This window comes from Meriones unguiculatus, chromosome X (assembly GCF_030254825.1).
Source record: "Meriones unguiculatus strain TT.TT164.6M chromosome X, Bangor_MerUng_6.1, whole genome shotgun sequence".
NCBI lineage: Eukaryota > Metazoa > Chordata > Mammalia > Rodentia > Muridae > Meriones > Meriones unguiculatus.
The window spans coordinates 92,844,125-92,916,213 of NC_083369.1; the positions used below are offsets into that span (position 1 = coordinate 92,844,125).

A 72,089-nucleotide genomic window follows, 5' to 3' on the forward strand; every position below is an offset into this window, starting at 1 on the left:
GTTTGGAAAGGAGTATATCAATGATATGGGGAGACTTGTAGGAAGAAAATCACAGGTTTGTATGATCATATTTCATTATGTGCATATGTGAAATTCTCCAAGAGTTAAGATTTTGGACTCATAGTTGAAATAGGTAAAGACTGGATGATACATATTTGAGGCATAGCTGTGAACATGGGGAAGAGGGCAAACATAATTCATTGTTCTGAATAGCGTTGTGCTTGAATCATCATGTTGGAAAATTCATATCCTCCCAGGACCCCAGAATTTGTACCTACTTGCAGGCAAATTTTTGAAAACATGAATTACTTAAGATGAGATCATAATAGGTTAGAGTTGTGCCTTAAATTGAATCCCATGTGATAACTAACAAGAGTATGGGGTGATGGCAATGGAGATCAGAGTAATATGTCTATAAAAAGAACAGGCTGGCAAACAGATGAAGCTAAGAGGGGGGCGTGGAACAAATCAACTTCAGGAAAAAACAATATTAGAACTCCTATTTAGTATCTTGATTTTGGACCCCTGGCTTCCAGAACTGAGACAGAAATTTTCTCTTGTTGTGAATAACTGAGTCTATAACATTGTATTAACACAACCCTAGAAAATGCATGCACTGCTTGGACACAGTTCAATCTACAAGCCTAGTTAACCCAAGTAGGATTTCTTCTATTAGATAAGAGCTGTCAGGGTCTTTACTTGTGCTTTATTTGTGATTTTGTGACATCCTCCATCTCTCTCTCTCTCTCTCTCTCTCTCTCTCTCTCTCTCTCTCTCTCTCCCTTCAGCTTTGTTGAGGCTGAAATATCCTATTTCAGTTCTCCTTTGAATGAACTAGGAGATTTTAGGATGCTCCAGGCAAGGCCAAAGACCTCCCTCCTCAACTCAACATCTTGATTACTTTGGATCTGCTACAGTACTCTTTTTAGAATAATTTAATTCAATAAATATTTAGATTTTTTTATTTTTAGGTTTTCAAGACAAGGCTTCTCTGTATAACATCCCTGGCTGCCTAGAACTTGCTTTGTAGACCAAGCAGGCCAAGAACTCACAGAGATCAACCTGCCTCTTCCTCACATGTGTTGGGATTACAGGAGTAAGCCACTATGCCTGTTTTAATTCAATAAATATTTAAAGAAGAAAGATTATCATTAATTGTTAGTAAGACTGAAAATTTGTAGCTTTATTTGAAAAATAGCCTGGTCATTTCTATTAGCAATATAGACATCTTTCACCTAGAAAATCCATGTTTGGAAGACTATATCAAAGAATTCAAAATTCCTATCTTTGAAGACAATAAAAGATATTTTCTGTACTGTCCAAAATAAAAGCAATAGGAAGGGAATTTAATCCCATTGTAAACCACAAGATTGTGAACTCTAAAAATCCTGTCTCTTGTTTGGTGTATCTGAGCTTTAACACACCTTTAACCCAAGAGCTTTCCATTTACTGTAAACAAGTACTTGTGGTGTGGCTCAAACCCAGCACACAACTTTAATCCAAGAACTTTCTGTAGACAGTATTAAATAAAGTTAACCCTAGGTCAAGAGGCATAACAAGCAACCAGCTGACAAGGATTAAACAGAAAGGAGAGAAAGGTATTTAAGACAGCATGGAAAAGAAGAAAGGGCCTTTGGATTTTTCTTTTGGGACATAGGCTGAATAGGAAGATCAGCTAGCTGCTTTCTCTGCTTCTCTGAGCCAGTAGGTTTTCACCCCAACATCTGGCTCCAGAGTCTTTACTGGCGAAATTAAATGACTGGGACTGCTTTATATTTAAAACAACATTGAAGGAGGAAGAAGGGAGACAGTGACAGACAGACAGACAGACAGACAGAGTTTTAAATATACATCAAGAGGGTAGTAGGTGGCTAAATAATGATAAAACGTTTCCAGCATAAAGTAATATGTAGCTTGTCAAAAATTTTATGAAGCAGATAAAAGTAAGATGACTTAATATGTGTGCAAATTGTTTTTAAAGAAGGAAGATACAAGCAAGTTACACTGTAGGATTCCAATAAGTAATAAAGAGGACACAAGTGAGGATGCATAAATCTCATTCAGAAAGGGGCGATAGAATAGACAGGGGTAATGGCTGAAGAGAGGGAACAAAGTAGGAAAGGAGGCACAGAGTTAAGAGGGTGGAGGTCAGACCTGAGGAGAAAGGGCAGAAAGGCAGAAGGCATGTAGAGAAAAGAGAAAATGAGGATGGAGACACCTCTGTGACAAGCTGGCAACCTAAGTCAGGATAGGTTCCTAGGAATTCTCCCAGGAATCCTTGAATCAGAGGGATTCAAGCAGAAACTTCTAGTAGCAAAAACTCCTAGTAGCATAGAGACAGAAGAGGACACCCACTAACTAGACTAGTCTTGTAGGAAAGGGCAGGGAACACCAACCCACCAACAAAAACTTCCACCCAAGATTTAACCTGACTGTGAGATGTGCAGGGATAAAGATAGAGCAAAGATTGAAGAAATGTCCAATGCCTTGCCCAACCAAAGACACACCCTATGGGAGATGGCCAACCCTTGACACTATGATTGATACTCTGCTAAGCTTGTAGACAGGAGCCTGTCAGTGTTGTCCTCTGAGAGGGGCTACTAAGCAGTACCTCAAAAAAAAAAAAAAGCAGAAACTCACAGCCAAACAATGGGTAATGCATAAGGAGTCTTGTGGAAAAGAGGGAGGAAGGAGAAAAGGACTCTGAAGTGACAGGAGCTCCACAAGAAAAACAACAGAGCCAACAAACCAGGGCCCAGAGGGATTTGCTGAGACTGAAGCATCTGCCAAGGACCATGCATGAACTAGACCTAGGCCTCCTACAAAGATGTAGCAGATGGGCAGGTTAGGCTTTAAGTGGGACCTTTAGTAAGGGAAGTGGGGACTGCATTGGACAGGGACTCGGTTGTTAGCTTTTAGATCACTTTCCTCTGGAGGGACTGCCTTGACAGGCCACAAGGGAAGCGGAGACTTACAGTCCCGAAGCAACTTGATGAGCTGAGTGGACAGAAAGGGAGCTCCCCTTTTCTGAGGAAAAGAGGGGATGAGGACAGGAAGAGGAGAGAAAAAGAGAGGGTGGGACTAGGAGGGGAGGAAGGAAAGGGCTACAAGCATGTTAAGTAAATAAAAGAAATAAATGGGACAAAAATAAAACAGACACTGATCAAGTGAAGTTACTGATGTTTGTTTATCCTATCTATGAGATGTATTACATTAATGGTCCCAATTTTATGCCTCTTTCTGTTTCTATGACCTTGCCATGGAACTGCACAATTGTTTCCATCAAGAGATAGACTATACTCTCCCAACAACTGATTATGTATTTCAACAGTAGGATGGTGGCTGAAGTGGCACACAAGCAGAAAAAGTGCTTGCACCATTTAACTTGCCAGCTCGTATTTCTACTGTCTACAAGGAATGGCTGTTTTTTGCCTAGCATACTGAATTCAAGAAGAAGAAATATGGTGAAGCAGAGCCTTTGTACTCACATAGACTAAACCTAGAGGAAAGGCTAGAGCCTATCCTGAAAGTGACCAGCCAAGAGAGACCAAATCTCAGTTGCATGATTTATGAATTATAATATTAAGTAATTACCATATTAAGTCAGTTAGAGGATAATTTGTTATGCACATTCATTAGTTGATTCTCTCTCACTGTGTGTAGGGGGGCATGTAGTCATCTGTGTATGCGTATTGTGTCTTTGTAGGGTTAGTTGTTTGTAGACAAAATGAAAGGATACATGGCAGGGTAGTCTGCTATAGGGATGCTATACACATCAGTCTGGGCTATGGGAATGCTGTGTAGGTTGGAAAGAGATGAGAGTGGAGTCAAGCAAAAATGTGAAACCTAGATAAATCCATTTATAAAGAAGAGGACTTCTCAAAAATAAGTTTTACATGAATAAAATTCCACCTATATATGTTCAAAAGTATATACTGTGTAATGTTTTGAATAGCATCCTCCAAAAAGACAGGTACACTTGTGTGCATCCACTCACTTGATGTGAGCTCATTTGATATAAGGATTTTTACAGGCATAATTGCAACAACAATCTCCATATGAGGTTATCTTAGATTAATATGAACCTGGAATTAAATTTCTAGCTCTTATATGACACAATAAACATGGACCCAGAAACAGAGGGCAAGGCCATGGTGACAACAGGCTTGGTGTTAAGGTGATGTACATATAAGCCACAAGAATCCAGAAGGAGAAAACCAGAATAAATTCTCCCTTAGAACCTTCCATAAAAGGGAATACTGGAGACTTGAATTTAAACCTTTGGCCTTCACAATGTTGAGAGAATAAAGTTATGTTGTTTTAAACCACCAATTTTATGTGTTTTGTTATGGTAACCCTAAAAAATTCTTATAGACTATATATGTGATATTCATCAGTCAATATGTTAGCTGTAGCTCACAGAAAATGAAGCATAGTAGCTTAAATAAATAGAGATAAAATTTTCTAATGTAACAAGACAGATGTATATAGACAATTCTTACTCATAGATGTCATTTAGACCCAAGTTTCTGGGAGAGCCATGCTTTGTTTTCCATATGTATGGCTATTTTCTTTATGATGATAAATGGGCCTTGCACATGAAATATGCAGCTGATTTATTGACAGTAGGATAGAACAATAGCAAAAGATACCTTCCAATATTGTCTGTCTTGTTTTACAAGTTTTTCTAGAATGCCACAGAGAAATTCCTTTCTTCATCTCACTGGCCAGACATGATGTCTTTGAGCAACAAAGTGACATAAAATGTGTTGAATTGTACTGAAATTTGTGTTACATTTTTATTTGTTTTGTATTTGCTTTGTGTGTATGCACATATCCAGGTGTGGGTACATGCATGCCATGTAGATGGAGGTTAAAGGACAACATACTGGAGTCAATTCTCTTCTTCTACCACATGAGTACTGAGGATTGAATTCAGGTCATCCAGCTTGAAAACAGGTGTATGTACTCCCTGAGCCATGTCAGGGACTCAAGAGTTCACAATTTGGGCCAGTGTAGTTTCATGATGAGTTAGATGAAAAGCTAGGACAGACAGGCACCAACAGTGCACAAATGGAAAACACGGCTGGACTCAATTTAAAAGAAATACACAAGATAAATAGATTGCATGGAAAGATTGCAAAGAGGAATAGAAAAGGGATTCAAGAAAGATAGGAATGATAAGATGCTGAGAAAGAGGTGGAGGTGTGCCTGCAGAACTCAGGAAATATGGCTAATAACAAAACAAACAGAAAAATCCAAACCACGCTTGCAATGTTGGCAATGAATTGTGGGTGATAATGATTGTCAGTGTAGGTTCACAACAGTCAGAAATGTTTCCATGAAAAGGAATTGTTCAGAGTGTGGAAACAGTGATGTATGGAAACTGTACATTTTAAACAAAAAATTTTGTTGTTTTTTTGAGACCAGGTTTCTCTGTGTAGCTCTTTAATCCCAGCATTCTGGAGGCAGAGGCAGGCAAATCTCTGAGTTTGAGGCCAGCCTGGTATACAGAGCGAGTTCTAGGACAGAGAAACCCTGTCTCTAAAAACAAACAAAACAAACAAAAAAGGAGAAAACAAAATAAAAAGATAATACCGTCTACAGATCAGTACCCACAGATCAGTTTTAGCAAATGTTATCATCTTTTCTATGGTTTAAAAAATTGTTTTTAAACCAAGACTTTTGGATTGTTCAAAATTAAAACTGACTCAAAGCCAACCTGGTCTAGTGAGTTCCAGGCCAGCCAGGGATATATAGTGAGACTACGTTTCAGAAAGAAAAAAGTTCATTATTCTTGTGAGCTGGAGAGATGACTCAGAAGTTAAGAAGACTTGCTGTTCTTGCAGGGGACCCAGGTTCAATTTACTACCATCCATATCTCTAGTTCTGAGAGGATCTGATGCCCTCTTCAGATCTCTTTGGGCACCAGGACAGACATGCCTACAGGCAGAACACTCACAAATACACACAAATACAGATAAATAAATCTAGAAAAATTTAAAACACAGCTGACTTGATAAAATAAAATAGATATTACTACATTAGAAACAAGAAATATGGGAAATGTGCAATATTAATTGGGCAAACAGAAAACACAAAAGGAAAACGAAAAGAAACAGAGGAATTACAGAAGAGAAGACTAAAATGTCTAAAGTAGAAAATTAATCAACACCACAATTGAAGGAAACTACTTTGGAATCTGTAGGTTTCAGAGGTAGGTCAGTTCAAGGGCAAAGCTGAGTAAGCCTGGTAAATATAATCTACTGCTGAAGTTACTCAACTTCAGTGACTACAGTCAATTTTATAGACATCCATAAAACAAAGCTGGAACAACTCAGGGAAGCTTCAGATTCTCTGCAGCATCATTCAACCAGTGTAAATACTACTGCTTTCAGACTTCTGAAGAAAATGTGACCTGATAAAGTTATAGCCAGCCTAGATGTTGTCTGGATGTGCTTTAAAAGGTGTTTTAAAATATAAAAGAACAGCCAAGTGTGGTGATGCATACCAACAATACCAGCATTTGGGAAGCAGAGGCAGGTGGATCTCTGTGGGTTCATGCATACACACATGCATACATATATACATGCACACACACACATACATATACATATAAATACACACACATTTGGACTAGGATGATGCCACAAAGCCCTTTTTGCAAAAAATTAAAACCTCATGTGATGAAAAACATCCAGCTGACGAAGAGATAAAATGAAATTATGTGGGATCTGATAAAATCCAATTGCCAAAAAAAAATGACGTGTAAATTTAAATTAAGTAATGGTCAAAAACATTGTAGAAGAATAGAAACAAAGTGGAAAAAAAGTCACCAAGATTAAAATCTGCTAATCCTGGGCTAAACAAAACAAAAACATTAGGATGGTAAAGAGAATTTTCAATAATAAAACATGTACCTCTGTTGATATGAGCTGAGTCATTATGTTCTCTCCCATAAAATATCCTATGTTGAAATCTTAATGGCCAAGGCGGTTGGCAATGGTTTCTTTGGTATTTAATGAAATCATGAGCTCACATGATGAAACTAGTGCCCTTATGAGAAAAAAATTCTTAAAACCCTTTTTTAAAGCATGTCTTCAATTCCAATACCTTGTCCACAATCAGATGTATGTTATCAGTGATCCAATACTAGCTGTACAAACAAAACTAACACTCCCATTGTTTTAAAAGAAACAGTGAGGTACATTACAAGTTTGAAATAATTTAAATACAACACACTTATCAATTCAAACTGCATTCAGAGTGTAGACTCTAAGTGAACTTATGTTGCAATAGAGAAAGACTTGCCAATTCTGACCGTAAGATTTCACTAATTACTCAGAGTATGTCCTATTCCAGAGACATTACAATATGTTTTAGGTTAAGTAAAATGAATATGGAATTAGAACTGAGGGATAGAGCATAAGCAAAGAAAATGCTAATAAATACCCCAAAGTAGAAATCATGTAGTATATATTTCTAACTGTAATATGAACAAAAAATAAACCTGTGAATAGCAAATGAATTAAGCCAACTTTTATTAGCGCTACCTCCTTTTGTCTGTGAAAAATGTTCTAAGATTATCAGAGGATACCTAAAATCTCAGATAGTTGTGAACTCTCTACATACTATATTTTTTCCATGCATATACAACAATGATCAAATTTAATTTATAAATTGGTACAGTAAGATTAACTACAATAAGTAATAATAAAATAGAAAAACATATTGTAATCAAGTTGCCAACAAGCATGACTACTCATGAACTTGCAGACTGCCTCATTAGAAGTAAAATACAAGAACTGAAACACTGTACCCTTTCATCTGATAACCAAGATGGCTAATTAATAAATGAGTAAAACAGAGGTTAATCACAGTATGGATGCATGGCACAGAGGGATGAGTCACAGAACAGCCCAGGAGGAATGGCCAGAAAGGCATAAAGCTGTTCAGAATGGCATAAATTATTATTGTGGGAACTTTTTAATTTAATATTTTCGATCCATGGCTGACTAAAAGCAGATGGCTGAAAGTTTGAGAAAAAAAAAAAAACTATGGCCAACAGAAAACTATAATATAGGACTTCTAAAAAAGCAAAGTAGGTGTTAGCCCAAGATATATAAAAGTGATGGGTAGAATCTATGTAATGAATTATTAAAACAACTAAAGCAATAATCAGAGAAAATATTAACTAAATATAAAAAGATAGGAACAAATGATTAGATAAATCACCAAAGAAGTCAAAAATCAGCAAAGAAAACAGCAAAAAAGAAACTATTCTTTAGAGAAATAATATTATAGTAAATAGGACAATTAAAAACATTCATATATAAATCAACAGCAATTTCTTCCTTAGAAAAAAAAGACCAAAACAGGCAGTATAAACAAAAACAAAAAGGGTTAACAAAGACCAAAATCTATACATGAGGTTATAAGTATCAACCTACAGAGAACTAGAAAGAATTAGAAGTAAATGGTTTATTTTTTATTTTTTAAATAATTTTTATTTTTTTTTTATTAATCACAGGTTATTTACTTTGTATCCTAGCTGTAGCCCCCTCCCTCCTTCCCTCCCAATCCCATATTCCCTCCCTTATCTCCTCCCTGCCACTTTCCAATTCCACTGATAGAAGAGGTCCTCCTCCCCTTCCATCTGACCCTAGCTTATCAGGTATCTTCAGGACTGGCTGCAATGTCTACCTCTGTGGCCTAGGAAGGCTGCTCCTCCCTCAGGGAGTGGGGGAGTGTCAAAGAGCCAGCCATTGAGTTCATGTCAGAAATAGTGCTTGTTCCCCTAACTAGGGTACCCACTAGGATACTGAGCTACCATGGGCTCCATCTTAGCAGGGGCTCTAGGTTATGTCCATACATGGTCCTTGGTTGGAGAAACATTCTCATAGAAGACCCCGTGCCCTGATATATTTGGTCCTTGTGGAGTTCCTGCCCTCTCCAGGTCATACTAACTCCCCCTTCTTTCATATGATTCCCTGGACCCTGCCAAAGGTTTGATTGTGAGTCTCAGCATCTGCTTTAATACAGTGTTAGGTAGAGTCTTTCAGAGGCCCCCTTTGGTAGGCTCCTGTATAACATACTAAAATCTATACACCTAAAGAAGATAGAAATAAATGTTAAAAGTAAAAAGTTTGCCTATCTCTGTAGATGAAATGGATATTCTTTCTTAGAAGAAAACGTTTTACAAATCCAAATAGACTAATATCCAAATTAGTGTATCACTAAGCATCCTTCCAAGAGACAGAAACTTCTAACAGAGAAATTTAATGTCAAGAAGTAATAATTCAGGTACTAAGGTGCTGAAAGAAAAAATATGGGGTGTTGGGTATTGTAGAGGAATGTCAATTCAAAACATTGCTCTCCTTGCAAGAGAGCACATCCAAAGACCTTCTAGATCTTTGTGATCCAGCTGGAATGTGAAGTTTATACATACAACCTTGAACCAGACCACAATTGACCCAGACAAATTCAAGTTCCTTTTACAGGGAATAACGTGGGCACACAACCCCCTGAGTCAGAGAAATAAGAAGGAAGAGGTTGGTGTTAGCCAACAGCCCACAGCCAAGGCCTTACAAACCCAATGCTCATGTTTTAGTTGTAGGCATGCCTTGTCCTACTGCTGACACTATGTTCAAAGCTGGGACTCAAGTCTTCCACAGAAAATCATCTGCTACATCAGAGGAGACACCATGAGTCTGACTTTGAGGTGACCCCCCCCAAAAAAAAGATCCAAACTGGACTTCTTTGCTTTTGCTGGAGTGACCTGCTGATGCCATGGAAATATGACAGGAACAGAAGAAGATATGAAAGAAGCCCATCACCCCTGAGCTCACACTTCAGTTCTCCTCTAGTTTCTCTTCCCCAACAACTTACAGGAAGTCCGGCAGTTTCCAGTTAAGGAGTAGAAGTTGTTGGATTTTATTTGTGTGTATATTTATATATACACACAGAATATCTTTCTCTCTCTCTCTCTCTCTCTCTCTCTCTCTCTCTCTCTCTCTCTGCGTGTGTGTGTGTGTGTGTGTATGTGTGTGTGTGTGTGTGGTGTTCAAATCAATATTCACCAGTGTGACTAGGTGTAGTGAAGCTTAAAGCCCCTCTTGGAGGTTTATGCATCTATATCACATGTTTGAGAAAGATACTCTGCCAGTGTATTAACTCAACAATGTCCCAAAACATAATGTTTAATCTAGAAATTAGGAACGGTTGAACACTGCAAAGTCTATCAATAGAATTTTTCTTACTAACCGATCACAAAAGAAAAACAACAGAATCATCTAAATAGTTGCTATCAAGACATTTGAGTGAAATCATTCTTGACTTTTAAAACCATTGGACATTTTTGTTTATTAGCATCAAGCTATACTTAATACAGAAGCAGTTCGTGCCTCTAATTTAGGAATTCTCAACCTGTGGGTTTGGATCCCCAGAGGTCAACTAACCCTTTCATAGGGGTCACATATCAAATATTCTGCATATCAAATATTTATATTATAATTCATAACAGAAGCAAAATTCCAGTGTTAAGTATGTCCTCTTCAGAAACATGACTTTATACATTCTTGCACCTAAATCAACTGTCATCAGTTATATTGGCTCCACTTTCAAAATATACACAGAACAAAGCTACTGGCCACCACTTGCAACTTTAACCCACTTCATTCCTCTTTTTGCAGTAGCTCCCTGTCTGTTCACCTGACTTGTACCTTTCCTTACTTTGCTAAAATTCTCAGCCTACCTCCAGTGACACACTTCCTCCAACAAGGCCACACCTCCTAATCCTTCTATGTAATCCCCTTCATCCCTGATGATACATGAGTCTAGATGGGACATACTTATTTAAACTACCACACTTGCCTTTAATCCTTTCATTAACCTTGTAGGTGAAGGGATAAGGTTTACAAAGGGTACATGTGTTTTCTGAGTACACAGGCAAAAAAAAAAAAAAATGATAGTAATTTACAGAGTGCTTGTTGGTGGTGAGTGATAAACAATTTTGACTCTGGACTTTGCTCTTTTCATTACATTGGATGTAACATTCCACCCTCTCAAGCAAATAGAAAGGTCTTTAGAGAAATGGATTTCTACTTAATGTTGATACACAAAATGACTCAGATGTTTCTATGGTGCTTTTTGTGGATATATCACAATAAAACATTATTAAAATGGCTATGTGTTATTTTAAATGAATGATAATCCCAACTATTTCTATTTTACCTATAAAAACTCAGGAGCCAGATGCTGAGGTGAAAACCTGCTAGCTCAGAGAGGCAGAGAAAGCAGCTAGCTGACGTTCCGTCTCTGCTCAGGACTAGATGGAAACACCCAAAAGCTACTAGCTCAGCTGACAGTTCAGGGGAAAAAAAGCCCCAAACCCCAAGGCCCAAAAGCTTGCTAGCCCAAAAAACCAGAGAGCTAGAGAACTAACTCCCCAAAGAGCCAAAGCTCAAAACCCCCTTCTTTTTCTCCAAGCTGTCTTAAACAACCCTCAACTCAAAGTCCCTCCTACACTTAAAACCCTGCCAGGTGATTCCTTGCTTTGTCTCTTGACCTAGGATTAACTATATTAAATTCCATGTACAGAAAGCTCTTGGATTAAAGATGTGTGCTAGGGCTGGGTGAACCACACAATAATCACCTGTTTACACTGAACAGAAAGTTCTTGGATTAAAGGTATGTATTAGGGCTTAACCAAACCAAACAAGAAAGAGGGTTTTACAGTTCACAGTTTGGGGGTTCACAACAGGATCAATTATCCTGCAACAGGTATATCCTGCAAACCAATGAATGGATAAGCAAAATATATGCAACAGCGGTCTTTATAAGAATGCAGAATTGGGGCTAGAGAGATAGTGCAATGGTAAAGAGCACTGACTGTTCTTCCAGAAGTCCTGAGTTCAATTTCCAGCAACCACATGGTGCCTCAGAACCATTTATAATGAGATATGATGCCCTCTTCTGTCACGCATGCATACATGCAAATAGAGCACTCATATACCTAAAGAAATAAATCTTTTAAAAAAGAGAATCCAAAATTGGTCCTTTATTTGTATAGAAATTCTTTTTTTCCTGTTTTCTTAATTTATTATATCACCTCATATATAGCATCATGTATGTGAACATGACTTCCTTGTACACCTTGTTTTTTTTTTTGAGTGTATTGGACAGCATTCCAAAATAATTAGGAAGTCAAAGTGCATTGTATTCCCATTCATCATCACTCCATTTTAATTTCTGATCCCAACAGGAAAGAAAATAGATGATAGAAGAAAAGAGAAGAAAGGAAAGGGGAGACGAGAAGGCAGAAATGGAGCAATGGAGAGAGAAGGGGAGGGGAAATTGACAGTTTACTGTCTAGAAGATACAACTCGGAGCTGTGTTTTAGAAGGCAGTCAAATAAATTGTCAAATAAATGCCTTATACTTAAACAAACAAAAAAAATAGAATTTTGGCTAAACATGACATTAGGTAGTAATAACTCAAACACTCTATTTTATAGCCAGGGAGGCATTACACAAATGGTACAAAGAAATGGGAAACACTTGAACCAATTGGTTGAATGTATGAAAGTTATGGTCCCAGCAGTAGGTCAAGAACAACATTATAAAAGCAGTGAACTGGCTGTTAGAATGGCAGCAAATTTGCTTCAACTTGGATATAATGAAGCAGAATGTGTTGCCTGAAATTAAATGGAAAAAAAGAAAAAAAAACTGAGACTAGAAGGAACAAACACTAAACCTTGGCTTAGACTTTCTCAATTTAAAACGTATCACAGAGTCCCACGAATCTTCAATTTGGAATATTCTGGATTCTGCATCCTAAGTGCTGTGATTCAGATAATCTCCTTCTGGCAGAGGAAGAGACTAAATGAGAGTGATGTGCTTTAATATCTGGCCACAGTTTTCTATTCTTGTTTGTTTATTTGTTTTGTTTGGTTTTCCTCTCTTAACAGATTTTTGCTAAGCAAATCAAGGTTACTCTTTTTAAAAAGATCTTTCTAAAAAAATCCAATTACTATATAAGTCACTCTGACAATCCCACTTCGATTTGCTACTAGTTTAAAACAGAATTGGAAAGATATTTGAATCTGTCCAATAGAAATCAAGGGGTCATTTCTATGGACACCATGAAGTACCAGATAAATATTTACAAAAGGTACTGCCGAATAAATTATGCTACACATGAACGTTTTTTATAATTCTGGCCAAGATAATCACTCACTTTGCACCAAATGAAATCACACAAGGCACTCAGAGTTTTAAAAATGGAAAATGTGTTTTCTTGTTTAACATTTTTTCCAATAACAAAATTATAATTAGAGCAAAATCAAGGGACCCATTAATGGCGTACTCAAAAATTTATTTCCAAATTTCAACTAATGGTGGAATCATTTAGGAGACAAAGAAATCATCATGTGCTTCAGTTAGATGTTGGACTACTCAACAGTAATGTTAACACAAAATGCAGTCTTTGCAAGCGAAATTGGCTAAGATATTCTGTGCATTGCAATGCAGCTAAAAGCTGTATGGAAAGATATCGTGGGCCTCTGATAAGATCTAGGGGATAGATGAAGGGATAGGGAGAGTCACAACTCCACTAATGTACTCTTCTTTATTTCTAGGGTTAGGAGGAGAGACTTCCCAGAAAGGGTGAGCAATTTCAGATATTTCTAGGTATATCTAATCCTAAGCAATCAATCAGAATGACAAAGGTGAATAACCATACATAAATGTACATACTTTGAAACAGGATTTAGAGGGTTGTAGAAAAACATTTCTTTAATAGGATCACCTCCAAGAGTGTCATCTCTTGAACACCAAGGTGTAATAGCCAATAAAAATCATAATTCAATAAAAATCAGAAAATTTCTCTCTATGGTATTGAAGATTGAACCTAGAGTTTTAAATATACCAGTTATGGGCTCTACCACTGAATTACATGCTTAGGCCAAACTTTCTATATTGTAGTTGACAGGATCAGAAACCTAAAAGTGTAGTTTAGCCAGGCACAGTGCCCCATGCCTATAATCCTAGCACTGGGGAAGCAGGGGCAGCTAGATCTCTGAGTTCTAGGCCAACCTGGTATACAGAGTGAGGGAGTTCCAGAGTGAGGGTTATATAGGGAAAACCTTTCTTGAAAGCCACCCATCCCCAAAGAAAGAAGGACAGTTCATCCTATGGTTCCACAGTTCAGAGAGCTTACTATTTTTCTAACCTCATATGAGTGCAGTTCAATTTTACCCACCAAATACCAACTCCAAATTAGATTGCAAAGTTAAGTTGAGTCTTCCCTTTGCCCTGCTTTCCCCTCTCCCACCCAGCATCATGTATGGAAGCAGTTACAAAAAATTAATTAAGCATAACATGTATGCAGAAAAAAATATTCAATCAAATGTGTCAGCCTGACACATTTCCGCAAATTGAAACACACCCATTTGACAAGCATCTAGCATCCTGTTGAAGAAATGGAACATTGTGTTGTTGTTTGTGCTGTTGTGAGACGGTCTCAAAATGTGAGTGGCTTAAATCTCTCTATGTAGACAAAGCTTTCCTGGAACTCATAGAGATCCACCTGCCTCTGCTTCTTGATTTCTGGGGCTAAAGTGATCCAGTAACTGAAGTGGTACTGAAAGAAATCACCACCTCAAGAAAAGAGATTCTTTGCTATAGAAAACATCAATCCCTAATCTGGAAAATATTGAGATATTAATATGTTCCTTTTTAAAGTGGTTCAATTTGCTTTTAGACATGACTAACTATAGTAAAATTTTATAAACTCTCCTGCTATCCCTCCATCTTCCAATCCTGTTGCTTGTATTACTTGGTTTTCTTAGAGTTTAGAATATTTACTTTTTTTTGACACAGGTTTTCTCTATGTAGCCCTGGCTGTCCTAAAACTTGTTTTGTAGACAAGGCTGGTCTCGAACACACAGAGATCTGTCTGCCTCTCCCTCCTAAGTGCTGAGATTAAAGGCATGTGCCACCATGCCCAGAAAAACATATGCTTTTTGCTCCGTAGCCTTAGTACCCATGCTGGTTCATCTTATTCCCATATTTAAGTGGTTTCAATCGACCATGATCCTCTCTATTCCTATTTTGATTCAGCTGTTGCTGTTGGTGTGGTAGTAGAAGAAGAGTTCTGAGTTCATGTTTAAGAATGTTGAATTGTTGATTTGTGACATGATTGTCTTGAGTCATATTCTTTCTTACAGCTCTATTTGTGTCTTGTCCACAGAATGAGTCTTCCCACCCTACCACCTTTCTGTTGAGTTCTTTTCCTACCTGAATATTAATTTTTTTTTATCAAATCCTTACCAAATCTTCTATGGTTATTTGTTCTTCCAAATCACACTTTTGTCCAGACTTATTTAATGTTAATTTTAGCCTATTAATTTTGCATACTACTTTTATTTCTTGCTCATGATTAAGAGATTAGCCTACATATTCTATCTGGACAGTCTAATAAAATGAAAGGGAATTCTCTAGACTACAGCATCTAGGTTTAGTTTCTTTCATTAGTTGAGTCAGAAAAAAATTATTTATAAGATACTGTTTGAACATGTCAAAGTGTCCATTAGGTAATATATTTAAGAAACTGTAGTCTCAACAGAATGCAAATAAATATGTTAGAGTTTGAACGTATGACACAGATAATCATATCTTTGCTTCCTATGCTAAGTTTATGTTACAGACTTTTAAGCTTTGAATTTGATTTCCAAATTTAATTAAACAAAATGACACCCATCAGAATTAAAGAGGAACATTCCCATTTTTTAAAGTAGATCGTGGTATTTGAAGAAACTCAATAATTAATTTTATTTTATTGTTTTAAATGTTTTTATTTTATTTTTTTGAGATGTATAATATAATTTCATCATTTCCCTCTTGCCTTCATCTTTCAAGGCCATCCCATACTTTGCTGTCCTTTAAATTCTTGGGTTCAAAATCTGGGCCCAAGGGGTCCTTCAGAGAGTGATGAATCAATCAAGGATCATGCATTGAGAGGACCTACCCCCCTGCTCAGATATAGACCATAGGTATCTCAGTCTACATGTGGGTACCCTAGTAAGGGGAGAAGGGGCTGCCTCTGTCATGAACTCAGTTTCTTCCTCTTTGATCATCTCCCCCTGGGAGGGTACCCTTACTAGATCACAGAGAAAGAGGATCCAGATAGTCATGATGAGACATGATAGACTAGGGTCAAATAGTAGGGAAAGAGAACCTTCTTTATCAGTGGACTAGGGGAGGGACATAGGGAAGGAAGAAGGAGAGAGGGTGGGACTTTGAGGAGATGAGGGAGGATGAGGAAGGGGGCTACAGCCAGGATGCAAAGTGAGTAAGTTGTAATAAATAATAATAATAATAATAATAATAAAATTTTAAAATAAATTCATGGGCTCTTTTCACAGGAATTCTTGCTACATTTGTGTGTGTGTGTGTGTGTGTGTGTGTGTGTGTGTTCCTATATGGCATTAAAAAAACTTATAATGGGTTTTGCCCTTCTTTTTACCTGTTATACTCAAATTGAATGTATCATTTTATATGTAGAATTCTCAAATAAGTAGAATTACTGGGACTAAAAAAGACATGTTACTCCTTAAAATTATCAGCTTTCCCTGAACTCAGAATTTTTATCATGATACTATTTTTTACTTTTATTTTAGTATGTGTATGTGTGTGTGTACAGAGGCCAGAAGAGTGTATTGGAACCCTCTTGAACTGGAGCCACAGGTCCTCTTGAACTGGAGCCACAGGTTGTTGTGAATCACCTGATGTAGGTTCTGGGATCATAACTTGGGTCCTCTGGAAGAGTAGCAAATAGCATTAAGCACTGAGCCATCTCTCCAGACCCTCTTTCTAGTTTATATATCATGTTTCAGTGGTTTATCTGTAACACTATAAAAACACTCTAACTCTATAGGAAGTAGGCCGGCCATTAACTTGAGAGCTCGGCAAACCACTTAGCAAGGTCTCTCATAATATTCTGTCTTCTGAATGGTAGTACAATTAACATGATTAATAGCTGGCTGAAAACATATGCCAAAAAGTACCAATTAATGAACAGATATCACTCTGAAGGAGCTCTCCAGATGTTTAATAGCACTTTGCCCTTTGTGCAGTACTCACTGGTACCCATTACCAGTAGCTTGAATGAATACACTGAACAGTTATCAAATGTTTGGGTAATATCCAAGTGTATTAGAGCACAAAATATCAGAATCCAAACTACTGAAACATGCTGGAGTAATGATCTAAAAATCTACTTAGGTAAAAGTAATAGAAAGTTCTGTTAGATCTTTGGTCCACAACGATCTCCACTGCTCAGGAATAGAATACACAAATTTTATTGTGTAAATAACAACAAATGAATGTAACTATTAAAAGAAGTCCATTAAATGCTGGGCAGCATTGTATGAAGTCTATATTTGATGGATAGTAAAAGAGCATAGGATCTAGCACTGGAGAATTAGGTCTAGAAAAGTTGCCATTCACAATAAAATAGACGGTTTTACCACTCCTTTTTGTCCCAGGTAAGGTGGTACTTGGAATGGGGTCCAGGTATGAAACTTGTGGACAAATGGACAGACCCAGACAACTTCCAAAGACAGTGACCTGAATGAGTGAGCAACTCAATCAAAAGCATAAATTGCAATGAGAAACAAAGTTAACTGACTTTAGATACAGCGGATTCAAAGAGACCATTGCTATATTCAGACACCTACCATGTGCTTCATGGCTTTCTGAATAGTTCCCAAACCATTGGCCTTACACTAGAGGACAGAAAGCAAAGAACATAGGCATGGGGTGGCCACTTGATGGAGATGTGAGCAATTTCAGTACAGACAGAAGGTTGGACTACAAGGCGTTTAAAAGGATAGTGCAATTGTATTTCCAGGACAGTTTTCATGAAGCTATCGCTTCTATGTTCCATATCAATGTGGTCAAGGCTCTCCATTGTATTGGCTTGGGCTGGTTTCTAGCCTTAAAATAATCTCTTCCTGTCCAGCCCCTAGCCAGACCTTATATTTCTCCAGTCTTCCTCCTTCCACCAGTTTACTTTTGCTCACGACTTTGCTTAGGAATTTCTGTTCGCCTTTAAAATGCCTGTTTTCTTAAGCCATCAAAGAAACGCAACAGGAAGTGTAATTTGTGAATTGTCTGGGGGAGGGTTAAGGAGGATTATGAGCTAGCCAAGCATCATTTCCTGGTTACCGATTAAAGTAAAGAAGGAATTCTAACATTTAGCGTTTAAGAGCTCCTGAGTTAGAGCTTTTGAAAAAGTCGAGGAGATGCAGAATCTCAGACCAGGCTTCAAACAGGAATCTAGCACACTGGTTAGAAAAATAGAGACCAAAGCGCCTTGCCTTATGCTGGTACTCAAAAGCAATTTACTTAACTGATGATTACTATGGTTCTCATTAAGCAGAATGAGTCCTGAACAGGTTGCTGGGAGCTTTTAGTCAGTTCCAGATCGAGATAGGGAAGGTGCCTAGAGCAACCAGAGAAGCTGCCTACTTTTTACTGGACCTGGCCCAACCCGTTTAGTACCCATGTCACCCCCAGGAATCTTTTTTTTTTTTTTTTTACAGCCTTCCATTAGGGGAAAACTGGCTAAAGGCCCGTTGCCAGGGACGCTTGCCATTAGCTCTTCAGGGCTGGGGTGAAAGAGGACACTTGGGGGAGGGGTCTGTGGCTTCTAACTGGCTAGGGCCAAAGGTTCATTTTCATAAATCTCCCCGAAGCTTTATGATTGGCTGGGGCAGGAGGCGTGGCGGTGGGGTGATTGCAAAGGCCCGAAGCTCTGGCCTGAGGACTTTTTCGTTCTTGAGTTACCCGGTGGGTGTGAGTTATTGTGTGGGCAGGGGGAGCTGGGAGGCCCGGTTCGGGAAGTTTTGTGAGCAGGTGCATGAGCCATCATTTGGCAGAGTTTAAAAAATGTGTAAGAACAGCAACTGAGAGTCAAGACACTGGAGGAACCAAACAGAGGAAGGAAATTGATCCAGAGGAAGGAAAGAGGCCAAAGGGAAGGGACTAGGGGCTTTCTTCCAGGCTGGCCTTCTTTTTAGAGTGTCATCCCTTTTGCAGGCAGTTTGAATTTCCGTTTTCTGTGAGCTGTTAATCACATTGTTGGTAGTAAGTAGCAGAGAAAATATATCAGGATTCCAGCATTTAATAACTCATTTTTATCAGGGTGCATACTTGAAATATTCAGAGGATCTGGGTCTGAGATGAAGTCAAAATACATTTTAAGTTATGAGAAAAATCAACTGATGGAAATCAGGTAATATATTTTTCCAAAACTCTCTTCCTTGGATCTCATCTGACATAAGGGGTGAAGCCTGGACTGTTTTAAACTCTCCGATGCCAAAGTGGCGGGGGTCCTCTCTGGTTCATCTTAACCCATTTCCTTATTTTTAAGGGTTTAGACTCTTCACATAAAATGCCTCTACGTTATGATGAAGCCCATACTAAGTACAAGTAATCTTTCTACTTTATAATGTACACAATGAGAGTTTTACTTCCATTATCTCATTTAACCTAACAAAAATATTTGCCATGACCCAAGAAATTTCTTTTATTGCTAAAGAAACACTGGAAAAATTTTCTCACGTGGGAGATACTCTATTTTGTTGAACAAACGGAGGGTGGAAAAGTTTACAAGTCTTAGAGAAGGGGGGGATGATTTTAATACTTAAGGTTTACATACTGCATCTTTCCCTTCTACATTCTTCTTTGCACTGACCCCCTTAGCCTTGCTGGGCAGACAGTAGTATTTCACTTTTAAAAGAACATGGGACACTGAAGCATAAGGATGAAAAGTCCAGCTATAGCTGTAGTTCCAAATTAAACTGGCTGGAGGGGTCCTTGTCCATGAAAAAATAACAACAACAACAAAAAACATGTCTTATGATCTAGAACTAGAGGGAGATTCTCCAGACTGGGTTCTAGGATCACCAGGGACATTTTTGTCCGTTATCAGCCCTTGTTCCATAAAGCCAGCTGTTTCTACAAAATTAGGAAGAAACCTGGTTTTTGGAAGACAGTACAGGTCCTTCAAGAGAAACACAAGCATAAGTGTTTCTTCTTGTTTAGGGTGCACTATTGTATTGCAGGGCAATGTTATACTAAAAACCTCCCCCAGGGACTTTAGTGAAAGAAACTTAAAATTAGAAGCTTGAATCATAATTATCTGTAGGAATGTAAAGGTATACACTTGAGGATGTGAGATGTGGCAAAGGAAGTGAGATAAGAAAACGAGTATGCTGAAAGCTGGAAACCCTAATGTGAAGTTTAAAATGTGAAACTTTCGAAAGGTACATCCATGGCTGTGATACACAGCTTAGGCCTTATTAAGTAACCCTTGCTTAAGAACTATCTTTTGAAAGAAGCACTTGACACACACTCCAGAAAATTATTGGATGAACTCCCATTTTTCTGTTAAATAATGAGATACACCCAACACCTGGACTAACCTCTGGCAGCTTCTCTTAATCTTTTTGATAGCCAAAAGGCCACAAGGCCCAAGTTCGCGGCCCATCAACATGCTCTGATCTCTTGGTGGGGGGAACGTTCTGCATATCAGATGACAAGGATGCTCTTCATACCTGGCAGCAGTTGTAGGAAAGACTGGTGAAGACCCTGCCAGGAGGAAAGTAAACGCCTCAGTGCTCCCATCCACCAGCAGCTGACCACGACCAGGGCCATGAAGGGAGCACTGCGTGTCCACGTGCATCCGGCATGTCCTGCTACTCTTCTTACATAAGATTCCCGTGTGGAGTCAGGATAGCTGTGAGCCCCTCTTACCCTCTTAATAATATATGGAAGCTAAATTTCCAAGCTGCAGCCTCTCTAGGTTTGGTCATCCCACCCAGCTGGTATGTGTCAAGCCCGCCCAGCCCAAGCACATCAGTCCTCCCTCTGGTTTGGATCTCGGCTGCTTGAGCTCAGTGCCTCGCCTTCCCGGCCCCAGCCAGCTTGCTCCGGGCTTGGTGCTGGGGCGCGGCCGCTCCATCCTCCCAGCCCTACCCTGCCTTGCCCTGTTGGGTCGCCCAGCCTTCGACCGGGTATCAGGCGAGAGGCGGAGCCGCCCTGCGTGCCCCGCCCCCGCGGTAGAAAGGGCTGGGCGAGTGTTACTTGCGGTCAGGGCTGGGACCTTTTATCTGCTGCTGGAGGAGGTAGGAGGAGGAGACATCGGGGGTGGTCCTGGGCGCCTGGGACACCGTTCCTGGACTATAAATTGAGCACCTGGGATGGGCAGGAGGACGAAGCAGCCACCGCCATCCGCACTCACACCAGCAGCGCTCTTGGGTAGCCACCTTCTGCAACGCAAACACTGAGAACCAGGGGAGCTATCAGTGCAAGAGGTAGGCATCCCCTCGCTTTGGCTGCCCTGGCTAATATGGTTGCTTTCGCTTAGGATTTAGAAGGGGGAAACGTTAGAGTCCGGGCTGGGCGGGGGGTGTCTTTCTCTCTTTTTTTCTCAATGGTCTTCTGCTAACATTGGAGGAGGTGAATACTGCCTGGTCCCTGGGAGCCACCCTGGCGCCTTGTCTGGCCAGTAGTGATTAGGGAGGGAGCATCGAGTGGACAGGGGCCCCGGACACCCTAACCGGGTGGGTAATTTGTTCTTTCCTCTGTGTCTCCCAAGCAGGTCAAGGCTAGACCCAACCACCCACCATCATTGAAAGCCAAAGCTAAGAGCAGCCGCTCATCACGCAGAGCTGGGCTGCAACAGAAACCGGAGTGAAGAGAGGGCGGAGAAGGATCTGGGAATCCCGCCACACTAGCTAAAAGCAGGCTCCAGGGATCGGCCTCTGAGAGCATTTGAAGGCGGCCATCCATCGCCAGCAGTCTGTCTTGGTGCATCTCAGTGTTTCGGCGCCCGCTCGGCCACCATGATGCAAATCTGCGACACTTACAACCAGAGGCACTCACTCTTTAACGCCATGAATCGCTTCATTGGCGCGGTGAACAACATGGACCAGACGGTGATGGTGCCCAGTCTGCTGCGCGACGTGCCCCTGTCCGAACCGGAGCTAGACAACGAGGTCGGCGTGGAGGTAGGCAGCAGTGGAAGCTGCCTGGAGGAGCGCACGACCCCGGCCCCCAGCCCGGCCAGCGCTAATGGAAGCTTTTTCGCGCCATCCCGGGACATGTACAGCCACTACATGCTGCTCAAGTCCATCCGCAATGATATCGAGTGGGGAGTCCTGCACCAGCCATCGTCCCCGCCGGCCGGGAGCGAGGAGAGTACCTGGAAGTCCAAGGACATCCTAGTGGGCCTGAGCCATTTGGAGAGCACGGAGGCCGGCGAGGAAGATCTGGAGCAGCAGTTCCACTACCACCTGCGCGGGCTGCACACTGTGCTCTCCAAACTCACCCGCAAAGCCAACATCCTCACCAACAGATACAAGCAGGAGATCGGCTTCAGTAATTGGGGCCACTGAGGCGGGGCTATCCTCACTGCCCCAGCACCCTTTCAGGCCGGCTCTCCCACCCCTCTCTTTTCCTCCAAGCTATTTCTTCCTGGTTGCGGGGCGCTAAGGGCACACTGTAAAGTTGGGCTGGGTACGTGGGGGAGGGGGATTGTGTGGAGAAGAGGGCCTCATCGCGAGAGCAGACGAAAGTAGTCGCCAGAGAGGGGGGTTCAAAGACCCCCGGAGGGGGCCTGCTCTCTGTTGGTGGGAAATGGGACTGGGCCAAAGTCCTTCATTCAGCCTGTGCCTTTCTTGGGGTTTCTTTTCTGTTTTTCTTTCCGGAAGAGGAGGGCCTGAGAAAGGGCCATGCCGGGCACAGCTCTGGGTTGCCATACTTGGGAGGGCAGCTTCTCGCTGGGTGCTCATGGGAGGCGGGGCGCAGTCTCCTGCCCGCCCTGCTTTGAGCTGCAAGAGGAGGCCCTGGCGTTGCTAGGATTGCGTCAGTTTTCCTGTTTGCACTATGTCTTTTTGTAACAGTGACCCTGTCTTAAGTATTTCAAATCTCTTTGCTTTGAAACTTTGTCGATTCCGTTGTGATAAGCGCACAAACAGCACTGTTGGTAACCGGTACTACTTTATTAACGATTTTCTGTTACACTGAACAGTAGTCCTGTGGCACCCCATCACTTTCACGCCACCCCTCCCCCTCCCGTGTGTGTAAACTGGCGGTGCGCCAGCTAGAATAAAGCTTGCCACTAGGCCAGCAAAAATAATAACATTATTATGAGAAAGTGGATTTATCCAAAGTGGAACCAACTGACATTCTATCTGTGTCGTACATAGAATGATGAAGGGTTCCACTGTTGTTATATGTCTTGTTTATTTAAAACTTTTTTTAATCCAGATGTAGACTATATTCTAAAAAATAAAAAGTGTATGTGTTAAATAAACTGGACAAGTGTGTGTGTTGCTCTTTAATCCACCAGTGAATGGTCAAATTATTAAAAAGAATTTTTTTTTATTTCTCTGACGTTAAGTATTACTTTTCTCTCTCATATTTCCCAGTAGTGAGTACTCATCCCTACAACTATTTAGTTTTGACAAGCTACTGGTAAAGATTTGTTCCAATTTAGTTCCAAAATAGGATCAAAGATCCGAACAAGAAGTTCATAAATATTCAAAATATCTGTGAAAATACATATATTTTTATATATTGGTTGAAAAATACATGTATTTTTGTCTAGCTTATCTCAATACTTAGTTGAAACATTATGAAGGCTAAAAACTGACAGCAGAAATTTCACTTGACTATAAAAAAGTGAAAAATTAGCAACATCCCCCCAAAAATTCCAGCTATAGCAATGCACTCACCTTGCAGTCGTTAATTTGAAAATCTTGTATGTTAATCATGGGCGATATTTTACTAGATCATAATGTAAGTAATGTCCTTGCTCAGTACTTTCCAAGAGTAGTAACGCTCTGTGGAGCATTGTCCAGCTATTCAGTGACACATTCTGCACTTGTGGACAGCAGATTTGATTAAGGCTGCCCTAAGTCCCTTAGGAATGCTTTTTAAGATAGCATTATGATGCTCTTGGGAAATGGTGGGAAAAGTGAAAATCAGCAGTCTGTGTTTTGTTTGTTTCTTTCATTGTGTTGGGGGAATAAATGACAGATCAATTTCAGTTTTTGTGGGAAGTTACAGAGGCATTCTCTAAATTCATAGGACTTAAATTTAAAATACATACAACTTTACAGTTTAAAAAAAAAATCGAGTGAGTGCATTGCAGGCAAGGGCAGCTCAAGTCCATTATCAGCTTTTAACAGCAGTGAAAAAAAAGGGGGAAGTCTCCAGACTGGGATGCCTGCCTGTTGCCAGAGAAAGTTAATCGTTAATATATGAAGATAAGCTAGCCAGCACCAAATGTCAGGTATACCTACACTTGTTTTCTCTTCTTTTAGAAATATCAGAGTTCAAACAAAAAATTTAAAGTCAACTCCAGAAGCAATAAGGGTAGAAAGAAACAGACTTTGGGACTAGAAAATTATGTGTATAAATTTTCTGTTTCTACTTATTGTAGATATTTAATGCTTCTAGCTTGGTGCCACACTTGGAGTCCAGCATAAGACTGAAAATGCTTCCTGGGCTTGCAGTGGGGATTTGATGAGATCATAAACACAATGTTTGCTATTTGGAAGATTCTTTAAGCCCTTTCAGGTTTTTCGCTTGCTCTAAACATTTTTTGTGCCTCCGTTTTCTTTTCCTGATCTTTATGAAAATATGAGGCTTTGGGCAGATGTCTACTACTCAGAAGGAAAACTATTATTTTAAGTAACATACAAAACTGATTCATCCATTTCCCTAAAGTCATAAGGGAGAAACTGATTAAAACCAAGTCACACTCTGAGCAAATGATGGCAAGAACTGTATAAGCTGCAAACTGAAACGTGTATTCAGAAAATGCTGATAGAATAATATTATATAGTAAAGTATATGAAACTGACAAAAAGACTTAACTTTATTTTCTTGTTTTTAAATAATTTCATATAAGTGTTTGTGTGTATGTGTGTGTGCATATGTGATAAGTGAATATCAACTAACATGAATATAATGTGCTGTTAAAGAACACAGAGAATGTTTCCAGGCCCAGTAAATACTATTTCACTGGTACTATTTTATTCAACATTAGTCTTGAAATAAAACCAGGATAGATTCTGGACAAGACTCACCTGCTATAGCTACCCTTCATTTTAGAGGCAAAGTAATATGTGACTTCATTTTTGAAGACTGTCTTTGGAAAGTTGAATTACAAGGAGTGGCACTTGCTTCCAAGCTCTCAGCAAAACTACCTACCTCCTAGTGCCAATCTCCAAGGCAGTTTATGATGGAAGGATAAAGCAGAAAGAGATGAACTGGGTAGAAGGGAACAGCCCTGACTAGACTGGCTATCCTCCAGGTATTTACATTTGATAACAATATTCTACAGGAGACCTCACACCTCAACTTTTGAGAAACTGGTTTTGGCCCCCAGTTTTCAGCTTTGCTCATGTGGGGAGTTTCACATTTTACATTTATGTATTCCTTAGCAGTCTGTCTATTGTATTCCTATTCCTTGTGTCAGAGAGCATGGCACAACAATTGGAATCATCATTCTCTGACCAATCTGGAAACATCTGCAGTGGACAGCTTTCAAAAGTTGAAAGTTTGGGTCATTTGCATATGCCTCATCACCGTTTTGCTTTTAGTTTTAAACAAAAATCATTCTTAAATGGTGTTTTCTTCCCTTTCTCTCTTTCTCTTCTCAAGCTCTCTCTGGCTTATTTAATATCCCCAGCATTTCTCAAGTGTTCATGCATATATCCAGTTGATTTAGAGCTCAATTTTTATGACATAAACCTTTATAAACAAGTTTATCTTTTTATGGTGTTTTTTGCCCACATTACACCCTTGCATGATATATTTTAAAAGATTTTTAAATAAAATAATGGGAGCAGGAACACTTTCTTTAAAAATTTGGAGGTGAAATTTTTTTTGTTCTTAGCCAATAAAAGCATAGAATAATGTGTTGGTCTTTTAAAATAAAATGCTAGGATTTTCTCTATGTTTGAAAGTTTAGTTTTTGAGTAAGAAGAAAATTCTTTATGCACTGTGATCATTTAACTTGAAAATTATTTTTTTTAAGATCATGTTCATTAAAAAAAAAACAACAACTCAAGGGAATGGAATGATTGTTCTTTATTTGCTCTAAATACTTTGCCTGGGCCTCTGGGTCATGTGGAGTTGTGTAAAACACACTGAGAGAGATAGACATCATGATAGTCTATTACCAACAACTGCTCTTTTTTTCTGGATTTTATGATAAATTATTGTTTACTTTTAAGATTGTAATTTAATTACAACATTTCTCCATTCCCTTTCCTCCCTCCAAACCCTTGCATATACCCCTCTCTGCTCTCCTTAAAATTCATGGCCTCTTTTTTAATTAAATTGTTATGCACGCATATGTGTATTTTTATCTACACATATATTCCTAAGTATAACCTGTTGAGTCCATATAATGTTGCTTGTATTATGATTTCAGGGCTGCCTGGCACTGGACAACCAACTGATGCTCTTCCCTGGTGAGTACCTCCTCTCCTGCCCCTAGCTTTACTCAGCTGTTTGAAGTTCTGTGTGTAGGGTTGAGGGCTCATGGGCTTTTTCCTGAGCACTTTGGTGCATTTGTTGGTGTCATCTTTGCTCAGATCATGAACAACTTCTTCTTTAACTGGAAACCAATACCTTCCCTTGCTTCATACAATCATTTCTCTTGCCCTCGATCCAGTACACTAGAGGGACTTGACACTGTCTCCTGCCACTCTCTGTGGAGCAAGCAGAATGCTCAGAATTTATGATACTACTCCTAGACCATAATCTGGATGCCCTGAATACCAGGATTGCCTACGCATATGACCCTAAGCCCATTGCAGATCTTCATAAACACCAACCTTGGGTTTTTCTTCCTAGTGTGCTTGGACTGGTGTTTGCACCCAGGTCTGAGAATTTCAGGGCTATGCGGATGCACACACAGGGCTATCTATAGGTTTCTAAGGTCCTTCTCATTGCAAGGCAGATCTTGATTAGGAAAACAAAGAGGTAACAGTGCAAATTAGGGGCCCCATTTGGTCTTTTGTTCTGCCTTCCTGGCCCTCAGGAAAAAGTGTAAAACCACCAGGAAGGAAATAAGATGAAAACAGCTTGAGTGCCAAGGCTTCTTCAGTTTCAAAATGAAAACTCAGCAACTTTTCTCCCTCTTTCCCATGCTGCTTGGGAATCTCCTTGCTCCACTGAAAAAAGATACTTAATCTAGAAAATAACAGATAGGGCAAAGGAAAGTCACCTCCTTACACAGTATCTGCCTGCCATTCAGTGCTCCAATGTTGTTGAATATAGCAAAGCGATTTCGTAATGACTCATGGAGATGTTGTGTCCGATTCTCGAGAGCCCAAAAGACTACCAGGATTTGACTCCATTGCAAAACGCATGAGGATCTTTTTATTACAAGATATACCCTGGATTCACACTCTCACTGATTGCAGCAAGCCTCATGCTCAGGGAAGGCAAGGCGGGAAGATTCTAGTCCTTCCCAGGGCATCCAAAGCAGGGGAATTCCTGCCTGGCAAGTATCAATTGGTTGAAACACAAAAGGGGATGTTGCATTTTGAACTGGAAAGCCCCCAAACCATTAACTGTCTGGTTTCCCTTGTTTGGCTGTCCTAGGGGGGAGAGGCTATCTTGGCTGGTTTCCCTGTATCTCTAGTGGGCAGGAAAAGAATGCAACAAGGCTGGTTCCTTCCTTCAGGTAGCTGGACATATCTCCACCTGTGTGGCCTTTGTTCAGGCTTCTGCTTTAAACTTTAATTCAATAATCCCCCCCAAAAAAAACCCTATTTTTTTTAATTTTTTGGTCTCTCATTCTCCCCTTCCCAATATCATTTGAAGACCCAATCATAGGTCTTCCAGGTATGACCCCTAGTGTCCTCCAGATTTACCTTTCCACAATGGGATCTGAGTACCATTAACTATATCACTTCCAAGCATTCCTTTATGAACGCCATCAAGCAATTTAAACTATAAAGCCCAAAGGTAAAAATCAAAATGAGTAGGGGTCCCATCAGGGTGGATATAGGGGTACTAAGGCAAGGAGAACTATTATACTAGGATTTAAACCAACCTCTGAAATCTTTTCTCTCTAGCATCTCTCTAGGCTTTTTGTCCACTTGCTTCTCCAGCTAAGCAGGTCCCCAAGATAATAGCTAATGTAATGTTGCCCCTTTTGGCTTAACATTTCATCCCATTAGGTAGGATAAAAGATGATGAATCTCTGTCTTCTGTACTTTCTTCAGGCTGACATTGGGGTGGAGATATTTACACTGGGGACGCAGGAAGGCTGAAAGGCTAGTCAAAAGCTAAGCAACAGGGCACTATCTAATTAGTGATCCAGATGAAGTGACATGGAGCCATTACATCGGCTAGACTGGTTTACTTCAACATTCAGCAAGTTCAGATTACAAAAAGCTTGCAGTCTATAGCTGATCCCCAAAAAGGGTCTGTCAGCCAGGTGAAAATCTACTGAGACAAATTCAGACTAAAGACAAAAAATTAAAATTTGTCTAGTAAGTGGGAAAGTGAGTAATCCCAAGACCAAGGCAAAAACTCATCTGGGGTTCGTGTGAGCTATGCCAGATCCAGGTCTCATGACTTTTTGGTTTCCTGAAACTTATATGAATTTTAGTTTACAAAAGGAAGTATATTAGTATCACCATTGTATTGAGATACATACTTTAGAAAAAGTACTTAACAAGTGTCTATAAGACAGCAGGAGTAGACTTGTGTCATTAAGACCTAGTAAAAGCTATGGCTTTCGGGTCAGATAAAACATTAGACAGATGTTTTTAGCATGATGAGAAGAACCTTTAAGTCTATTTCCAGAAGACAATCAAAAGGAAATTAAAACATCAAGCTTGTGACTGGATAATAAGCAGTCAGTGTTCCATCAGCTTATCCCAACTCCATTGATCAATGTCAATGTCTCTCAGAGACATGTCTTCCATGAAACTGAAGATTTCATTTCACTAATTCCTCCATCCTTTTATATTTAACTAGACGTTTTTATTTTAGTGTCAAAAGTCTTAATCACTTAAAGCATAAAAGTTGTGCATCTGTCTAAATGAGGTTAACTAAAGCAACAAATATCTCCTCAGCCTCTCCTGTTTTGGTATTTCCTGTTTTTAAAAGAGCATTCTTTTGTACATTTTCATGTTTTGTTTTGTCTTTTTTTTTTTTTTACATTTTATCGCTACATTCTTTTCTCTTGTATCCCTTGCTTAGCAATTTAAGCATATGTACTACTGTTTCTAACTTGAAACTGGTAAAAATTAATATTAGAGAATCTTCGTAGCACTTATAAACATCTTTGCTTGTCTGTTTTGTTTTTCAAGACAAGGTTTCTCTGTATAACAGCCCAGGCTATCTTTGAACTCACTGGGTAGATCAGGCTGGCCTCAGTGTTGGGATTAAAGGTGTGTACCACCACTGCTGGGGGCTAATACAAGTCTTAATAGGTGCTAACATTCTGATCTTGAATTGTCAAGGAAAAAACGTTTTCTAACACTTTAGCTAAGAAAAGTTGAGAAAATAATAGCAAAATATAAAGGTCAGTTTTGTTTGTTTATAACTGAAGGTTGAAGCCAAGGTCTTTTTGTATATTTTATTTTGAAACAGAGTTTCAGTAAGTCCAGGCTGGCCTTAAACTAGCTCTGTAGCCCAGAGAGACCATAAGCTTGTGATTGTTCTGCTTCAGTCTCTGGAATAGCTAGAAGTCTAGGCTTGCATCACAAGGCCCAGCTCCTTTCTTTATTCTGCCAAATAAACAATGTTGAGGGTGGGGCATTTTCTGCAGTGTATTTTACTTCTCAATATCAATTTTTACAAGTGTTGATATGTACACATTTAGCAAGGAGTGTTCAACTCACAGTATGAGTTGGATGTGATTCACTTGATATTTTCAGAAGCAAAAACTAACTTTGTAGTGCCCTCCCCCCACTTTGAATACCACACTGCTGAGGTAAAGAATGCAGAAGGTTGTGGGTGAGCTCAATAGGGCCAATTAAAACGTGACTTCTCTTCCACCATGTTGAAATACCTCACAGAACTTGCTATGTCCTTGGATAATAGCCTTTTTTTTCTTCCTTAACAGACATCTAATTGAGGATATTTCTTCTTTGGTAGTTAATAAAATGGAAGAACTTCATTATTGGTTCTAGCTAAGATATTCAAATGCTTTCCAATTTTTCACACAAAATAATAGTTTAAGTCCTGTGGGGTTTTTTTTTTTTTTTTTTTTTATGAAACATACATTGTGCAAGAACACTTGTATGCTTCAGAGGAGTCAAAGTATGAATAGAATGTAAGGAGTGGAGTTAGTATAGATTAGTCATTCATAGAAAAGATGTAGTGTTTCATAGTATCTAATTGGAATTGCAAACTGCAATTGCAGATGCTTTAGGAGTGTGTATGTGTGTGTGTGTTGTGATAAGTAGTTGAGAATTCTTTCCTATCTTAAATGTCTGAAGGGTAACATTTCAATGGTTAACTGTAGAGATGGGGTCTGGGAAGAATTCTCAGACCAAGCAGCCCTTTTCCTAGTGAATTTGAGAACACCAGGGACATCTTCTCTTAGGTTGGCCCCATGTGGCTTATGGGAGGCATCAAGACAAGAATACCTAATTTATTTTTATTTGTTTGTTTACTCATTTGTGTATATTATACTTTATGAATATGTACATGAGGGTACAGAGGCATATATGCATATGTGTATATGCTCATGGAGGCCAGAACTCAATTTTCAATATCTTCCTTTATCACTCTGCACCTTTTGAAACAGCATCTCTCACTGGACCTGGAGCTCAACAATTTGGCAAGAGAAGCTGGCCAGAGAGCTCCAAGGGATTCTCCTATATTCATACCCCAAGTACAGGTGTGGCACTAAAAATGCCTTTCTGATGGTACATCCTCTGCTACAATCTTTCCACCATTTACAAGAGGTCTCTGTCTCCTTCCCTTGAATGTAAGCAAGGCACTGTTACAACCTTAACTAAATGCATAATACTTTCACTCTGAAGATCAACATATAGAAAATCTTGCATGACATACATGGCTTTTCTCCAGATGTTTGCAATCCAACCACCATGTTCAGAGGGAGCCCAAGCCACATGAAAAGACTACCCAGAGGTGTTCCAACCCTTAGTATTACTAACATTTCAGCTAGCAGGATCAGTCACCAGACATATGAACAAGCTGTCAAAGATGATTCCAATCATCTTCCACCCAGCCTTTAAGCCTGCTCAGCTGATGCCAAGTAGAGTACAGACAAGCTGTCCTCTTTGAGTTTTGCCCAAATTTCAGAATTGTGTGCAAAATATTTTTTTTCATGCCACTACTAAGTGGTTTGTTATGCAGTAATAGATAACTGGAACAGTGGTTCTTTTTCAAATTTGAGGACATGGATGAACTAAATAAAAATTAGAACAGAATTTATGGGACAAAATTGGTTTGACCACATTTACTGAGAAACAGGTTAGAATATAGCAGAAATCTCCGACATATTTACCTCACATTGAATGTAGAGACTAGGATGATGCTATATATAATAGTATCCCTGCTCCACACATCCCTCTGCCTTATTCACTAGACCCTATAGAATATGTCACTTTGTGGATTGTGTGTGTGTGTGTGTGTGTGTGTGTGTGTGTGCATTTTAGGGGAGGCAAGGCTAATAAAGCTACAGATGAAGTAAGGCAGCTGATCATCTCACATTCAGATTGGGCAGTCACCTTGGATTATTTGGGTGGGCTAAATGTCATCAGAAAGCCTTTTCAAGGAATGAAGGGGCTGTAAAGATGGAGGAAGGTTAGGGTTAGGGCTTTAATTTTCTTTCAGTACTCACTTTCCACTCAAGAACTGTTCGACTCTGCCAGAAGGCTCAGGCAAAGAATGTACTCTTTTGTGTCTGGTCACTTTCATGCAATGGACTTCTGAGAGTCAAGCACAAGTTTAAATATGTTAACAAGTATTCATTCCTTTACTATTATTTAAAAATTTTAAATTACATTTACTTCTGTGTTTTGTGTGTGTGTGTGTGTGTGTGTGTGTGCAGGTCAGAGGACAAGTTTCAAAGACATTCTGGTTCAACCTTTTTAAAAAAATAATACATACATGGGAATGAAAATGCCAGTTCATAGAGAGTATATGTGTTTATCAAAATTTGACAAAGATTTTCCATATTGGTTATATTTTTAACCTTGTCACCAGCAATGAATGAGGGATCCTGTTTTCTAGTCTCTTTTGGATTAGTAGTATCCTCACAAGTAGTACCTACATAAAGCTCTTTGATCTCACTGGATGGCAATGTTTAATTAGTGCTGGGATGCATTAAAACAAAAACAAAAAAGCTTTTCATCAGATAGAAACATATTTATTGAGGTTATCATGAATACAAAAGTCATAATAAATGGGGTGTTTGTGGCACAAGGAATTAGAGGGAAAGGTGGCACTCAGTAGTAGAAGAGAATCAAGGCTTTTCCAACCAGAGAAATTGAAATCAGACAATCTTCTCGCTCTTTTTTGCTTCCTGGGAGAGTTAATCACATTCTTAGGGCCTTAATTTTCTCTTTTGCCAAGTATGGACTTCTCAAGGGCTGAAACTCCAATTCATCCTGGTCTGCATGGAACAGAAAGGCTCCCAGAAGAACTGATTGGACTGTTTTTCCACCACCCCCACCTCTCCCTATTGTGGTTTTTGGAGGCAGAATAAACAGGAAGTGGAGTATGAAGGGGAGGAGTAGCTAAGAGTCACATTCCAAAACAGCCTCATTCCTGCCCAACACAAGCTCAGAAAGAAGCCATTAAGTCCTAAAACCAAGGCCTAACCACCTCCTGGCTTCCCTCTTTCCTTCTTCTTTCTTCCCTCCCTCTCTCCTTCTCTCTATTTGATTGTGTTAACCTCAGGATCATATATGGGCCTAGGAACATTCAGAACCCAACAAAGCCCAAGTGTAGACAAAGCATCTGCAAATACTGTGGGTGAGAAGAGAGTCAATGGAGTTAAGAAAGCAGAAAACTCACAGAGGTCAACTGGAAACAGTGCTTCATCCAGGAAGTATTTATTGGCATCTATAGTATATCCAGGATTGGGCTCTGTGATGATGATAAATGCAAATAGTGACTATTTTCTACACCCTAATGACCAGAGAAAAGAAGAAACAAAGCAACAGCTCTAATACTAAGAAGTGCTATGACAGCTGAGTTCATGGTGTTCTGCCAGTTCACAGGAGGAGACCTAAATCAGGCCTAGGCATTAAAGAATTATGAGATGACCACTGTGAGATTTTAGGGTATTAAATTAGATAAATAACCATGGGCTAGGATGATGTCTCTGGGACCATGTCTGAAAGTCTTGGGCCAAGAATGCATGGAAGAACAAGAGGACCTGGGCATAGTGCCACACACCTTTAATCCCAGCACTTGAGAGGCAGAGACAAGCCGATTTTAAGGCCACCCTGACCTACATAGGGAGTTGCAGGACATCCGGAATTACATAGAGAGACCTTGTCTCAAAAAAAAAAAAAAAAAAAAAAAAAAAAAACAAACTTGCAAGGACAGTGAGAAATAAAGACAAGCTAATATAGCCCAACATTGTAACTATCCAGGCAGGAAGGAAGATACTCTAAAGAGAGAAACTGATATTCTTCCGTCCTCTATCAGACTCTTGAGACAATAGACTCTACAGAAACTGGAATTTTCCATCTCATGATAGAAAAAGGAGAATGCTTAATGCTAGTACTCACCAGAAAAACTTGTTTCTCAAGAAAAGATTTTACAGATTTACCAGAATACCCTGCAGGAAAGACTGGGGATGTGGGGGCAGGTCATGATAGGTCAGTGATAGGCAGGCTACCTTGGCTAGAACTGCACTTCAAGTCAGGATGCTGAATATGGACTGGAATGGGAGTGGGGAGAGCATCACTGAAACTCTTACTTGTCTCTCTTTCTAAGAGAGCCATACTGAGAAGAAGATTCCCTCTCTCAACTTTTCACTTACTTGTTTCTTTCATTGGCATATTGAGAATGGGGAGGCCAAACCTAGCTTGTTAGTTCTGCTAAGGCCCCTCACAAGTCCAGTAACAACCCTATGAGGAGCATGTTGATTGGTGGAAGATCTACCTTCTCATATGTATGATATGCTGAAGATACACCATTTCTGTGATATTCCTGCCCCAATGCACAGTGTAGATGTAATTGTGAGGAAATACAGATCCAAATTGTAGGCAATTCTACCTACTACCTGGTCTGTACTTTTCCAAGGTTATTTAAGGCTATGAATGATAATGATTGGCAAACTGCTCTAAGTCTACAGATTTAGAAACACAAAAGCTATAATACATTGTGTAATTCTAGAAAAAAATCATTCTACCTATCTATCTATCTTATATATTGTTCTTGTTCATGTTTTAGTCTCACACTATGCATGCATATGTGTACATCTCTTTTGCTCTAAAAGACTGTATTTATATATTTGTTTATTTTATTGAGATGGTGTTTCTCTGAGAGCCCTGGCTCTTAGAACTCACTTTGTAGACCAGGCTGGCCTCAGACTCACAGAGATCCTCCTGCTTCTGCCTCCTGAGTGCTAGGTTTAAAGGTATGCACCACCACAACCTGCTCAAGACGTAATTTTAATAAAGCACAACTGTTAAATGAGTATATTATAGGGCTGAAACCCCACCTCAGCAATGTTACTTTTCTGATAATAAAGAAAAATTGTGTTTACAACCCACTATCATTTATCAAGGGATAAATGATGATTCAGAGAGAGACAGGGGTACAAAATATGATATATGGATGAGAGGTATACAGAAAGATGAAGTTGTTTTTAAATAATATTTGAAACTTAAAGTTTTCTGAAAAATTAAAAAGTGTCTTAAAACAAAAAAATTGAACTTCACTGTTTTCTCTTATCTCCTTATCTGGCTTATGTGAAACTGAAAGTCAAGACAGAGGCTTTGGGCATGTCAGACAAGCACTCTACCAACTGAGCTAAAGCCCCTGTTTTTGTTTTGAGACAAATTCTGATGTTGTCCAGATTGGCCTATATCTCATGAGTGCTGAGAGTACAGGCATGTGTCATTGTACTCAGTTGATGAGGCTGGGAATCAACCCTAAGGCTTTGTGTATCCCAGGCAATCATTTTACCAAATGATTCACATCCTTAGCCCTCAGGACAAAAAAAATTATTTAAGAAGCCACAATAAGTGCTTTGGATGTTACCTAAGGAGAAGAGACAATGGTGGCCCACTGGAGGGTACTGCAGTTCTGAATGGTAACTCTCAAGGCAAGGGAATGAGTGGTTCAGTCCGAAGAGGACTTATGAGAACTTGAAGGCTCTCATAATAATGTAGATAAAAGATTATGGCGGCCTTAAATGAAATGGTGTCACTGGAAGACAGCAACTGATAGGTAAAGAAGAGAAATTCCTACATTGAGAAATAGAAATCAGAGGGACTAATGGAAGTTACAGAGAAGAGAGAATGTAGAAAACTCCCTTCAGTAATCTTCCTGGGATATGTATGTTCGAGTATATCTGTGAAATATGGAGCATTCCTATATTAAGTGAACATCAGAGGTCATGGTGGGGGTGCTATTGAGGTCAAAGAGAGGGAGGAATAAAGAAGATGCACTTTGGTGATCTTCCTGATGTGTCTGAGCAACCCTGTGCCAAATGTAAGAGGTAGAAACAAATAGGCAGGTCAGAGGGAAGTATCCCATCATAGAGGTTACACTGAGCTAGCTTAAGCTGCAGGCTTCCCCTTCTAAATTGTTGGCAACTCTATTATCCATTTGGCCAGCCCAACATTCTAAAACTACCCTTCATTTCTCTGTTTTTCTCACATTCCTTGTAGCAGAAAATCCTATGGGCCTGCTTTCAGAAATATTTGGTACTCTTTTCCACCTTCATTGATACTAGGCTGGTTCAAGACACCATCATGTCACACTTGATTACTACAATACTTTCCTAACAGGTTCTCTCCCTTTATTTCACCCATATCCTGTGATCAGATGGATACATGCCAAAGATTTAAGTCCTCTGTTCAAGCTCTACAAACTCCTGTTTCTCAGTTATAAAGTGTTTCAAAGGCCACCATGACCCTGTGTGAGAAGGCTTCTACTGTTTCTCTGTTCTTGCTTTATGTTCTTCTCCTTGGCCAGGCTATAAATGCACATTGAACTTGCCAGCTATGCCTAGGCTTTGGAATCCTCACTTGCAGTGTTCTGTCTTCTATAACATGCTTTCCTCCAACATTGATCCAACAGAAAACTCTGCAATGGAAAAAAAACTGTAAACAAGATAGAATCACTTCTCCTTCTTGAATAAATGAAATGTGAAGATAAGATGTTCAGAAATACTACAGCACCATTATGCCCTGTGCTCAGGCAGTTTGCTGTCATACCATACCATGTTGCCTTATGAACACTTCATGGCACAAGCTGAATGCCAGAATTTTAGATATCTAAATTTTAGTTTATGTTTACATTTCTAGCATTCAGGGGCTGGAGAAATGGGTTACTGCTCATCCAGAGGACCCTGGGTTTAATTCTCAGCATCCACATGGCAGTTCACACCTGTCTGTAACTCGAGTTCCAGGGGTCTGGAATCTGTACACAGACATACTTGCAGGTAAAACACCAGTGTATATAAAATAAAAATAAATAAATATTTTTTAAAAAAGTTTTCATCCTTTGGGTGAGCATAAAGGGACTGAAGAATATTAAGCAGTTGCTCACAATAGAGTCACTTTCATCATAATCAGTAACTATCACAGCCCTTTCACAAATAATTCTGTGTGTTCTTATTCAGTTACAAATTATTCTCAACTTACAACTTGAAGGCCGTTGGAAAGACTTTATCTTTGATTCTAGGATACCAAACTTAGTAGCTAGAAAGGCTGGGGAAAATGCAGTTGTTTTCCTCCCTCCCAGTGACAATCTGCTTTGCTAACAAAAATGAGTTCTGTCATTAAGGAGAATGGAGGCATGGATACTGGCATCATTAGCTCCCTGACTTGGCTGAAGTCTTTCTTTCTGACGTTGATAATCTCATCATGTCCCTTATTCTCTGCCAGCAAGATCACAGGCTGGTCTGGTACCACATGGCTCACCTTTGTGTGGGAGATGGGTGGCAGCTTAGGTTTTGAGCAACCCTGGCAAGGCAGAAGAAAGGAAGGGACTGCTAGGACAGATGGTATGGAACTCTCAGACTTGTAGGAAGAGGGAATAAAAATAAATGCAGGGGTCAGGGCTCTGTCTTTGATGACTGAAAAAATACAGAGAAATTTGATGAGTTGTGGATGTTTATTCTCTTTCTTCTTCTCTGTGATCACGAACACCCAGGGTGGTCTTCTGCATGAACTGGTATAATAATACATAGTGGCCCTGGAGAGCCTGGGTGTGAGCTATATCCTTGTTAATACTTTCTCCTATTTTACATTCTTGTTCTATTTTCAGGGGAGGATACTGGGAATATTTTCTGGCCTGTGACACTGCAGCAATGGCACATGTGTTGGAGGTGAGGACCTTCAGTTTATGCCAACTCCTGAGCTACGAAGAAACTCTGTTCTACCTTGGTGTAATCTAAAATTCCTTTCTGGGAGGAGCAGTGTAGTTGAATATTTTCCCATGCTGCTGCAAGAATAATGACTTAGCAGAAGGCCTCTATGTTTGCTCTTTTAAGAACTGCAGGGTACAAGAGTCAGTCCCCAGCCAACACAAATGATTTATTCTATCATTTTTTACTCTTATCAAGATTTTACTTGCATGTTCCTGTTTGGAGGAAGATTGGAGAAAAGATAGGGATCTTTTAATTGTGGAATACTAGGAGATGAAGACTGTTAAAAAATGTTAAGCCCAGAGTTATGTGGACACTTTCCAAAACCTGTAAATTATGTCCAGTGTTTAGCAAAAGTTGAACCTTGGACAAATGAAGACGTAAAACATAAGGTGTCATGATTAGCATAGACAATGACGCTAAGGATAGCAAGACTCTTTGAGGGGCCCAGGACACAGCTGCCTAGGACTAGCCTGCTATCTTTCATGTAAAGACATATTTCAAAAAAAAGACAGAACGTTGTTCTGTTTTTTTTCCAGGTCATGCATATCCATACCTCAACAAACTGATTTTTTCCTACATATATACATGCTTCCAGTTCTGTAAACACAGCCTAATCCTATGTTGTAATGCAAAGTATTTTCACTAACAATTCTTTTCTCATGGAGATAGAGTTCTGATGATTATTTCAACAGAAAAACTTTCATAGTTTGTCTAGGGAATGAATTTATTCTTGTTATAGAGAAAATGATTTTTGTTTAAATTTTAAAAATTTGTATTTCTTTTCAAGACAAGATCTCATTATTTATAGGTGGCTGGTCTCAAAGTTCTGGTCACCTTTCCTCAAACTCCTGAACTCTGGGATTACAAGCATGTGACACTAGGCCTGGCTAGCCAAATTCTTATTTATTCTGGAAGTTTCCTTTTCTAAATGAGCCTATGATCGCATGCATTTTATGAATGAGTTGTGACATCATGGTGATATGGGTCACAGCATCAAAAACATCATTGTCATATCACAAAGAAGCCCTTTGATTTGAATCAGTGACCTAATGCTAAAACCTTTATCAATAGCAAGACAATTAATTTATTTTCGTCATTTTATTAACATAATTATCTCTTCATTCTGGACACCATGGTTACACAGCTCATTCCCATGTGTTTGCAGCTATTACATCTAGACTCCTCTAGATGTGAAAGGATAGTGTCTTTCATTTTAAAATCATGAAAGTTAAAATTAAAAATGTAAGCCACCGTGCTCTCTGAAGTGAATGCTTTAACCACTTAAGTCAAACAAGTCAAGCATCCATTTTTATAGGAAACATGATTTTCTAATGGCCTCATTTATTTCCGTCTGTTCCTAGGGTGAATTAGAGCTTTTATAAAGTTCTTCAAACTAAAGGAGATATTGAGACTCATACTGCTAGGCTCACATCAGCAATTCTTCCCATAAGTGTTTTTCTCCAGCTACAAAGCAGATGAGTTTCTGACTTTAAAATGGTTGCCTGAGAGGATATTGGTTAGGAAGAGATGATCCAAATATTGAACATGCAGATATAAAGAGAGAAATGAAATATGACAAGGGGTAAAAATAAGAATCTTGACTATATGAAACAGAATGACCCAAGAGATGTTCTTATTTAGCAATTAGGATAAGAATCAAGGTGGACTGCCAGAAGCTTGCTCTGGCAATAGTTATATCCTTTCTTGGTTTCTTCTGATGGCTTCAGACTGAGGTGGCAATTATTTCTTAAAAAGCTAACACTATTTATGCTCAGTTTTCCCAAAGCATTTGCTAGCCTTTTAAAGAGTCTAGGCTGACTTTAAGAAGTCTCCTGTGAGAACTGACATGCATATGATTTTTAAACCCTTAGTAAACATGTCATACGAGTGTTTAACCTTACAATAGTGCAAAATAAGTCTACTTGTAAATAAGATGTTAGTAGTATGCTAAATCTTCACCAGACTGTGGCTTAAATAATAATAATAGTAAGAATATTTTAGCATTAAAATCTTATAAGTTGAGGCATGAACTATACAGAAGAATGTGATTTGATATACCTGTATTAACTAACGTTCTTCTTTACCAATCACTTTAAAATAAATTAAAATAATTCTGATGGAATGGTTATTTCTATGACTGTAGTGTATTATTCGGGCATATGTTTCAAAAAGTAGATAACTCGACTCATAAAAAGTCTTTTTCTTTTTTCATAAAAAGTTTTGAGTTGAAACAGACTCATAGGATTCAGTGTGTGTGTGTGTGGGCACACGTGCCAGCGCATGTTTACATACACATTTTTATGTCGATGCCATAGTTTGTTTTGTTTGTTATTCTGTTTTGGGGACAGGATCTCACTATGTAGCCTTGACTGTTCCCGAACGCTGTTGACCTTGCTGGCTTCAAACTCAGAGAGATGGGCCTGCCTCTGCTTCCTGAGTGCTGGGAATAAAGATAGGTGACTCCATTCCTGGACATAGTATGTATTTTATCAACTGCATTGTGACAAAACAAGACTAGAGTTTAGTTTTTTCATCTTCTGCATCTTTGTTCCTTTCACTGGTCTCAGTTTTGTTTTACTATCGCTATTTAAATTGTTTAATGGCATACTAAAATTAGCAATATTACCAATGCTTCTTGAATGCTTTCATTCTTGGGAATGAATTTGTAAGCATAAAGAATATTACTGCTTTCTATGGTAAAGGATAGTTACACAATGCAAATTATAAATAATTTTTAAGTTTTCTCTCAGTTAGCAAAATAGGCTGCTTCTCATTATTTTAAAAAGATTTTAGTTTTTCTTTTAGAAATTTTCTATTTTTTTCTTCTTTCATGGCCTTTGTGAGCCTTGAGATTATACTATCAAGCTCATTTTAAGAGTATCAACACCTATGTTTGGGTAGTACAACTTTAAGGAAAATGTAAAGTCCTTTTTTGTTGTTGTCTCATTGAGATCACAATAAATATTTCATTCCCCATCTAATGGATTTGGCTTAGAGCTACCTTACATAGCCATATTGTGATGTTAGGGTTTGGTTTGTTTTAAAAATTTATAGGAGTTCCAAGCAGAAGTTTGATCTGTTCTCACAAATGCCAATACTGCTGGCCATTTTCTAGAGGCATCTTCTAAAAAAAAAAATCAGACACACATTATCCAAAGAACCAAAGATACAGCTGTTTCTGTTTCTGATTTTAAGAGACATCAACACTTTCTTGAGCAGGTGTAAGTCAGAGAGGAACTGGTGAAGTCTGATCACCTATCTATCCCAAGGAGTTCTGCCTGTGGATGGAAAGAATGGAAGGAGATGTCTCTGACAACACTTTCTCATTTAATTCAAAACTTATATCTCAGCTAAGAAGTAGAAATAGTAAAATCATCAACATGACCTCAAAATAAGATAAACTACTATTATTTCATCTTTCTTATTTTAGAATTATAAACACATTGAGTTAAATGTATATTTATCCTATGACTGAGCAATTCCATTTTTAAATAGACATCCAAGAAAACTAAAAACACATGTATACCTAAACACTTCTATATGGTTTTATTATTTTCTTTCTAAATTTCCCAAACTGGAACAAACCCAAATGCCTAGGAATAAAGAATAGACTAGTAGAAAAAATAATTTTTAAAAGAAAGAAAGAAAGAAAGAAAGAAAGAAAGAAAGAAAGAAAGAAAGAAAGAAACATATTACTGTTAGGTAAGATAATATGAATGAATCTCAACACTTTTTTCTTCTGAGTAAAAGAAACCAGGGATAAAATAAGGACCAGAGTATTATTCCATGTTTATAACATCCAAGAACTGGAGAAACTATACTCTAATTAAAAATCAAGACAAAACAAAACTGTACAATAGAGGATTCTGATAAAATGGATTGCAGAGAAATGTAAGAGACTTTTGAGATGATGCTGGCATGTCAAAATTGTACAAATTTGGTACAATTGGCATTATGGGTCAGATAATTCTTTCTTGTCCTATGTATTGCATACTAGATTTACCCACTACATTTATTTACATATTAGATTTACGCATCATCTATTTAGTATCTAGTATCCCTCTTTTTTCTACCTATAAAACTTCAAATGTGTTCTGAATGGTTGGTGAAAATTAGCGCTAGTTATGAACTACTGACATTTTTTATTGACCCTTGTAAAACTGTACACTTAGGATGGGAATACTAATTCTACTGTATGCAAATTATACTTAAATAAAGCAAATAAAAAGTAGCCCTACAGGGTAAATGAAAGACTGACTTTATAGAGAAAACACTGAACATGTGTTACATCTGCCAGGTTACCAAGGTCTACAACAACAATGGTAGTCATGTTAATTGTATGTGCTCCTGAAGTGATATGGTGATACCTTCCCTCTGTCATCTTCCTCCCCAAAACATATAGCCTTAATCTAATCTTGAATAAAGCAGAGTACAATAGAGAGGCTTTGTGTAAATGCATGACCAGTGTTCTTCCAGATGGTCAAGGTCATTGAAGAGAGGACAAATCTGAGAAACTGTCATAGCCAAGAAGAATATAAGCAAATATGACATACTTTAGTTAGATTTTATATGTTATATAATGAGCTATCCTGATCCTTGTGCAGAAAAGGAACATTAGTTTAAAAAACAAATAAATCTAAAATATAAATAAAACTTATCTGTACATAAACTGTGACACACGCACCACATAGGCAAAAGATGTTAGTAAGATGAAAGACTCCATAAACTGGATTTGAGAATGCACTGTTGTATCTGGATCATCTATTCAACTTAGCTCTGATATCCAAGATTTGTTCTTTATAATGACTCGGAGTCAATTCATTCAGATCTGATCTTAAAGTCATTTATGAGCTCAAAATAATAGGGGTGTATGACGTTGACAATAAATGCCTTTGCCAACACCTCTAGTCACCAGAATTAAAACCAAGTAAAGGAAAAAATCAAGAGGTGGTGGTCTCCTTGAAAAGTGCCTGTGGAGATATGGGAAAGAAAAGATATTGATGAGGCAAAGATGTAAAGACTTCTTGTCTGATGAGTCCAGAGAACCCAAGGATGATTTTCTGAACAAGGAGTGTATCATAATTTCAGAAGACTTTGGAGAAGTCTAATGATCTCATCTGAAGGATTTCTGTTTCTTGTCCTACAGGTAAAATATTGACCTGCATAATTTATGACATACTTTATCCAACTGTCTCTCCTGTTTTTATGAGAGCATGGGGGCTTAATTACTACCATCTTATTTTTATTGTCTTGTTTGGATTGTGTTATAGCAATATTAATAGCTGTTTCTGTTTTTGTTCCTCTTCTCTTTTCTTACAATTTCACAAAGCTGATCCAACTTGAATATCTCATGAATATGTAGACAACTGCATTTGCATCAAATAAGTACAATAAGACTGAGTGGGAGCAGCAATGGAGGTTAAAAGTAACCCCAATTCATGTGTTAGGAACAGGCTGAGAAGTGAGATTGTTTGCAGCCAACTGGCAGCTGAAAGGGTAGTGAATTGATAAAGCCATCTGTAGAGAAATCCTGTGTAAATCAGAATGAATGGTTTGGGCACAGAGCTCAGTTGTGTCTGTGTGATCAAGTCACAGAAGAGATGGAAAAAAAGAAAAAAAAGAGTTCAATGCTTAGTTTATGTTGCTCAGTCTCCGACTGGTCAAGAATATTTTCTCTGCCATGGCTTAATTAATGCCTTATCTTTATGACTCAAGTAGAGAAGCTTCTATAACATGCGGTGACAACAAAGCCACAAACCTCTACCTAACAATTATCCTTTGCTAGCATGTTCAGGTCAAGCCTCTGAAGCAACCAAGAAAATAACAATCATAAAAAAAAAATGTTCTGTATGCATTAGTGTGAACTTGGCTTCAACACGTGGTTGCATTTCTTTAGCGCAAGTTGTATTAAGGAGCAGGTCCAGTACTTCCCACGTGACATGCCTGCAGTGATTCAGCCTCCCAGATATGAGCCGCTTGATTTGGCCCTGTTGTTAAGGTCATTATCATGGCTATGTAATGTGAGCTGATAGAAGACCAAGCAGCCCTTCATAAGCTCCAGAAGGTGTGTAGCACTTGTTAGTTAGAAAGAAAAGTGTTTGGCTTCTCTTTTGCTATCTATGCAGCAAAAGGTAGAGCTATATACATCAAACGAAACAACAAAAGCATCCTGATTCATCTGGGTAAATCTGGGCTGGTAGATGTTGCTACAGAAATGAAAACAAACACACATGGCTTTGGGATATGGCAAAATAGGTACGGTGGCATTTTGAGGGCAGCTTAACAGCCAGCAAAGCCTAACTACTGATGTCTGCATCCATGTTTGTCTCTATAGGACACTAGTGGCTCTCAAGGAGCATTTTCACTTAGTCCTTTTAGGTTTTTTCCTACCCTATTATCTTTCTTTTCTCAAAATTTCTGGCATTTTCTTTATGAAAAATGGCTAACTTATAAACTAGAAGATGATGATTTCCATAAGCAACACCTCAGAAACAAATAGTATTTGGTATATTTCATGAACACATTTTCCCCAATATGTGGGCATTACACATATTGATCAATTATGTACAATTTTCTAAGCTATCTTGATTCATTAAAATTTTACACTGTCATTGAAAGTTAATTTTAATGTGAAATGTTCTCTAGACTAGAGGTGCTGTGTGGACTAAGTATCTTGGAGTCAAAAAGATTGTAATGATGACCTCATTCCTCCAGTTTTCATGTCTGTGAAAGGGCAAGTGATGTAAATTTCATTTTCTACAAAATGTATAATTGGCTGTCTCATATAGTTTGTGGAAGAATTAAATCAGATTAGAGTTTTCTTGTGTAGTTTCTATAGGTGGCAAATGAGAACGAACATATGTAAGCTAGTACCCCATCATTGATCAACTATTGAAAATGGAGTCTGTTTCTAACATTTGCATTATAACATAGGTTTACATACATTTAAAATTATTTTATTAGGAGAAATTTCTGACAGTGAAACAGAAGGCATGATCCATTTTTATAGGTTTGGTTCAAATGTTTTTCTAGATTGCATCTTATAAGCATCAATGGTTTGTGACTCTGGTCATCTGGCTCCACACTTGAAAGCCAATGAATTTTTAATTTTAGCTTTGATTATGTGTATATCTCTGTGTACAAGAGATGTATACAGACCCTAGAGGAGCCAGAGCCCCCTGAAGCTGGATTTACAAGGTGCTTGTCAGCTGCCTCAAATAGATAATGGGAACTGAACTCAGTTCCTCTGGAAAAGCAGCATGTGCTCTTTACCACTGAATTATCTCCAGGCCCTGGAGACAATGTCTTAACTTCAGTAATTTGGCTAATGCCATAAGGTAATATTGATGACTTCTTTAAATATGAATTTGGATGATTGGCCAGGAACTTTCTATGATTTTTTCATATGCTGCTTTTGTGAACAGTCTGCCTATCACCCAACATACACTATCACCAGAGGTTACATCTGTGCTAAGGCATTTTGGGAACACATACAGGTGAAGTTAAATACATATGACTCAAGACCTGTTAATACACCACTTTATTGAGGGTGCTTCTTTTGGTAAGTACCAAGTGGTTACTTTGGTACCAAGTTAATCATTTTGAATGATCTGCTTATTAAACCTCCGTTAGCTAATCAGAAGTCCACTTTGACAACTTCTTTGCTCATGGAACATCCTTATGAGTTGGGGACGAGACGTTATACATCTTAGATAAATGAATCATCATGGTATGAATTTTGCTTTGCTTTGTTTTCTTGAGACAGGGTCTCTCTACATAGCCCTGACTATCCTGACCTAATTCTGTAGATAAGGCTGGCCTCAAACTCAAAACGAACTGCAGCTGCCTCCATCATGCTGGGCTTGCAGGTGTGTGCCACCATACCCGACTTCATGGAATGAATTTAAATTTCATATACCTACCTCAAACCAAGATGCATGGATGGAATTACTACAAACGGTATAAAGGGGAGATGTGTACTGACAAGCTCATAATATTAGAGTACCTGGGTGTCTCTGAACGATATAAACCAAGTTAAATCATTTTCGTAATTGTAAAGCAGTACAGTTGATGTAAACATTAAGCTATTCTTAGAATTCTTAGATGGAAAAGTATGCCCTATATTTAGCAACTTAATTGTAGACATCTTGTAGTAGCCACCTATCTGTCTCCACAGCCACAACACAGTTGCATTCCACACTAAAAATCACCTTTACTTTGGCAACTGAGTGTGGTAGCTTTGTCATCTGTGGAATTCAGTGAAGTAGAAGAGCCCAATGGGAGGCATAGGTGTAAAATGTCATTTTATGTTGAGTGTTATGTGTAGGATGTTCCAACATCTTACAGTAATTTCATTGAGTTCTTTAACACAATGGTGGCTCTGAACCAAACTTCTCTCTATACTCCTTTTATTAAGGTATATTTTACCTTAATAAAATATACCAAAAGAAATGGTGATTAATGGACTGGGGATTTAGATGGCAGACAAGGGCTCTGCAAATGGTCCACGCAGGTAAAGGCTGCCACTTGCTTCCAAGTCTGCAGAGCTCAAATTGATTCCTGGCTAAAGGAGAGAACTGACTTCAGCAAGTCTTCCTTTGCCCCCTACATGTACTTCACCTGCATTCCACTCTACCTTCACACAATAAATAGATGCAAAAATAAATACATAAAATAGGGCAGACAAGCCAGGTGGGTGAAAATGAATTATTTCAGGTGTTCACTGCATAAGAGAGAGAAAAGAGGGAACATAGGAGGGGAGTGAAGATAGCACAAACTTAGCAGAATATTAATTGTCACTCTTTGCAAAGATGTCTTACAAGGGGAAGATGTGACTAGCTCATAATTATTCTCTGTTCATGTGTATTATTTTTAGTGCCTAGGTTTGAATCCAGAGTCCCATGTGTTCTAAGTATGTATTGCCCACAGAGCCTCCTTTCTAGCCATGTAGCCATGTGATATGTCATTTAGCACCTTTTTACACACATCTGTACAGTGATTCTGGGTATTAATAAAATCTAGCACTCAAAATATGCTGATGCAATGCCTTGATGAGAAAAAAAAACTAACTTTCTTACTTCGGTTATATCTTAAAGCAAAGAAGGAAAGATGGAGGTTTCTTGAGAGTTAGCTATTTGTTGAAGGTGGTCTTTAGATACAGAGGAGCTCATTAGGATAGGTTAAGAATCACTATACCACAGTGTGGAATAGGTGAATAAAGCAACAAGTTGGGGATGAGGGGTATTTCCATTAGAATAAGCTTTTCATCTCTAGCCCATAATAAATAATCAACCATTTGTGTGGGCATGATGGACCTGGAAAAAGGGAGCATAGGGTGGATAGTTTTGGTTCACAAAGAAAACAGGGTCCATAATCCATTTTATAGATGAGAAAAATCGAGGCCCAGGAAGACATTATGGCTTCCCCAGGTCGAACCTGTGATTAGGTATGTAGACGTGGTCTTTTCTACCTTGTCCAATAAGAGCTTTGTTTTCCACGCTGTTAATCTTGTTCTTTCTCTCAGCTTCTTGTTGGCACTGAGGATCAAGAGGAAGTTTGCAAAAACATTTTAATCTTAATTGTTTGCTGAGGATATGTGTGTTGTGAGTCAACGTACCTTTCACATTACCTCATGAATGACTTGAGGACAAAGAAAAAGGAGTCGTGGCTTTCCTAGAAGTTTGATGTGATGAATGATTTCTTTAAATTTAATTCTGTTCATACATTTGTTTATTTATATTGGGGTGGAGGTGACTTGTGCGATGGTCATCATATGGAGGTTAGAGGAAAACTTGCTTGGGTTCTCTCCTTGCACCGTGTGTGTCCTAGGAATCTAACTCAGTTGCCAGGTTTGGCAGTAAGTGCTCTTTCCCACTCAGCCGTTACATTGAATTAAATTAATCATTCCTATGACACTTGCTTTTTATTAATGGTATGTGGAAGACAGAAATCTTTCATTTTTTTCTACATTTTTCATAAGGATGTCTTAAGCAGGAGTAAGAGCCAAGGGTAAAGGGACAGATAGTAGGAAAAACTGAGAAAATCTCTCACCCCCTTCTTCTTGTCTTCTCTCTTCATTTCTCCTCTCTTTCTTTGTTTCTTGTGCAGTGAACAACTGAATTTTCTTAGTTCATTTTCACCTACCTGCCTTGTCTGCCCCATTTATTTTTACATTACTTATCATGTAATGTAAAATGTAATGTATCATGGGGGCAAGATATGATGCAGGTGAAGTGTGTGTGGAGGGCAAAGAAAGAATTGCTGGGGTCAGTTCTCTTCTTCCACCCAGGGGTTGAACTCAGCCTAGCAGGCTTTGGGGCAAGCACTTGCCCTTTCATCCTGGGCCATTTGTAGAGCAGTTTGTCTGCCTTCTTAATTCCCACTTCCACGTCATCACCACCACATGCTGCTTCTGTAAGGATATCCTAGGAAGTTAATCTACCCCCCCCAAAAAAAAAAGACCATAAAAATGTTTGGTTCCAAGCCACTATCAAATACCACTGAGCATTCTAGTCTAAGTGCAGTAAATGAGATACAGATTATATTTTATGTAAGTCTGCTAGAATGTCAGCTCCATGTGCAGAGGGAAAATTGCTTCAAAAGTAGATTTCCAGGGTTAAGTACACACATTGGGATTCACAGAACCCATGTTGAAAGATATGATTAAGAAATGAGTGACAAGGGTAAACATTTCATGTTTGGGTCAGGTACCACTTTTATTGTTCTAACTTTGCTCCTGCACATATCAGCAGTGTATTAATCGTGGCATAGGTAGAGAAACAGTAAGGTACTTGGAAATATCTTTGGCTTGCTGCTTCTGCTAAGAATGCTAGGTCATTATCCAGGTGTGAATAGAGATAAATTAAGGAAAACTGGGGCTTGGAGAAGCTGAATGAGCACTGGGTTGAATACTGAGGAGAGAATGAAGGAATAAGCATATTGATATGGTACCATGAAGAAAGCAGAGCTAGCTAGATTGGAGACTGAATGGATTTTTAGTAGGCTATCTAGTCCTAAGTTTTTCTGTAATATATTTACTAATGTTATTCATGAAATAACTTAAAACTGAACAAAGTGGAACATTTTGTCCCCAATTACTTAATCTAAGTGCCTTGAAATATTTTGTCCAGTCTTGAGAAGAGGGTTTGTGCCTAGTCTTATTACATCTTGTTATGCTGTGTTCCGTTGATATTCCTGGGAGGCTTGTTCTTTTCTGAAGGAAAACAGGAGCAGGGTATAGGAGAGAGGGGAGGTGCAAAGGAACTGAGAGTTGTGGAGGGAAGGGAAGCTGAGGTTAGGTTGCATTGTATGAGAGAAGACTAAATAAAGAGGAAAAGAAAAATCCCAGATTGGCTTCTCCAATACCCAGGCTCAGTGGTAAGCACAGTGCAGCCACTTCTTATTTTAAAAAGTATTTAAAAATATTTGTGGAAATATTATAAATTTCATTACAATGAATGACACCTCAAGGGATATAAGATACATTTAAAATGTTTATTAATATCATATTGTATTTTGGTGAATTTATCTCATGTTTCTTCATGTATATACTGTACTAACAACAATTTTATTGGGTGGAAGAACAATTATTAAGTTGATTGTACTTTTTGTTTACCTGTTTAATAATTATATCTTAAATGTAATTATTAATTTAAGGGCACATCACTCATAATATTAGTAAGCCAAAGTATGTGATGAATTTTGTTAATTTCAGCAGTTATGGGGCACTAGATATAAAATGCAAATATATACAAAATGCAAATATATGAACAAACTGATAAAATTGCTAATTGTTCTGCTTTTTAATGACAAGCTTCTGTGTGGCAAGTGGACATAAAATACTGCTACTAGTTATAAAATTTCTTTGTTCCAGAATTCATGTGTCCAGAATAAGATACAAACTGTCACATATCCACAGGAAAAAGTGAATTATTGGAGACAAGGATTGCAGCAAACAATTTTATTAATATATTTCTTTGACATGTTTTTGATATATAATTAAAAAGAAAGTGTTCTAGTTTTCTTTGAAAAAAAAGGTAGTCCCAGGATTGACAAAATAATGGGGTGGCCAGCAGAACAGAATGATTTAAACCACTGTATGGTAGTCAAGATGTTTTTGTAAGCAACATAAGTGAATAAAGTCCAAGTAATTCTATTATTTAGGATTTCCCCAGCTTCTTGAAGAAAATGCACATAAACATTAGATATACTTAAATTTGATCTATGTTAACTTGGGTTTTGGGTAGTAGTTGCTTTATTTTTCATCTTTAATTTTATTTTATGTGAGTAGGTATTTTTTTTTCTATATGTATGTCTGGGTACCATGTGTGTGCCTGGTGCTAAAAGAGGCCAAAAGAGGATATTAGATCCTCTGGAACTGCAGATCATGAGCCATCATGCTATGAATGGAACCCAGGTCCTCTGGAAGAGCATGAATTAAGTTTAGAAATAAACCAATGCTTAGAGAAATGCTTGGACTGGGTATTGGATACATTAGATGACAACATGCAGACTCAAAGACAGTGTCCTAGATTAGAATTAAGAAGCAAAGATGACAGTATTAAACCTAACAGAGAACAGTGGAAATTTCACATTAAGGGTTAATAATTTAACTGTGTAAATATAAAACAGGAGACCTCAAAAGTTCTTATAAATTTGACCTAGGGGATTTAATTTTCTCTAGTGTAGCACAAACCAGCAAGTCTGCAAAGTATCTAAATGTTATGATTGCTTCAGCTGTACAAATTAGTAAAGGCATAATAGCCTGTGGTCTCTTGTAGTCTGCAGGAAAGGAAGCATATTGCTTTGGAGTCACAGGATTCTGGCATATGATCATGCTACCTTTTCAAGTGGGTACAAGACTCACTGTGTGTTAATGAGTCAGTGTTTGGGTGTGGCTCTCTCTGAAACACTGTTGAAGCAGAAAGTCTGAAGACCTATCCTTCCATAAGAGACTCTTTTATTCCTCTTTTCCTTCCATTAAAGCCTACTAGTACACTCTTGAAGCATTTTTAAATGTTTTTAATTAATTAATTTTTTTATTATTAGTTACATTTTATTAACTCTGTATCCCAGCTGTATCCCGCTCCCTCATTCCCTCCCAATCCCACCCTCCCTTTTTCATCTCCTCCCTGCCCCTTTTGAAGTCCACTGATTGGGGAGGACCTCCTCCCCTTTCATCTGACCCTGTTTTATCAGGTATCTTTAGGACTGGCTGCAAAGTCCTCCTCTGTGGCCTAGCAGGACTGCTCCTCTCTGGCGGGGTGGGAGGGGGCAAAGAGTGCAGGGAATTATATGAAAGAAGGGGGAATTAGTATGACATGGAGAGGATAGGAGCTCCACAAGGACCAAATATATCTGGGCACAGGGGTCTTTTCTGAGACTGACACTCCACCAAGGACCACGTATGGATATAATGTAGAACCTCTGCTCGGATGAAGCCCGTGGTAGCTCAGTAACCAATTGGTTTCCCATATTAAGGGGAACAGGGACTATTTCTGACAGGAACTCAATGGCAGGCTCTTGAAGCATTTTTAACTAATTTACTCTTCATTCATGTGGGACCAGAGCACAGTAAGATAGGTGAAGTATGTCCTAGCTGAAGGCACTTAGATTAAGTAATTGGGGACAAAATGTTCCACTTTGTTCAGTTTGAGCATCAGGAAGTTTAAGGAATTATTTCAATTCTTCTTTCCCCTTACTGTGTGTGTGTGTGTGTGCACTATTTTTATGACCCTTTTCAGGGTTGATGAGGCTATTTAAAGCAAGACGTGCCATTCTCAGATTCTTAGGCCAGAACACTAATCAAGAGTAGAGTACTCTATTCCCACTGTGGTCTCAAACAGATGCAGAGAGGACAGAATGAGCTAAAATCCTTTTACTCCAGACACACCTTTTAAAACTCGATTTCCTCTCTCTGCATGACTCATGGGTACCTCAAGAAAGACATCATCACCCGCTGCCTGATGTTTTGACAGCCTACATTTTGTTGGTTGCACTCTCCCCTTCCCAGAAAAATCTTTTGGAAGTATCAACAACCTTGCATCTCTGCATCTCATCCAAGTTTTCCACTAATGTCAGCTGGGTTCTTTTCATTCCTGCCACAATGCTTGGCACACAGTTTTGGCTTCTGGAAATGTTAAATAGGACACCATGACAGAGAAACACTAAATTTAATTTTGGTTGCCTCAGATTAAATTGGCAAATTTTCATTATTAAAATATAGAATTTTGAATAGGTTGATTCCAACCATGGAGCAAACCATTTCATCAATCTTTGAGCTCTTCATCACTGGAACTATTCAAGAAGGGACTGGGTAGGCTTCAGGGAAGGGTGCTGTTAAAAGGATACTGGATTCACTAAAATGTCAAATGATATGATTTTTTCTTCATATTTTTTCTTTCTTTCCCTCTCTCAGATTCCTTCCTTTCTTTCTTTCTCTCTCTCTGTCCTTCCTTCCTTCCTTCCTTCCTTCCTTCCTTCCTTCCTTCCTTCCTTCCTTCCTTCCTTCCTTCCTTCCTTCCTTCCTTTCTTCCTTCCTTCCTTCCTTTCTTCCTTCCTTCCTTTTTTCCTTTTTTTTTTTTTGAGACAAGGTTTCTTTGTGTAGCCCTAGCTGTTTTGGAATTTACTCTGTATACCAGGCTGGCCTCAAACTCACAGAGATCCACCTGTCTTTGCCCTGCAAGTGCTAGGATTAAAGGTGTGCACCACTACCACGAAGCAAGACAATATGATTTCTTTTATTTTTTACAATTTATTCATTTTATATCCCAATTCTAGCCCCCTCCCTCACGTCCTCCCAGTACCATCCTCCCTCCCTCTTCACTTCTATCCCCTTCCCCTAGTCCACTGAAGGGGGAGTTCTTCTCACCTGCCATCTGACCCTAGCTTATTAAGTCTCGTCAAAACTTCCTGGATCCCCATCCTCTGTGGCCTGGTAAAGCCGCATTGCCAGGGGCAAGTGATAAAAGAGCAGACAACTGAGTTCATGACAGAGGCAACCCCTGCTACCCTTACTAGGGTTCCCACATGGAGACTGAGCTGCCTACAGGCTACATTTAAGCAAAGGGTCTAGGTCTTCTCCAGGCATGGTTCTTGGTTGGTGCATCAGTCTTTGCAGGGCCCCCAGGGCTCAGATTTTATTTAAAAATGAACACACAATTCACCCATTCTTATTGCACAAATAAATTGTAGAAATCATATAATATTTCTGGTTTTGGGTTACCTCACTCAGGATGATCTTTTCTAGTTCCATCCATTTGCCTACAAATTTCATGATTTCCTTGTTTTTAATACCACAATTTCTGTATCCATTCCTTCATTGAGGGACATCTAGATTGTTTGATTCTGGCTAGTACAAATAAAGCTGCTATGAGCATAGTTGGTCAAATGTCGTTGTTGAATGATGGAGCAACTTTCGGGTATAAGCCCAGGAGTGGTATAGTTGGATCTTGAGGTAGGGGTATTCCCAATTTTCTGAGAAAGCGCCAGACTTATTTCCAAAGTTGTTGGTGGTTGTACAAGTTTACATTCCCACCAGCAATGGAGGAGGGTTTCCCTTTCTCCACATCTTCTCCAGCATATGTGGTCATTTGAGATTTTGATCTTAGCCATTCTGATATGTGTAAGATGGAATCTCAGAGTTGTTTTGATTTGCATTTGCCTGATGACAAAGAATGTTGTGTGTTCATTTTTAAAGGTTTGTGTACATCAAAATTATCAGTAATGGTAGTTTGGGCTGGTAGAATTAGAGGTAATTGCAATTTTCCACTTACAGTGTTTCCATTTAAAAATTTTCTGATATTAATGTTTATTGCTCTAAAACAAGAAAATTTAATCATGAAGTAAACCCAATGGCAAGTTTTTAAAGAAGTTCTTGATGACCTTTGAATATATGCATACTCCTTTTATTACATTTCAAAAAACATTTTTGTTACTGTATATGTATCAACTGTTAGTTTGCTCAAGGCTCAGTAGTATCAACAGTAGTTTAAAACAGTAGTTTAAAACAGCTAGAACTATATATTTCTGTAATATAAATGATGTTTGGATGCTGGCTATCAGAAGTAGTATAGTGGCTTTGTAATCTCGGGTACCAACACTCACTTATTTCAGTTGTATGTGGTCTCAATACTCAAGGTCACTTTGTGATCCAAAATAATCACTGCATATTAGTATTGCATGTGTATTTTGAACAGCAGGTTAAAGGAAGGAAAAGAATATGGCCATACCACTTTCATTTAAATGATTTTCCTCCAATAAATATCAGACAATGGTTCTGTGTTCAAATTTCACTGGCAAGAACTTAGACATAAAGCCATATTAAGCTTCAAGGAATTCTACAACATGAGAATTAGAGTTTTGTTTTAAAGAAGAGAAAATGGATATTGGAAGCTAATACTGGTCTGCATTATACTATTGACTAAAGGTAAGTAAGAAACCAGAATAATTAAGGAAACATCACATACTACATCTCCTTTGCTAATAGTTTTAGGAACTTTTCATTGAGCTTCATTTATTTAGGTCACTCAGTAATTACTTCCTACAAAACTGCTATTTGTATATATATTTTTTTCATTAAAGTGGGTCTGTGTCTACTATGTGGGTTTGAAGATGGTATTCAGAAAATGAATGCCAAACACGTGGAATAGCATCAGATATATATTAAGTACTCAGTATGTATTAAGTACTCAGGATATATATTAAGTACTCTGATTAGTGTTGTGAATAAAGTTGAGACTGAAGATATAATTTCTGGCTTAAATTTGTTTTCTTCTGGAAGACAAGTCAAGAGAGACAGACATGAAATAAGTTCAGAATAAGAATGAGACTGATATTCCAACCAAGGACCATGCATGGAGATAACCTAGAACCCCTGCTCAGATGTAGCCCATGGCAGCTCAATGTCCAAGTGGGTTCCTTAGTAAGAGGAACAGGGACTGTCTCTGCCATGAACTCAGTAGCTGGCTCTTTGATCACCTCCCCTTGAGGGGGGAGCAGTCTTACCAGGACACAGAGGAAGACAATGCAGCCAGTACTGAAGAGACATCAGAAACTAGGGTTAGATGGAAGGGGAGGAGAACCTCCCTCATCTGTGGACTTGGAGAGGGGCATGGGAGGAGATGAAGGAGGGAGGGTGGATTTGGGAGGGAATAAGGGAGGGGGTTACAGCTGGGCTACAAAGTGAATAAACTGTAATTAAGGTAAAAAATAAAAATTTCATTAAAAAAGAGAATGCATTCAAAGCCAGATATCACACAGCAGAGTAAATTTTCTCATAACTTAAGAATGAAGAATTCCTCATGTGTTGTGTGTGTGAGAGGGAGAGAAAGAGAGAGATAATGTCATAAATACCTAAGATTTCTAGGCTTCATAATGATATCTTAATTTCTTCTTTGACAAGCCAGATAATTTGAATACATCTCCCATGGAGGTTGGCCACTGGCCTATACCATCTCATCAGCTAAGCCCTGGTAAAGGTTTTTCTGTTTCTTGGAAGTTCTAATGGAGAGGTAATGAACTCCCCAGTACTCTTTTGGGCCCATTTGTGAAATTATCAGTATTAGCCTTTTTTTCTCAGCTTATGGATTAAATTATTTTTCTCAGTTTAAGAATATGGAACTTAAAATTGCATCAGTTGAATGAACAACAACATACATAAGGATGAGAATAGATAGCCTATTAGAAAAGATGGTTCCTCCTACTTTTTTTTCTGAGAAGGGAAGCCTTTTGTAGAGTTACATTCTATTTTATGCAGTACATTTACTAAGAGAATTTAAAAGAAGGGATGGGGCTCATTGTCCTTCATTCCAGCAGTATTGAAGGCCCAATTTCATCTTTTGAGGCTCTTAAGGAGCATACTACATAAAAAGGAACAGACTGCTTGCTGTTCAGCCATAGCTGGAATAGCAATACCAATCATTATACTGTTATCTATTTCAAAAATAGGGATTTTACTTGGAGATGGTATTTATTGAAGCCTGCAAGAAATCCGTTTTCTATCTACCTGGCAAGAGCAATTTGAAATGGAAAATTCAAGTTCAGAAATCCAGTTGAAATTTGACCTTCTCTATATTGCCATGAATTTTGGTATGATGATATATGCAGGGATGGGGGTGGGGTTATCCATTGCCTTCCAATCCTGTGCCGTATTTGTCTCCTGCTGCACAATAGGGCAATCTAAGAGAAACCTTCTCCAGCTTTATTAAAATGGGGAGGGTGTGGAATACTGGGGCTGATGCACTTAAAATGCGCTTTGAAGCATCATGGAAATTTTGCAAAAGACTTTTTATGTAGCAACAATTCTATTGATAGAGTCAATGAGAGATTTGTCTGTGCAAGAGCTGCAGGATGGGACCCCAAGTCACATGCTTTCAAAATTATTCTCTCTTTGTTGGATATCACAAAGGATATTTTCCCATGACAACAAGATCTTTTGTTTTTCATGAATTCATTCTAATTGTGAAGCTGGCTGATAGGGTTATTGCATGTTCGTCTCTCATGCTGCCAGGTGGCCTGGCGGAGCTGGCGAAAATGGGCTCAATCATCTATTAAGGCTTTTCCCGATCTTAATGTCAACCCCTTCTTATCTAAACCCATGGTCCTCGATGATCATTTCTGAAGGTGGTAACAGTGAGGTCACAGAGACTGACTCATTCCTGTTAGGCTTTCAAAGGTATTGGACAAGATAGCTACTCCTTTCTTCTTTCCCCATACGTGTATGGCTAACAAAGAAGATGGCAAGAAAACACAGACAGGTAGTGAAAACCAAGGCAACCTAGAGCAACAGTTTTCAGAAGCATTGCGTATATAGTTCATTGCCTGTGCTAGGCTCTATGCAAAAACAGGACAGAGGCAGTCTCCTTCTTTTGAAGACTCACACAGAAACCAGACACAGTGCTGATTGAAACATTTCCTCATTATTGGCACACATGTGTGTGAATGAACAGCCGAAGACCTGTGTTAAATACTGAAGAATCAGGACAGGTAAAGCCTATGCATAGCCCTCAAGAAACTCATGCAGAAAATGTTATGTAAGGATGTATTCGAGCTGCAGCAAAAATGATGAATTTGAAAGTACAGTAGGAACTGAGGCCAAATGAAAATTCAGCACAGAAACACGAAGGACTTCAGCAAAAGTCTGCAATATATTAAACTAGGGTGAGAATATGCATTAAAAAATCCTTGTGTGACCTGTTGTAGAAAGCTTTAGGAAGGTCTTTTGCCAATGCATTTTTCGGAAGCTCAATGCTATAGACAGATGAGATGAGTGCGCCATCTGTGCTATGTTATCAGATGGGGGCTGGAATGTGAACTTCTCTAAATAGCAATAGTCACCTCTGGACCATGAACGTGTACACAGGTAAGCTCTGATCCTCAGAAACACAACCTCATGGGTGACAACATTCAATGGAGCAGCTATGGGGAGTGAAGGAAGATGTGAGGCATGGCCTTATCTACTTAGGCTGTATTATTGATGCTGATGATTGTCTTTCTTTCTATTAATATTCTCACTGTGTATGATGTGTAGCCCACAGCCCAGGTAGGCATATACTTTGTGGCCCTGCTGCCTCAGCATCTCAAGTGTTGGGATTGTTAACAGTGAGCCAGCACACTCATTTTGAGGACATCTTTTGTACCTTTTATTAATTTGTTACCCACTCATTATAAGCAATAATTTCATCCATATTAGAGCCTAGAGTGGCCTTGGAGGTCCAGCATTGATCATCTTTTGTGGCTTTTGGATAGCAAGAGAGGAAGATAATGGTTATAGGAAAAGATGACTGGAGAATGTTACGTACTAACAATGCATGGTGTCTTTTATGGATCTAGAAAATAGGAGTTTGTGCAAGGTGGTCTATGAGTCATCCTCTTGATTGGAGAAGGGTAGATAGATCTCCCTCCCCTTTCCAGTGACAGTAAAAGAAGAAATCTGATTAACTAAAATGAAGAGGAAAAAAAGTGATCTTGGCCTAAGCTGGGGGTCAGGTGGAATATATGGTTAAAGGCAAGAGGAACCTTTGGAGGATCATTAAACCATTGAATAACAAGTAATTCTAGGACCCAGAGTCACCATTGTGAGAGACAGAGGTTACTGCTCAGGGACCTGACACCATAGTGTGTGGTCTTGGAATCAGAGACACATGGTTTAATGTGAGCCTGAATTCCCAAGAATGGAAAATAGACAGGCAGTGAAGGCATTAATGATGGTGATGAAATAAGCAGAGTGGGATTGTATTCAAAACAAGCCTTTTGGTGAAGTCTGAACTGCAAAGATAGGAAACTATTGCTTTGTATTCACCAATCTGCATCACTGTGAAATGGCTGGGTCGTTTAAGAATAAGAATATTCTTATTCTGCTTATTCTACTGCATAACCAGACTTCAGAAGATCCTGGTTACACACTAACCTATAAACACACAAAAGCCAATTTCTGTGATTGGTGCAGGGAGGAGAAGAGGGATTTTTTTTTTCTTCTTGTGCTGCTCTAATGAAGAGTGTGTGACAAACTCAAGTGACTGTTTCTTGCAGTCCCTCAGCAGAGAAAGACTTGGAGCTGAAGGAGGATCTTGAAGCATTCTCCTCTCCTATGCATATGCCCTTCACTTTCCTCACTCTAAACATCTTTGAGAAAAAGCACCTAGAAAAATACTAAATAAAAGCATCCAGGGGAAAGTCTTTCCTGAGTGCTCTTTGTTAAAGCTGTAAGCATTAAGTGAGCTAAGGCCTCATACACAGTGCCCTTGCTTTCTCACGTGGCTGAGCATTTCACTTAGAAAGATTTCTTTGAAATTTTCCTTAACTTAACCATGATATATTTTCTTCCTCTTACTGGACTGAAGCTGTACCTGACACTAATTTTGTGGCTTGTCAAAAAAAAAGCAGGAGACAGTAGACACATTTTCTTAATGTCACCTGTTTGGATTAGTATCCTCCTAAGTGGATGACTGTGGACATCATAAAAAACAAAATTCCATTGATACAAGCAAGAGTAAGAATTTCAGTGGGCTAAGGTTTTTTTTGTTTTGTTTTGTTTTGTTTTGTTTTGTTTTTTTAAGAAAAATTCTCTATGAATCCCTCACAAAAATAAGGTCTGAGCCTTAATTGCATAGCTGCCAGATAGAGAGGATAAAGATTTTTTTTTTTTTTTCAGAAATATGAATGCGGTTGAGGCTGGTACACAATAGGTCTCAGTGTTAGCTGCTGTACTAGTATCAAAGAATTTTTAGACTTAGGAACTTAAAAATGTTTTATTAGCATATATCTGTTATGCATATGAATTGCTTCATATTAATTCATCATGACATTTTATACATGTATGAAATGTATTTTGATCATGTTTATCTCTTACCCCCTTTTGCCTCTCTTCTTCATCTCCTCTCCCACTGTTTTTGCTATAATACTGCAGAAAAAGAACACAATGACACTAGCTTGAGCTTTGGGCCATGTGCTGGAGCTGGCTTATACTTGCTCTCAAGAGCCATTAGTTACAAATTTGAGAGTAGCTAAAATTGGCAATGGTGAGAATATTTACACTGCAAAAATTAACAAATGCTACAAATCAGGGTTGTTTTTGTTTTGTTTTGTTTTCCTTTTTTTATTTTTTTATTTTATTTTTTTTCCCAGAGAGCTGGCAGTTAAACATTGCCAGCATACCACTGGCTGGAGTTCATTTGCAGAAACTTCAGATCAAAAGGCTACAGGAAAAAAAAAAAAAAAAAAAAAAAAGAAAAGAAAACACACACACACACACACACACACATACACGGGTGGCTCTAACAGACGTTTTACGTGAGCGAGGCCATGCCCCAAATATCCCACGCTGTGCTATTCCATTTACATGAATTTCTACAACTGGGAAACTAATCTATGTTGAAAAGAAAACCAGGATGGGGCTATGTCTAGAGGAAGAACTTAACTGTGAAGAAGCCTGAAGAATTTTCTAGGATGATGGAAATTTTCTGTATCTTAATGTGATTATCCATTGCATTTGTCAAAAACTCACCCAATCAGGCACGTAAACTCACTCTGTCTAGTTTAGTGTAAACAAATTCACCTCAGAAGTAAGGAAAAAACACTTGTCATCAAAGCATTTTAAACTATATAGTAGTTTGTGTAATTGTATAGTGCTTTGTGTAATTGTGTTAACAGTTTTAGAATTATGCATTCTAAGTTTGATCAAACAAACAAAATATTAAGAATAATAAGAGTCACCAAATACAGTGTTGCACACCTATAATCCCAGCAATTAGGGAGGCATAGGCAAGTTGAGCACCCTGAGTTCGAGGCCAGCCTTGTCTACAAAACAAGTTCAGGATGGTCAAGGCTACACAGAGGAACTCTGTCTCTTTTGAGAGAAATAAACAAACAAACCCCACAAACCAAACCAAAAAAGAATAACAAGCGCCAGTTGAGTCACTGTTGAAGGAAAGTGCCATAAGTAGGTAACTAGGGAGAGAATCAAAATTGCCACACACTACAAATACATAATACAGATGTATAAAACGACCTTATTGAAAGCATTGCTAGCAGGTTGCTTAAAAGTGATTGCATTGCATAGGACAAAGGGATAAAGGCCTATAAATAAACCCTGTTTTCTCAGTGATCTAAGTTAACAATTCTGATTCTAGTAATGGTATGAACTAGAACTGGACAGAATTCAGCAAACTGATGGTGGATGGTGGAAGCCACTGTCAAAGTGGAAATCTTCAGGGGAAAAAGGAGAGAAGCCCAGAATGATTCATGTCCTAATAGGTTACAGCTGGAGATGCCAACATGGGCCCATGTTTTTAGTTCAATATATGTATATATGATTACAAATAGAAATTCAAATGCAAATAGAAATATTCACAGGTGTAAATATACAATGTTTCATGTACATCAAATTTGTTTGCCCTGTCAGCTAAAAGGGACGTGAAGCAATGATACCTAAGGAGTGAAAGCATACCTAGTGCCAAGATCTTCATTTCTAATTAGAATTCTAAAATAAATAAATAAATAAAATTAAAAGAGAAAAAATAACTCTTTTGGAGTGGGGCAGGAAATGTACAAATTGAACTGGGAACAGCATCTTGCAGTGAGAAAAAATAGACTGCAATGAAATGCTAAAAAATCCATTAATGGGAGTACATCAAAGGGACACAAAGCAAACTGAAAGAACTCTCAGTGGACAAAGCTGGGAAAATTTGAACAACAAGATAAATAATATTGATTGGAGTAAAAGTATAAAATAAATATCCATGAGCCTATGCTGATATAAATAATTGAGTAAATAAATAAATGGGAGAGAAGAGACAAATCTACTGCATAAATTCTAAATAACTTACATGAGTACTTCTGCTCTTAAAGGAACAGGAACAAAACACAACTTCCTCTTCTTTAGAAGTAGGATGCATATGATTTCCTTCCAAAGAATGCAATATGGAGAAGAGGGTATGTGTTGTGTATGTTGGGGGAGAAACTTTATGCTGCAGACAACTAACACCATCTTAGCCAGGTGATCAATGTCAATACTCAAAGTGATCAATCATGTTAATAAATCTCCTTGATGTTGTGATATGATGTGCTAACAATGCAATTTACATCTGTGGTTATCCTCTTCAAACTCAGAACTACAGTCTATTGCTGATAGAGCATCAGGCAAATTCTATATAGAGGAACATTCTACATGACCCATACCCAGTGTTTTTCAAAACTGTTATGGTCATGAGAGTCAATACAAATATGAGAAACTGACTCAGCCAAAAGGAACTTAAAGGTACATAAGGGATATGAGCTGAAGAGATGGCTCAATGGCTAAAAGCACTTACTGAACAATCATGAGGACCTGGATTCATATTTAAGCAAGTAGGGCAGTTTAAAAAGTCTGTAACTCCAGTTCCGAATATCTGATGTCCTCTTCTGCTCTTAGAGTGCACACAGGCTTACACCCTCATATACATGTGCACATACACTCATGCACACACACATACAAATAAAAATAATATATAATAATTAAATGTAGCTTGTAATCATAAGTGGGATTCTAAACAATAAATGGAAATCTGAATAGAATATGCCTCCAATCAACATTATCAACTTACCAACTATGACCACACAAATATACTACACTAATAAAAAACTGTAATAAAGGACATTACATATGGAATACACGGGAACTCTGTATTACTTGTAACTCAGTAGCTACAATTTTCTCTAAGTCTGAAATAGTTATTAAAAAAAAAACAGCATATTTAAAAGCTCAAAGCTCCTGATACAGATTACTGGAAGTCAACAGATCTTTGAAGAGAGAGGGGAATTCAGCTGGGATGTGGGTTCTGGACCATCAAAAGGCTGCATCTGTGAATATCAGGAGATATTAGTGACTTTTGGGGCTTTTGAGAGGTCTTCTATCATGGTGATCCTCTCAGAAGAATTTTCTCAATGGGCATACCACTGGACATGCTCAATTTGACAGGGACAATTTACTTTATACACATGGAATGTGTCAGCATAGAGTGGACTGTAATTAGAGCCTGCACAGAGTCCCCAGAAGGCCTTGAAATCCCACAGGCCCACCAAGGCTAATTGAGGAAGAGCCTACACTACCTGAAAAAAGGTCTGAGAATGCAATGGGCAAGGCAGCTCTGATATTCCTATAAAATATAAGGATGCTACCCTCCAAGGACTATATTCATAAGGATGCAGTTTGGAAGTAGGTCTTCTCTGAGTATTTCATTGAATTTTCTTATATGATATAATCTAACAATTAATTTAAGTTGATAACCTCAAACAACAGCACTGACAATATGTCTCAGCTCTGTAGACCCTCACCAGGCTGAGGCTGTTATTAGTCTGACTGTCTAAACAAGAGCTGGAGGTAACAACATCTCAGGTACTAGGAAAATCATCAGAAGGGAAGTGTCTACATTTATACTTCATGGATTTCTCTGCTCACAGCTATCTGGTGTTTAATTGGGTAAGAGTCAGTGACACATTCTTTGCCCATGATTCCCACGAAGTAAGATGGCTGAATCCAAACCTGGTCAGGATGCTTCCAAGCAGATGTATTGAACACAAGGTCTACTCCATGTTGCAAGCCATTGGTCTCATATGTTCACTGGGCAACATGAGCAACATGTCTAGAAGTTTTCTATTTCCTTTGTGAATTTTAAAACTGGAAGAATGTATCACGGCAGTTAATCTAAGCTGAGGGTTTTATTACTTATTTCTGGAATAAAGATTACTGAGTTCTATGTTGAACCTGCACCAGACCAGGACAAACCATAGTGATTAAGATTGAGGCAAATCATATAACAATGTGCCTTGGTACCTTCTGTCTTGCCCACTGGGCAGTTGCCCACCAACAGATCCTGAAAAATAGGTAGGCTTAAGGAAAAGAATTCTCCCTCTGACTTTTTGTTTAGTCCATCATGATGATGAGATCTCATCAATAAAAACTCATTGCTAACTGACTTTGCTCTAGGCCTTTGAATATGCGCAAGAAAATCCAGAAAATGAACTGATGAGTGATGCCAGACTGTATGGAGTGATCGAAGAGTGAGATTTCTGCTGCCCAGAAAGTTCTACCCAATTTTAGCTTCCATGGTGTACACAGAAGTGGGAATGATAAATACCACTGTGTCACTGTGGTTGTCACTTTAGAGAGTGGCATGAATGATGATAAAAGACAAACAAAAATCCAGGAACACTTGGATTGGCTTTCCTGTCAACACCACTGAAATGGGAGATGGGAGACTATTGATAGAAAGCACTCAGTGTCCCTGACACTGCGTTATATAACAATGACTGTACTGTGCAAAGTTACTTTCCCTGTCTCTGGAGAAGAAGGCATATGCTCTTCTTCAGAGTGTGCTTTTAGAAAAAGATTCTTTCTGTTTCTGGGTTACCTCACTCAGGATGATCTTTTCTAGTTCCCACCATTTGCCTGCAAATTTCATGATTTCCTTGTTTTTAATAGCTGAGTAGTATTCCATTGTGTAAATGTACCACAATTTCTGTATCCATTCTTCAGGACATGGGGGGAAAGATAGGTGCAGGGTGGGACCAGGAGGAGATGAGGAAGGGGGCTACCGTGAGGATACAAAGTGAATAAATTGTAATAAATGATAATAATAAAGAAAAATTAAAAAGAAAAAGATTCTTGAATTTTCTTTCCAAAGGAAACCAACAAAGAGAGAAAATGGAATTTGAGGGTTTAGAACTGTATCAGATATTATAAAACTATATATTTGGGGACTCCTCTCACTACTCTAGTCTCAGAACTAAGAGAGGATGACATCATTTGGGCATTGCAGAAGCAGCTGGGATTGTTTTGATGCATCTAACAGTAACCTGATTACTTGCTTTCCTTGTTGCTTTATGTTGTCAGCAATACTAAACTGTCCTCAGGATTGTTGATGGGATATGTAAGTGACAAAGCCAAGGGTATGTCAAGACCTGACATTGGTGCTCAGGATGTAGCTCAGCTATTACAGTGTTTGCCTGACATGTGTGAGAATCCAGGATTGATTTCTGGTCCCCAATAAAACAGACATGGTGACACAGGCTTGTAATTTCAGCAGTTAGGAGGTAGAGGTGGGGGTGGGGGGGGTTCCCATCCCCAAATACATAAAGAGTTGTAAGCAAACCTGGCCCTGTCTCCAAATACACACACATAAAAGGACACGACAAAGAAATAGTCTCTTTACTAAATTACTATTTGTTATAGATGGCTCCTGGTACAGCACACACAACGGAAGTCTTGCTGCATACTCTTGACCTAGCTCTGAGTTGTTTACAGTGCATCTGAGTTCCTCTGCATATCAGCAGGTAGCCTTTCTCTTGATACCTGTGAAGCTTGGACATCTCCTGGCAGGGAGTTTACAAAAATGCTGGGGGAAGGAAGGGTCCCAGAAGCACACCTTGATCAATGAAAATGGGATTCAATAGGTCACTATTTCTAAACTCCATGTCCTTAAGCAAGCCATTTCTGGGGATACAAGTTTCCTCAAAGTATTCCCAGTAGAATTGAGCTCTGTCTGCCCACAGGGGAAAATAGCCCTTTTTCTGGTCTTTTCTCTCTTCCCCCTGCTTCCCTAGTCTCTCCACTGTACTTCCCTACAGAAACTGAATCTAAGTGCTTTCTCAGGCTCTATTATCTGGAAAATTGAAACCAAGAAACTGTTGCTGACATTAGCCTCTGAAGACCAAAGGCCTCTGGGCCACAAAAAATCATGGTCCAAAACCTTATTATTTATGACTACTCAGTGATTGATCATGTGAAGATAAATAGATGCACACTGGTTTGGGGATTTGTAGAAAAGGATCACCCACTATTGAAGTAAAAGAAAAAAAAAATTTGGACTGTGAGTGTAGCTGGAAACCAAATGGGGAAATATTTCTTTTTAAATGTAGAAACAAAGTAATGGCTACATGATAGCATGTATAGCAACTCTTGTGCACAAATGTGATAGACTTCATTGTGTTCTAACATGAAGGGGAAAACACAGCTAACATGTAGGCACAGTGGACTGAACAAGTGCATGGCAAATAGAAACTGTCCAAGCCTTTTAGTTCAGTATCAATTTATTCCTCTAAAGGAAAACACCACCCTAAACATTTTTTACTTGCAAAACAATCTTCAAGCTATAGCGCAATTTATTTCACATGACATTTACAGAAAATCAACAGAAGTAGCTTCTATAACATGGGAATCCACAAATCACGTTTCCCCACTCTGGTTATGCATTGAATTCTCTTGAGGTCTCTTCTGGTGCTGCCTTGGGAATGAGCCTTTAGCGATGATTGTTTCTGTTCACATAAGCATTCCTTTCTCAATGGAAAATTTATATGATTCCCTTTTAGGGTACTGCTGCTTTCTTCATTCCCAGGCCCACAATGACGCCCATTGACAAACATGGTTACATTCTCCCTTAATAGTTTCATTGTCCCCAGCCTTTCATATGGTGGTCGAAAGAAACAAAAATGAAAGGAAATTAAATAAATGGAAACTAAAGATACAAGATGTATTAAGAGAATAATTTATCAAATTATTCTCAATACAATAAAGAAGTTTGGGTGAATCTAATGCTAATATTTTTTTAATTTTTATTTTATTTTTCTTAATTCCAATTTATTCACTTTGTATCCCATAATGCTAATAATTTTAACAGAACCCAAGAAAATTTGATGACAGTATTGGTATTTAAATTTAGCACATATTTATTCCCAGTGAGCTGCCTACACATTTTCCTCCTATACTGGAGGATGGGTTTCATGTCAGCTGATCTCAAGTGTAGTGAAGCCTCTCTCTTGGTGCTATGTAATCAGATAATTGACCGTCTAGCCTGGCCTGTTGAAATTTTCTACTAAATGCTGGCCAGCAGTTGCTATTGTCTTATTCAGAAATAATCATCATCTTATATTTCTAATTCATGGACATTTCCCACTGATCTAGCCTACATCTCAGCTCATAAAGACCTCCAAGTTTTCACAAGGACATAATAGTTTCCAAGATGATAATAAGTTAAATGTAATAATGGAGGAAGTTCTTAGATGAGGAGGGTAGGCTTGGAAGGGCGGGGTACACTTTCCATGAAATCTGTGTGAACATATTAGTAGTTTGTTCACAGTAAGCAGGCAATTATATAATAGTCAAAATGCTGGCTGTCAGCTTCCCTGGAACTACAACTATAGAGAGTTCTGAGCTATGTGGGTGTTAGAAACTGGACTCAGCTATTCTATAAGAACAGCAAGTGTTCTTTATTTCTAAGCCACATCTGCAGCCACTTGTTATTATTCTTGTTATTTTAATCTTCCATTTTAAAAGATTTATTTTTACTTATGTGTATATGTGTATGTGTGTGTGAGTGTGTTACATGTGTGCAGGTGCCCATGGAAGCCAGAAAAGAAAGGCAGAGTTGTAGTACTGTGCTGCCTAATGTGGGTGCTGAGAATTGAACCCAGGTCCTCTGGAAGTGCAACCAATGCTCTTAACTACTGAGCCATCTCTCCAGTTCCAGTTCTAGTTTTAAACAAAGCAAAACAAAATGTCCTTGCATTGCAAGTTCTAAGTGTTCACACTGATGTCTTCTGATTGCTTAATATGTCTGTATCTATCCTCATCATTTCCCTTCCTCATCCCATTTCTCCTCTCCACTGTCTTTTGCAATGACAAGATTTAAATGCCTTCTTTTTCCAGAGAGAGAAGGTTTCTGAATAAAATACCTTCATTCTTTGTCTCCATCTTTCTATCACTATTATCATGTGAATAATATATACTTTATATGCACATATATGCAAAGTCATACAACATTTGAACACAAAAACACATATGACTACAACATCTACATGTATACACACATACATACACACACACATAAAAACAGACACACACACACACACACACACACACATATACCCTCTATTTCCAATAAGATAATCAAATCCAAGCCTTCTGTGTGGAAATGCAGAACATTACCGTCAGGTTGGTCCATTAAAAATCATTTGAAAGTAAATTTTACTCTAGAGTGGTAAAGCAGTGTGCATGCTTATGTCTTCATCTACCTTAATTAGAAAAAGCAATTTGCTGCACATTTCCTTAAAAAGAGGGAAAGAAAGTGATCAAATTTGAGCTCTTGATAGATTGAAATGCTTCGTGTATTGTGGTGGTGGTACAGAGATGTTAAAGCACTTATCACATCTAAATTATGTGTTGATGTAAAAATAATTATGATTTGCATATTTTCAAGGTAACTTGCATGGTTGCCTATAATTACAGAAACACGGGCTGTGTCCCAAAACCTAGTCCCTCCTCATTTTGTTTCTCAAATTTGTAGTAGAAAACTCCATTTTGAGTTTAGCACTAAAGATGTTTTCATCCTATCATATTTTCTGTGATTCTTGACCATGAACAACTATTTCCCCATCTCTTTCTTTGCCAAAAATGGTCAGAGCTGCTGAGAACCCTACAGCTCTGTTGAATGTCTGTCTGTTTTTCTCCTACAGCTCTACTGAGTGTTTTTCTGGTTTTCCCAGTACTTTGTTTCTTTTTAACTAGGCCAAGGCAATTTCCACCCACATGCCGGCCTCCCTCAGGGTTCAATCCTCCTGATAAGCAGGTAGAGTGCCAAGTATGCAACTCAGATCATGCTTCAATGCTGTTGGAGTGTCTGGAGGGCTCTAGAAACAAACTGATCAAAAGTCTTTGTGCCCAAGCAACCCAGGGAGTCTCCCCTGGGGCACAAGCCCACAAGAAGTTCTAAGTCATGGAGAAATCATCCAGGCACAAAGAACATGACATTGTGTGAAAGAGTCAGACCTTAGAAGGGAGAATGGATTGGCATTATGCTCTGTGGTTACTGGAACTCTCTCCTGCGCTCCCTACAGCTTCTGAGTTCATGTCTGCATTGTGGTACAGGATGGCTCATCATTTTTGCTCCCCGCCCATATTCTGTTTGCCATGCAGCAGACAAATAACTGTTTTCAAATCATAAATCAGAGCACTCCTCTGCTTATAAACCTACAGCTTTCCGCTCCACTTGGCAGTAAATGAAACTCCCTGTCTGGGAGTCTGCAGGGCCGTATCCAAGATGCTGCCTGCTATGAACTCCTCAGTTCATACTGATCTCTGCTCTGCACCCACAGAACCTTCCATCCACCCTTCTCTTCTTTAACTAGGCCCATTCTTGTCCACTGACTACATATTTACTGTTCCTTGGTCCTTAATACTTTGATCTAAAAGACAGCTTATTACCCTGCACATATGAATGCAAATATCACCCGTTTCAAGATATTTTTTTCTAAGATCTATGTCAAAATGTCTGTCCTCCTCAAGGCCACATGATCTTCACTCATCACCTTTTTTTCATTGTTGACCCTCATTTCAGGTTGAAATGATCATGCTTCATTTCTAATTTGTTGCCTCTTTTCTCCTAAGAACAAAATCTGAGTAAATTTGACTTTTTTAAAAAACAAGTACCAGAGAAAAGTGTTTGGTGGAAGTTTTCATGTTGGGCTATAGAACTCTTTGACATCTTACAAAAAATGTAAAAATTTGCTGGGCATAGTGACCTTTAATCCCAGCATTTGGGAGGCAGAAGCAGGTGGATCTCTCTGAGTTTGAGGCCATCCTAGTCTACATAATGAATTCCAGGAAACCTGTCTTGAAAGATCAAAACAAACAAACAAACAAACAACTGATTAAGGCTCAGATATTGTGTGGGCTGTAGGACATGTAAAGTGATGTGGATCATAGAGATGGAAGCAGGGATGCCACACAAATGGTCATTGATGACTTCACCCTAGAGCACTGGAATGGTTTGTTTTCAAGCATTCTCTAGGTCTTTAAGTCACATCTGTTTCCCGTACTTCCTGAAAGCACTGCTAACTTCCCCCTTTACAACCTCACTGAGGTCCCTCTCACTGACAAATTCTTACCTGTTACCAAGCAGGAACTTGTCCTTAACTGTACACTGAAGCCATGAAGGAAGAAAACAATGACACTGAATGGATATGAGGCATCTGAACAAGGAATGCTACTTGTGATGTTTAAGTAATTTTAGTATGTCACCTTGATTGAATGAAGGAATACCTAGAATCTGGTAAAAATGTTATTTTGAGTGTGTCTGTGAGGGTGTTTCCAGGTAAGTTTCGTGTGTGAATCTGAGTAGAAAAAATTGCTTCATCAGTGTAGACAGGTATCAGGTGATGACCCAGGGATCCACAGGGAGCAAAAGTAGTGAAAAAGGAAATGGATCAATGACCTCAGCTGTTACACACTCTTCCTTTTTGACCATAGATAGCAAAATTCTAGGCTTCCTGGTCATTAGACCCCGATACTTATACAAAAGGCCTCTGATTTCCTAAGTTTTCAGCTTTAGATTGAGAGCTACATCATCAACATCCCTTTCGAAGGTCAGTCAACTGGGAATGAGCCATACTATTAGGCATTGTAGCACTTCTAGTTTGCAAAAGATATTTCATTAGACTTCTCAACCTCCATAACCATGTCAGCCAGTTTCCTTAATCTTTTGTCTCTCTTATCCCCTCTCTTACTGTTCATATATACTTACTGCTTCTCTCTGAAGAATACCTAATTTATTGTTCATCTTTATTTCTTTGTCATATGTATCATAGATGTTCAGTATGTGCTTGTTGATTCACAGAAGGAGGATTGTAAGTAAAACATAACCAAGTAATGCTATTAAATTGGGGAACCTGGAAGCACGCAAATCATCTTGCCTTGGGAATCTGCTACTAAAGGGTATCTCAAAGATCTAAAAAGATCTAAAAGACAGTCTATCTATTATTCAACATAGCTGAGCTCAACTAACAAGTCAACAATTCAAGCTTTAATGACAGTCATCAATAGAAAGTTATTGAACAACCATGGCTCCCGGTGAGGGGTGGCAACTGTAGAGACATTTGAGGGAGCATGTTCATGAGCACCTGTCGGACACTACTGGGTTTCCATAAACTACTGTAAATAGAGGCAGGGGTGAGTGAAAGGCCTGCTTCAGGACCTCTGGTTTGGTCAGGCAAAAAGAAGCAATAATAATATCTGTGAGAAAATGTGAAAGGAACACAGCCCCCGAGGATAGGACACATTGTTTAAAAGTTTATAAACTGCCAGTAGATTGGCTGCCCATGGGACTCCATTAACTGATGAGAAAGTACTGGCTGGCAGGACAGAGAAGGGAAGAAGGAGATAAGTTTGTTTTAACCATGTTGTTCCTGCATCTACTGATAATGTGGATATGGGAGACAGCATGAGTCCATAGGCCTAAGGCCTAAAAGAAATCAAGTGGTGAAAAGATGAATTAGAATTTAAATCAAACAAGCAAACTAAAGCATAAGTGGTGTACATTGCAGAGCCTTAAAAACTCCTATACCTCTGTGCAGTAAGTGTGAGCCTGCTGAGGTCTGGGGATTAGTTGATGAGACAAAAGAGTGCTGTGCCATGAATTCCATTATAGAAATTGATGCTGTCCCATAAGCTATTCAGATAAGATGTTTATACACATCTACATGTAGCGCATGCAGTTTTAATTCTCAGCTTCTGTTGGTGTCTTCGTGGGCATCAGGATTACTCTTTACAAGCTTGAAGACTCCAAGTCTGTTCTTTATAACCTTGAAGATGCCAATTTTGGTCGTTCAACAAATATTAGCTGATACTGCACTGTGTGCCAAGCAATGAGCTCAGCTCTAAAGATACTGCAAGAAACAAAACAGAACTAGTATCGCACATTTATTAAAAGAAAGGAAATCATTAGATAGTAGACCTATACACACCTGTTCAAAACAGCTCTACTTATAAAAGGCATAAACAGCCTAAATGTCCATCCATCAACTGGAGGATGGCCCACTTAACTGTGGTATATCCATATGATAGAACACTATCAATGAGAAAAGAAAATCACTGCTCTATGTAAACACATAGATAAATACAAAAAAATATTGCTAATTGAAAGAATCCAGGCATAAGGTGACATATTAGATGTATTTTTTATATGACAGTGGCCAGAAAAAGGCAATGTTACAGGGCCAGAATTCAGATCAATGTTTGCTAATAGCTGCAGGGGACTGATTGCAAAGAGGCACAGAGTAAGATTTAGAGTGCTGGAACTGTTTTATATCTTGATTAATGATGGTGCATCTATGGCCAAATCCATTTCTCAAACTCTCTGAACTCTACATTTCAAATGATTGAATACTACTGTATATAAATTGTGCCTTAGGAAACCTAACTTAGGAAAACCCAACAGGCTATATTCTACTAGAGGAATAGATATTAATGGCTCTATATATCAGATAAAAACAGACTTATTTGTACCTTACCATACTTCCTATCAGCCCATTTCCAGTTTCACCTTGAGGTCCAAATGGTAGGTGCCTTAAAACTCATCTTTTTTTGTTGTTGTTGTTGTTGTTGTTGTTCACAGACATGTCTTTAGGTATGTTCACCATGGAAAGCAGAAAATGTCTGCTCTGAGGCTTCTTCCAACTTTAGAAATACTCATCCCACAGACAAGTATAGACTGAGTGGGTGACTGTGTTAGCATTTAGAGGTAAGTTGAGTACTGTGGGCTAAATATCTCATATACATTTCAAGACGTTTCAATGGAACCAAGTGCCTGTGGGAGTGTTGTGAAAGCACCATCTAACTCTCTTCATTTCCTCACCCTGCAAAGAAGTTACTTTCACTGCAGCTCTTGTTTTACGTTTTGTTTTCAGGGAGTCCAAACTGAAATAAAATGTAATAATAGGTGACAGGGACAAATGAAATAGAATAAAGAGATTTGAACGCTGACACAGCAAAGGGCAGGAAAGGTCTGGATGAAATGAAGGCCTCTAAGTAAAAACTTGAGTTCATTAGAAGAAAATGATGTGTGCCTATCTGGGGAAGAATATTTGGGGTTTAGGAAAGAGTAAGCCTAAATAAGGAAACTTCCAGAAATAGCAATGGGTTCTTT

At 38.7% G+C, this 72,089-nt stretch overlaps 1 protein-coding gene across 2 annotated transcripts; it reads left to right on the forward strand.

Moving 5' to 3' along the window:
- Window positions 1-21,055: 21,055 nt before the first annotated feature.
- Mid1ip1 (MID1 interacting protein 1) lies at window positions 21,056-23,382 on the forward strand. 2 transcript variants are annotated; one of them, XM_021664791.2, is made up of 2 exons: window positions 21,056-21,379; window positions 21,664-23,382. In XM_021664791.2, the coding sequence occupies exon 2, from the start codon at window positions 21,911-21,913 to the stop codon at window positions 22,460-22,462; it is 552 nt and encodes a 183-aa protein (XP_021520466.1). In that variant the 5' UTR covers window positions 21,056-21,379; window positions 21,664-21,910; the 3' UTR covers window positions 22,463-23,382. The 2 variants fall into 2 exon arrangements, with proteins under 2 accessions (XP_021520466.1, XP_021520467.1); XM_021664792.2 differs by having other exon boundaries at window positions 21,667-23,382.
- The last annotated feature ends 48,707 nt before the right edge of the window (window positions 23,383-72,089 follow it).

Excerpts from the sequence above, each read along its gene's own strand:
- Mid1ip1 (XM_021664791.2), top strand. The coding sequence starts at position 21,911 with ATGATGCAAATCTGCGACACTTACAACCAGAGGCACTCACTCTTTAAC.